Raw genomic sequence first — 72,089 nt, forward strand, 5'->3', positions numbered from 1 at the left:
AATATTACAAAATATGATGCTCCTCCTAATGAATTGATGTTAACAGACCCAAACACATTTGAGTGCATCAAGTCTAACAATTTTTTATTTTTTTCATTACCACCTCTAAGGAATGAAACCCTTCTTTATCTACCTTATATACAATGCTCACAACGATCAAGATTGTAGGATTTCAAACTTGGCAATAAATTTTTACCAGCAAGGATTTTTAAGACCTTCTCGCTCATGTGCCCCAATATCTTATGCCATAGATCTATTATATTTCCTTTTTTTTTGACAACAACCAAATCTGATTTTCCTATCATTTCCTTAAATGTGTATAATGTTCTTGTCTTGGGTCCTCTGGTCATGACCAATGCTCCTTTTCTAATTTTCCAGCCTCCTTTTCCAAATCTTATGGAATAGCCTTCATCATCCAACATTCCCATAGAGATCAAACTCATGCGCATTTATGGTAAATGCATGACATGTTTCAACAATATATCTTTTCCATCCTTGATCTTGATATGGACATCTCCCACTCCAAAAATACTGCAAAATGATATTCACCAAATACACTCTACCATAATCACCATGATTATATGCAACAAAACTATCTTTGCATGGTGTTACATGGTGAGATTTCATAGAGTCAAGGATCCAATTAAAGCTACTTCTAGATGTATATAAATATGCATCTTCTACTGAAACAGCAAATAACACATCACCATTTTTTACTACAATAGTAGTCTCACCTTCATTTGTGTTGGATGACTTGTGATTTGTACTGGTCAGTTTCTGATCATTTTGAGCTTTCTTCCAAACTCAAAATTCTTTCTTTATTCTCTCGGGTTTGCCCCAGTGAAAGTAGATGATCCTGCTCCTCCTTGATTTTGATCAGCCTATCAATCTTGATAACCCTTGTTGGCCTCGATCAATTCTTCTACCATGATCAACTACAACTAGAAATTCTCCTCCCTATTTTTTTGCAATTGACTTTCATCGCAACTCCTCACTTATTAAAATTCTACTGACATTATCAAACTTCATGGGCCTTGCAGGTGCTAAAGTGCTGATAGCTAAAATTAAATTTTCCTAGATTTATGACATAGAACACATTAACAAAATAGCTCTAATTTCATCATCTAGAATGATTTTCACAAAGGCAATCTAGATAGTAATAAAATTGAATTCATTCAAGTGCTCGAAATCTAAAGAAACCTCCTTTATCTTGATATTTTAAAGCTTCATCATCAAGAAAATTTTATTTGATGTCATGTTCTACTCATATAGATCATGGAGATTTTTCCAAAATCCTTCTACCATCTTTTCTCTGGACACATTGAAATACATATTCTTTGCTAGATATTGGTGGATTGTTGTAATCAGCTTTCCATCTAGCTTATTCCACTCTTCATTCATCATTTATGAGGGTTTCTTTGTTGTTCTACCAATCGACAAATATTGATCCTTTAAAATTAGTATATGCTTCATATGTGATTTCCATAGGGAAAAATTAGCCCTACTCAACTTCTTCGTGTCAATTAATGTTGCTGTCTCCATAAAAAAAATTCACTTATAAAATAAAGCTTTTATTATTACAACAATTAAAAAAAAAAATTAATCTAATTTATATTTTTACTTATTACTTCTTCCCAAATAAAAAAATATCACCCTTATTTCGACCATGTTTTATTATTTACTCACTTTAAAATGCAACCAAATTTAAACAACCCCTTCTTTTTTTATTTATTAGAATACCAAACATATATATTTCAACAGATATAACCTATCCACTTAAATTAAGTCACACATATCATGTTATATATGCATGTTATATATGCTTGACTATGTCTTCCATATATAAAAAAATAAATAAAAAATAAATAAATAAATAAAAAATCCACCTGCTTTTGTTTTGAGGAGCCACAACCCTTCCGTTGCAAACGATTTTGCACTCACTGAGCAACACACTAGCGAACATGACTCTTGGTTACAACCAATGTTTCAAAAAACTTTGATAAAACCTCATATTCCTTCTTCATGAAATAGATTTGACATTTGCGGGAAAAATCATCTATGAAGATCACATAAAACATGTGCTTTGTAGTTGAGACTGCAGAAAATAGTCCACACATGTTAGGGTCCAACCCTAACCGCCTTATTTATGTAATAGGGTCGAGTCATAGTTATAGTTAGTTAAAGAGTCAATAAAGCCCATATTAATAATTGTAAGTGGTTGACCCGCATTTAAAGAAGGGACCACAGTTAGTTGCAAATGGGCCATGGTATTAGATAGATGGTATTAATAAGAACCATGGTATTGCATGTATGAATCTTATATAAAGGATAGAGACTCCCCATTGAGGAGCATCGTGTCTTATTTTGTAATTGAGCCCTGCTCTATTGGAGGTTGCCCCCTCGAAGAGGCAAGTGAACATTGCTTTCCTTTATGAATAATTAAATACATGATGTTATTTCTCATTTTTTTTGTGTTTTGGGTTGTATTTCTTCACATATTTGGTATTATGGCATCTTCCCACAGGTCAAGAGCATAACACTGGTATCAGAGCACTTTCCAAGGCCGGTGGGATCTCCATTTTTAGCAGAATTTTTTTTTGGCTAGAGCCATGTTCTGGCGTCTTTAAACTGAGAGATCTATCATTTAGTGCATAAACCTGCGGATTTGGGGAGGCATGCACACAGGAAATACAAGAGGTGGTCATGCTTGTTGGACTCCCTTGTAACCCTTGTGGGTACCCCTTCTAGTAGTAGCATATTAGACAAAACCGCACACGGATTGTCTTCCATGTACCCTCTGGGTATATCAGAAGACCCCTAGGTTCACATGAAACCTTATCGTAGATAAATTATCGGTCGTCTTGCTGCTACAGTACGTCGAGAACAACACTCAGGGAGATTACTCGCATGTACGATAGGGTAGTCGAGTAGTACGGCTAAGGGTACAGTTGATCCTCCTTTGCTAGTGCCCTCAAAGATTGGGACGAGTACTACTATTGGACCCTTATGTATATTGGGATCTGTAGCACCTGACACTCTTTGAGACCATAGTTCCCTTGTCTCTCTACAGATCGCCCATCATCTTCTTTTCCAGATCAGATCTAGCAAGTTAGGTTCTATCGCATTCGCAATAATCAGATCCATCATTCAAATCTAGTAGCAGGGGTTCGGTCACTACCACATTCCTACTCAGACTCTGCAGTTGAGGGTTTCACAGAAAGATCTGACTATTTATACATGGAGGCTTGTGGCTCCTATACCTTCAGGTGATTCTCGTAGGAGATTGGGCAGGATTAACTTTTTTGGGAATTGGCTACTGTAGTATTCCTAAGCAAGGAGTAAAAATCCTTTTAAAGTGAAAAAAAAAAAAAAAACGAGTCTGAGGCCCTCTCAGGATGGTCATAGGAGACTTAGCCCATAAGAATCAGGATGATGGGCTGAGCAACATGGTACCATTCACTTGCCAACTTCAAATTTTTAGGTGGTCCTAATTTTTTTCACAGTGATGAAAAGTGAACCAGATCTGTGCATGGTAGAAACCAGAGCTCAAGTTATGGCCAATGAGAAGATGGACTCCCTTGAAGAAAAGTTGGAGCAGTTAACGAGGCAGGTCCAGTCATTAAATGACACAGCCACAAAGGGCAAGTCGGTGATACAAGTAGAGGCATATGCTTTTAATGAAGACCATGAGGGCGAATCTAGCCATTCTCTTCACTTCCATGGAAACCACCAACATCCCCACCCTCGACCACCCAAGTTGGAAATGTACAAATTTGATGGCTCTCATCCAGCCATATGGTTATCACAAATGGAACAATATTTAACATTGAATGACATCAGAGATGATGAGACTAAGATAAGTGTGGGAAGCCTTCACTTGGACCAAGAAATATGACAATGGTGGCAGTGGCATAAAAAATTCTATGCAAGGCCAACTACTTGGCATATATTCTCAAAATCCCTTTCTGATCGCTTTGAACATGAATCTAATTTTTTGGGTCGTCTTACTAAGCTTAGACAGACATGCATAGTACAAGACTTTATTACAGCCTTTGAAGCATTAGCCTTCCGCATAGGAGGTCTAGCAGATGAATTCTACTTGGAATGTTTTAACAGTGGTCTCAAAGATGCCATACAAGCCCTCATCCAGATGCACAACCCAGCCACATGTTTGGCAGCTTGCACGATGCCCCATGAAGTGGAACGCGTGTTAGCAGCCCAGTCACCTCATCCAAATTTCATAGCTAAGGGACGCCCCACCCGGGCTTTGAGCACTACCCAAACACTTATGTTTCAAAAGGTGTCACGAGCAGAAATGGCAGAAAGAAGAAAGCAAGGATTGTGTTACTACTGTGATGACAAATACTCCATGAGACATAATGCAAGAAACCAAAATTCTTTCAAATTGATGCTACTGATCACAATTCATCTGAGGAAGCCCCACCCTTTGAGGGACCAGAGGAGGAAGATGAGGACAACCAGCAGGACAATGAGCTCTGAGTTACACCAGAAGAACCAACTATCTCATTGCATGCTTTGGCAGGCATTTCTTCTCCCCAAACTCTCAAAATCAGAGGTTTTGTTAAACATCGCCCTGTAGTAGGCTTGATTGATAGTGTCAGCATGCATAACTTTATCCATCAAAGATTCGTAGAACCAGTGCATTGTGTTGTCACAGCAGTCTCTAATTTCCACGTCTATATTGTTGATGGGGGGACAATGAATTGTGACGGCCGCTGTGAAAATGTCAAACATCAGATGGGAGATTACCACCTAAAGGCCCACATGTTTTCCATCAACATGGGTGGGTTTGACATTGTCTTGGATGTTGAATGGATCCGCACACTTGGTCCAATCACAATGGATTTCCACGAGTTATAAATGAGATTTAAGAAGAATGACCACATGCATACCCTCTGTGAACTCTAGGCAGGTGCTCCTTCTATCATTAGCTCACATCTGATGGAAAAGTTGTTAAAAAAGAGCCACCATGGAGTTATCGCCCAATTTAATGCCATCCAGGCCTTTGAGATGACTTCTCTTCCTATTCATCTCGAGATGCAACAGGTCTTAAACAACCATCTGCCGCAATTTGACAAATTTCATGAGCTTCCACCCTCGAGAGGGGAACATGATCATAGCATTACTTTCGTCCGAGGGGCACAACCACCAAATGTGTGCCCATATAGACACCCTTTCACCCAGAAGAATTATATTGAAAAAATCATTAAGGAACTCTTGGAAATTGATGTCATTCGTCCTAGCATTTGTCCTTATTCATCGCTTGTGGTCATGGTTCTCAAGAAAGATGGGGAATGGCGTATGTGTCTAGACTTCAAGGCCCTCAACGTGCTGATGGTCAAAGATAAATTTCCCATCCCGATTATTGATGATTTGCTGGATGAACTAAATGGGGCTCAATTCTTTACTAAGCTAGACATTCGCTCAGGCTATCACCAAATTCGCATGAAAGAAGTAGACATTTCAAAGTGTTGAAAATGCAACAAGATGATGGATCTTAGTGAAAAGAAGTCTCCTTCACTATGTGGGCCAGCAGTCTATTTTTGGCACAAAGTCTATTTTTAGACTATGTCTATTTTTAGACATATGGATCATGGTCTATGAGTTGCAGGATGCCATTTATGGATGATTGGTCATGTTGGTAAAAATATATGGACTTCTATTTTTAGACATATGGGCAGAGTCTATTTTTAGATTGCCAGTCTAAAAATAGAACAGTCGAATATTATTAGCTCTTAATAATATTTGGACTATAAACATTATCTTATCCTCTTGCAGCACTTTAGTTCAAGCTATGCATGTGGCACATGCAACTTCCAGAAGGAAATAAGCTTTTCCCATGGGTTAGTTGAGCTATTGCATGATGGACTTCAGTTAGAACTCAAGTGATTGAGTTTGGTGGAGTTGATTGAGGAGTTGATGGAGTTGTGTTTAGTTTGAATTAGTTGAACTAGTTGTATTTAGTCTAACTTCCAAATACACTAGTGATGAGTGATGTGAATTAATTATTAATTAATTCACTAATTATTAACTCATAAATAAACTAAAGAATACATCAGTTAACTCAGTGCATGGACAGTTCAGTGGAGACAAGTGTTAGAGGTGGGTGAAAGGGTGAGACTACTATCAGTTGTGAATATATCAGTTCATGAGATTTGCACAATCATTGATTGAGATTGGCAATGAGGATTGCGTAGTACAAGCCAAGGGAATTCGAACTTGGATCTGATCTATTCTCATGTTGGATTGTGCAGTAGAGGCAGGCAAACAATGGAGGAGATTTGAACCCGTGACTTGTTCAGATCTGAGCTAGTTTTCGTGTAGCAGGTGGAGATAGTACTGAGTACTTGTGAGGATTATTGTACTATGTGTTGTTACATGTTCTCTATCATTAGAATATACAAATAGTTGGGGGTTTTCAGTTGTATGCTTTCCCCATTACATACTGTGTTGATATGTGTGATTGATGTTTCAATGTGCGCATGCGATTGTTTTTGATTCCGCAAATTGATGATCAACATAGAGGAGGTTATGTATTATGCCTGCATTCCACAAATAGTGTATAATCAGGATAATCTCTGTGAATAAGTGTTATATTATTCAAAATTTCTACATGGTATCGGAGTAGAGTTGATCATCAGATCTATTATTCAGAAAGTGATTACATTTTATTTCTTCAGGCAGAGTTTGTAATCGGGCCGGGTAGCCTCTGGATTCATCCTTCCTTTGGAAGGCGAGATATCTGGTAAATGCCCATATAGTCAATCTCTGTACGAGAAATACTTTGTTCTCAAGAATTTTAGATCAGAAGCGGTTGAGTTTTGAGCTGGTGGAATTCGAATTTGCAGCAATGTTTTCTTGGTGTCGAAGTTGAAATGTCTTTCAACAGATTGCGATTGGAGTATGCCCTTGAAGGCAGCTCGAATTATATTGCATGGAAAGACAGGATGGAGGCAGTGTTAGATGACAATGGGTTGAAGGAGTTCATAGATGCTGAGGTCCCAAAGCCTACTGATGCTACTCACGTTGAGGCTTGGCAAAAGAAGACAATAAAGTGTCGAAGGATTCTGTTGGAGGGCGTGAAGGATCACATTGTATCCAGCCTGCATGGAAATGATTCTCCATACTTGATGTGGAAAGTGTTGACAGATTTATTCCAAAGCAAGAGTGACCAGAGGAAGCTGGCGCTCAAGGATAAACTTAGAAACATTAAGTGTGAGAATGGAGAGAGTATCCCAAGTATCTCACGAAGTTCACCCAATGTCGGGATGAGCTGGGAAGTGTGGGGGTGAATGTCGATGATGAGGACTTGGTGAACTTGGCTCTCCTTGGTCTTCCAAAGATTTGGCATTCCTATCAGGACTCTGTCAATGGTCAGGAGAAATTGCCAGGATGGGAGACTTTGGTCGGATCTTGTGCAAGAGGAGATTAGGCAGAATACCAGGGACGAATCTTCATCAAAGGCATCTGATGAAGAAAATTGTGCTTTGGCTGCCAAAGCGAAGAAGGGGAAGAACAAGAAAGCTTCTCATTCTGGTGTGAAAGGCAAGAAGCAGGACATGTCCAAGGTGAAGTGCTTTCACTGTCACCAGCGCGAACATTATGTCACAAATTGTCCGCAGAAGAAGAAAAATAAGCAAGCTGCTGGATCTGCAGTGGGAGAGGCCTTAGCCTCGTAGTTTGAGCTGGATTTTTCACTAATCGCATGCTTGGTATCAAGTGTGATGGGATCGGTATGGTTCTTGGACAGTGGTGCACCTTTTCACATGACAGGAGATCGAGATTTGTTTTCTAATATGGATGAGAAAGATCTTGGAGTGCACATCGAGATGGGCGATGATGGTAGATACAGTGTGACCGGTACCGGTACCATTTCCTTTGAGAGGGGGTCTATTAAACCCTTCATATTGAAGGAAGTGATGCATGTTCCAGGATTGAAGAAGAATTTTATCTCTGTGGCGATGTTAGAAGAAAAGGGATATGATGTTGTCTTCAGCAAGGGAAAGGCTTTCCTCCGTAGTAAGACAACTGGAGAAACCCGGAAGATAGGGGTTCGAGTCAAGAACCTTTATCAATTGCATGTAGATGGCTTTGCAGCAATGGCATGCAGGGCAGTAGGAGTGGTGAGCCGGGATGATGGCGAGCTGTGGCACTGGAGATTGGGCCACCTTCACCATGGAGCACTGAAGATACTACAACAAATTTCTACTGGGCTTCCTAAAGGCACCCTTGCACAATCAGATCAGTGCAAGGGGTGTACTTTGGGAAAATCTGTGAAAGCCACCTTTCATGAGAAGCATAGTCGCGCCACGACAATCCTTGAGAAAATTCACACAGATGTGTGTGGACCTTTCTCGGTAGCTTCGACAGCAAAGCACAAGTACTATGTGAGACATACTTAAAGTTCTGTGAGTTCAAAGCATTGGTCGAGAAGGAATCGGGGAAGAAGGTGAAGGCTCTTAGGAGCGACAATGGTGGTGAATTCATCTCTGGTGAGTTCAAGGACTTCTATAGTGCAGAAGGGATTCGAAGAGAGCTCATAGCTCCCCATAGCCCACAGCAAAACGGGGTTGCTGAGCGGAAGAATAGAATGATCATGGGTGTTGCACGGGCGATGTTGCATGATCAGGGCCTACCCATTCACTTGTGGGCGGAGGCATCCAATACTGCAGTATATGTGCAGAACCGTTTTCCTCACAAAATACTTGGCATGAGTACACCCGAGGAGGCTTATTCTGGTAGGAGGCGTGATATTTCCCATTTGAGGATTTTTGGTACTCCTGTTTACATGCATGTGACGAAGGAAGCTAGGAAGAAGCTGGAACTGACCGAAAAGGTTGGGATATTTGTGGGGTACACTGATACACCCCAAAACTATCATGTGTATTTGCCAGACAGTCGCAAGACTGTTGTGCGACGGGATATCAAATTTCAGGAGGAGAAAGCCATGAAGTGTTCACTTGAGAGGGAGCCACACTTGCATGCAGATGAGGAGCTATTAGTTCCTAAGCATGAGCTTCAGGATGTGGATCAGCCACAAGATGAAATTCATGGAGTGGAAGAGACCACTCATGCAGCACCAACCATCAGAGGGCGAAAGCACACTACAGAAGCTGAGCGACTGGCTCAAGATGAAGAGAAGGTTGTAGGACCACCTACAGCATAGCGCAGACAGAGAAAGTCACCTGATCGGCACACTGGATACATGGCTCTTGTGAGCAAATGTGTCATGACTGAGCCATCCTCTTTCGAGGAAGCTGTGGAGGATCCCGCATGGGTAGATGGCATGGTCGAAGAGTATGATTCGATTGTCAGAAACAATGCATGGGAGATTGTCCCAAGACCGGAGGGGAAATCAGTGGTGGGTTCGATATGGATCTACAAGCTGAAGCAGGCAACTGACGGCAGTGTGGCGAAGTACAAGGCAAGATTTGTTTCCCGAGACTTCTCACAGATAGAAGGGATCAATTATGAGGAGACCTTTGCACCTGTCGCAAGGTATTCTTCCATACGGACGATTCTTGCTCTCTCAGCGCAGATGGGGTGGCACATCCATCAGATGGATGTGAAGACTGCATTCCTCAACAGAGTCATTGAGGAGGAGGTGTACATAGAGCAGCCCGAAGGTTTCCAAATCTTCAGCAACGAGTCGCATGTGTGCAGGCTCGAGAGAGCGCTATATGGGTTGAAACAAGCACCTCGTGCTTGGTACACACAGATAGACAGTTATTTCACCAGACTTGGATTCTCCAAGAGTGAGGCGGATCCTAACCTATACCAGATTTTGGTGGAGGGTAAGTTGCTAATCATTGTACTTTATATAGATGATTTGATTTTGACGGGAGATGAGCTGTTGATACTTTCATGCAAGGAGGATCTTTCTAGAGAGTTTGAGATGAAGGACTTGGGCCTCCTTCATTATTTCCTAGGATTGGAAATTTGGCAAGGCACTGATGGACTATTTGTTTCTGAGGGTAAGTATGCCCGAGAGATACTGGAGAGGTTCAACATGCATGGCTGCAAGCCTGTTGATACTCCTCTTCGTGGAGGTTGGAGGAAGGAGGATGCTACTTCAGCGGAGGTAGTGGATGCCACTGTTTATCGACAGTTGGTGGGGTCGCTTATGTATCTGGTCAGTGCACGACCCGATATATGCTATGCTGTTAACCAGCTTTCACAAGCTATGGTTAAGCCAACCAAGCTCTTCTGGAAGGCAGGCAAGCATGTATTGCATTATCTCAGAGGCACATCGGGATATGGATTGTGGTACAGACAGGAGGATGAGGTGAAGGTATGTGGCTTCACGGATGCAGATTGGGTAGGGAGCCCAACGGACAGAAAGAGCACATCTGGAGGGATCTTCAGTATTGGGTCGACAACGGTTTCTTGGTACAGCAGGAAGTAGAGATCCGTGGCACTCAGTTCAACTGAGGCTGAGTATATGGAAACAAGTTTGGCTGCATGCGAGGCTATATGGATCAGGAAGATCCTGGTCAGGTTGTTCGGGTCACACTTGGAGCCTACTGTGATTTATTGTGATAACCAGAGTTGCATTAAACTCTCGGCTATTCTAGTATTTCATGATAGATCCAAGCACATCAACATTAGGTACCATCATATTAGAGATTGTGTGCAGCGGAGAATCATGTTACTTTCATACATTCCCAAGGAGGATCAGGATGCCGATATCTTGACGAAGGCGCTCACCAGGAGCAAATTCGAATACCATAGAGGCAGGATAGGGTTACAGATAATCCATATCTTGTTGAGAGGGAGTGTTGAAAATGCAACAAGATGATGGAGCTTAGTGAAAAGAAGTCGCCTTCACTAAGTGGGCCTGCAGGCTATTTTTGGTGCAAAGTCTATTTGTAGATTATGTCTATTTTTAGACATATGGATCATGGTCTATGAGTTGCAGGATGCCATTTATGGATGATTGGTCATGTTGGTAAAAATAGATGGACTTCAATTTTTAGACATATGGGCGGAGTCTATTTTTAGACTGCCAGTCTAAAAATAAAACAGTCGAATATTATTAGCTCTTAATAATATTTGGACTATAAACATTATCTTATCCTCTTGCAGCACTTTAGTTCGAGCTACGGATGTGGCACATGCAACTGTCAAAAGGAAATATGCTTTTCCTATGGGTTAGTTGAGCTATTGCATGATGGACTTCAGTTAGAACTCAAGTGATTGAGTTTGGTGGAGTTGATTGAGGAGTTGGAGTTGTGTTCAATTTGACTTAGTTGAACTAGTTGTATTTAGTCTAACTACCAAATACACTAGTGATGAGTGATGTGAATTAATTATTAATTAATTCACTAATTATTAACTCATAAATCAACTAAAGAATACATCAGTTAACTCAGTGCATGGACAGTTCAGTGGAGACAAGTGTAAGAGGTGGGTGAAAGGGTGAGACTACTATCAGTTGTGACTAAAGAAGTGCATGAGATTTGCACAATCATTGATTGAGATTGCCAATGAGGATTGCGCAGTACAAGCCAAGGGAATTCGAACTTGGATCTGATCTATTCTCATCTTGGATTGCGCAGTAGAGGCAGACAAGCAGTGGAGGAGATTTGAACCCGTGACTTGTTCAGATCTGAGCTAGTTTGTGTGTAGCAAGTGGAGATAGTACTGGGTACTTGTGAGGAGTATTGTACTATGTATTGTTACATTTTCTCTATCATTATAATATACAGATAGTTGGGGGTTTTCACCTGTATGCTTTCCCCATTACATACTATGTTGATATGTGTGATTGATGTTTCAATGTGCGCATGCGATTGTTTTTTATTCCGCAAATTGATGATCAACGTAGAGGAGGTTATGTATTATGCATGCATTCCGTAAATAGTGTATAATTAGGATAATATCTGTGAATAAGTGTTATATTATTCACAATTTCTACGAATAAAGGAAGTCCTCGTCAAGTGAAAAGACACCTCTCCAGAAGATGTGACCTAGGAACCAGCCACTATTCTTCAGAAGTTTCCCTGCCTTCAGCCTTGAGGACAAGGCTGGCAGCTTGCACGATGGCTCGTGAAGTGGAACCCACGTTAGCGGCCCAGTTGCCTCATCCAAACTTCATAGCCAAGGGACACGCCACCCAGGCTCCGAGCACCACCGAAACACTTAAGGTTCAAAAGGTGTCACCAGCAGAAATGGCAGAAAGAAGAAAGCAAGGATTGTGTTACTACTGTGATGACAAATACTCCCCGGGGCATAAATGCAAGAAATGCAAATTCTTTCAAATACTGATCACAATTCATTTGAGGAAGCCCCACCGTTTGAGGGACTAAAGGAGGAAGATGAGGAAAAACAGTAGGGCAATGAGCTTCGAGCTACACCAGAAGAACCAGTTATCTCTCTCCATGCTTTGGTAGGAATTTCTTCTCCCCAAACTCTCAAAATGAGAGGTTTTGTTAAACATCGCCCTATAGTAGTCTTGATTGATAGTGGCAACACGCATAACTTTATCCATCCAAGAGTCGTAGAAGTAGTGCATTGTTTTGTCACAGCAATCTCTAATTTCCAGGTCCAAATTGCTGATGGGGGAACAATGAAATGTGATGGCCGCTGTGAAAATGCCAAACTTCTGATGGGAGATTACCACCTAAAGACCCACATGTTTGTCATCAACATGGGTGGGTGTGACATTGGCTCGGGTTTTGAATGGCTCTGCACACTCTGCCTGATCACAATGGATTTCCAGGAGTTATATATGAGCTTTAAGCAGAATGACCACACGCATACCCTACACGGACTCCAGGCAGGTGATCCTTCTATCATCAACTCGCATCGGATGGAGAAGTTGTTAAAAAAGGGCCACCATGGAGTTATCACCTAATTTAATGCCATCCAGGCCTTTGATCCCATCAGGTCAAGAGCATAACAACACACATATGAGTATACTCACTCCAGGATTTTGTCAACTTTGTTATGTTGACCATGTAAGGAGGATTTAACATTTTTTCCAAGGCTGCATCCCTTGCAAACATCATGTTCAACAAGTGCATTTTGGAAGTCTAATGCTGATCTATTGCATTATTTTTAAACCTCCGTGGTGTAGGTGTCCCATGTGCCTATTCCAGAGCTCTCCAACACCTTCGTCCTGAACATGGTCTGCCTTGCTACTCAACGTAACACATGCATCAACTTCTAGCTTATACATATTTATAACTTGGACACCAATTATTTTTACTTGTCCGGTAGCAACATCCTTCAAATAAGTCTTCCCTTTACTGAAAACCAGATCATATGCTCTATCTTCAAGTATAGCTACAGTGTAACAAACCTAGTGACAATTCCATGTAATAAAAGTTAATAAAACAAAAATAATAACCATGGTCGATGGGACACTTATTCCCAGATGAATGTTGTGCAATACATCCTAGTATGGGTGTTTATTGGTTTATTATGGCTAAGGAAATTGGCAAAGGAAATGGCTAAGGCTTTGGAAAGGAAAAATGGCATTTATTGACATTTTATTTATGAGAATAATTAAAATTAGGAGAAAAAGAAGGTGAAAGGTCATAGGGTGCATGTGAGGAGGAAAATAAAGGAAATTAATGGAAAATGAGGAAAATAAAGGAATAATTTTATAAAAGGGCTTTTGAGGATCAGTTGGTACCTTTTATCAGTTCAATTTTATAGGTCTCTCATTATTCTCTCTCTCTCTCACTCACTCTTGGAAACTTAAATTTTTCTTGAAGCACTTTGGCATATGATCAAGAAATGAAAAGAAGGTAAGAGGAAGGAAGGAGCAAGCAAGGAAGAGCAAGATCAAGCAAATATAGTAAGATTCTTTGCAGGTATCAATTTGAATGTGTGTTTTCGTTCATAGGTTTGGCATGCATGGTACTACATGTGGATCTTTGTTGATATGGCATGGGTTTTTCCAGGTTTGACATTGTTTGCAGCCTAGCCTTTCCATTTTCGGATAGCCATGGTGTGATGGGATTCTCATGTTTTGTTTCAGCTAGATTGCAGGAAGGATTCAAATTTGAGTGACGTGGATCTATGAATAATAAAACATATGGCCTAGTAACCCCTGAACCAGACTATGGGTTGCAGTAAAGCCAGATTTTGTGTTGTCTCAGTGGGCCTAGGAATCCTCTACCTGTTAATGATGTGATATATGATAAAGCCTAGAGGTGGATTCTCTCCATGAGGCCTATTAATCTTGGGGTGGGATATGCTATAAATACTAGTGAGTGGGTCTTGATTTAGGGCCTAGAGATCTAGTGTGGATTGCGGTAAAGCCTGAGAGACTGAGAGAGAGGAAAATTCCTCACAGTGTACGTCGAGAAATCCGGTGGCATCCATGTTGGTTTTGGCCTAATGATCTGTTGGAGATCATGATAAAGCATGTTATTAGATGTCTATTGTGTTGGCATAGTGATCCAGTGTCAGTTGTGGTAAATCCTAGTTTATATTTATGAGGGTGAGATGGTTTAGCCCAAAGATTCCTTGGTTGATTATTTTGGTTGACTCGCACATTCATGCTTGGAATATGGCACGAGGTTGAATGGATGAAGAGAGAATTGGCTTAGCCATTCTATGGTTAGGTGGATCATGGTAGTCCCATCCTGGTTTGGATTTTGTATTCATTAGTAAGAGGTTCTTTCCTTGGTATCTTATGTGTAAATTTACCAGTTTATATGGATTATATGGCTGATGTATTCTTGATAATTTTTTTTGTTATTATGCTAGTTATAAGCATGTATTATGACAATGGTTATGTGTGGATCTCCTCATGTTTTGATTTGTAAATTAATGGATAACGTATTTATGACCTAATAGATCATAATGAAGCTAATGATATAAGGGAACACTACTTCTTAGCAATTCTCAGATATGTATGATACCCCTACGCTCAGATCTTCTTTTTTAAACCTGTAGATTACATATTTGTGACATGATTGAAGAAATCTCTATCATGGCTAGTAAGGGTCCATTCATGTCCTTGTTCAAGTAATTTCATTTATATCATTATTATGTTGTTATATTTTAGTTCTGAAACTATCATTGAGTTTTGGGTAGTGAATTTGGATCTGGGCTTGAAAAGGTGGCACAAATCCTAGAGTCGCAGGCACAAGTCTGAGGATAAAATTCCCTAGATGCATGCATACCCTGTTGTGGGAGTGTGTGGAGCCTCCTCGACACATGATTGTCCATATCAAGGGAGCATCCAGGGGTTTATTGTTCTAAAAGTTTAGTTGGTCTCAGGGGTGGGTTACCTAAGTGGATAGGTTGGATCTGTGGAGTTCTATCGCTGATGTGGAAGGTCTGCATGATGTGTCTCCATCAACTCCACTTCCTTAAGGTCATCTAGAAGGTTGAATCCCATTATAGTGGCCTTGTTGGTAGGCTAAACTTCTCCATTTTTAATCCCCTTTTCCTTCAAAACCATAACCTTAGACCTTTTTTTTTAACCTTGTAAACCTCCTTATGCATGCACTAGTCTAGGAATCGTGCCTTTTCTTGCACTAGCTTTGTATTTGATGTTTAAGGGTTACGAATGTGCTTAATTAATCATTTTCACATATTTTGTACCTTTAAATATTTGCAACTAATATTTCACTTCCTAAAATATTTGATAATCAATGTATTGATCATCTTGTTAGCATGGTCGAGTGCAGGTAGGATCCCTGCACCACTGGCGAATCCTTAACCGTCGTGACAGCTTACCACCTCATGTAGACACTGTGTTCCAAAATGATCAACACAAGTTGGGATTCGAGCGGAGAGAAAAGTCATGGATATGGTGGAGATTGGGTCGCCGACCGAATACTTAGATTATCATTTTCTTATAGCCAAAAGGCTTAGCATGAAATGTTATTGTTATCATTTTATAGTTGAAAGGCTCAGATTGGAACGCTTGATGTAATTTTGCTATGACCATAGGCTTGAACAAATGTATAAAATATATGTTTCATATAGAAAATGGTAGTGAGCGATAGCTATAGCAAGGATATTGTAATTTTGTCCTTCTGTAATTTTTCTGGTATCACCGTCATTCCAGGCTGGATTAGAACTCATGATGTTCATTGTTGATTATTAATAGAAATGGACTATGCCATGATCTCTCAATCTTTCATTGTAATTCTATGTTGATGCATTGATTAAAGAGCTGAATCTTTACATTTCCTAAACAGGGAAACAAGTTGGTTGGCTACAGTCCATTCAACCCAACTCATTTTCACTCGTGTTCTTCTTTTCCGATTAAGGTGTGTTAATTTTGTTTAATGCAATGTGTGAAGTAAATAGATTCTCGTATTCTTCTGCAAAGTTTAGATCTGATTTCATCGTTGTGTGACGGATCTGTGGTGTGCATGCTCGATTGAGTTTAATTTTAAGATTCATTTTCCTCGATGTTTAATCTCATTTCTACCTGGATCGTTCAAGCATGCATTCCTGCACTAGTGCATTTACAATTTCACATATTCCTTTGGTTCATTACAGTAATAGCCTTTTATTTTTTATATGATTGACAGACCTTAATGTGTTTTTGCGGTGCATTATTTTTATTCTGAAGTGTTCTTGATATCTCGAACTAAACATGCTTTTTTATAATTTGAAACTGAATGTCGTTGTGACCCACTAATATGTACTTGTACTTCATATTGTTGAGGAAAGATCAAAATTTATGTGTAATTATTCTCAAAGAGAATATTTCTAAGTTAAGAAGGTTATGAATGCAGGCAGTTCCTGTGAATAACTATTATAGGATTGAAGCCTACTATCAAAATTAGATGATCTCTTTGGATTGCATGAAGAAGTTCCTTGATTATAGAAGAGTCCACTTTGAAATTGAAAAGGAATTCTTATTTTACATATCGAGATTAGTTGAAGCATATTTTGGTTTAAGGAATTTATTTTGAAAGTTTTTTTCACCTTTGCAAGTTCTTTTCCTCAGCCAACACATTCTTTAGTTTCCTATAAGAAGGATTGGAAAACTTGGTGTAGGAATCTTTGTTCCGGTACAAGTATGAATATCCTGACATAGGAACGGAGTGCTCTAGTCCTGAGACTTAGAGCTCCTGTATGAAGACATAAATCTTCATTAGAGGTGTAAAACATACTTCTAGCACCTGAGCTTTGTTCTGGTACTAGTGCAAACACATTGCAGAAGTATAGGAATAATAGCTTAGCGCAGGGAGAAAGATCTATAAGAAGTTAGATATCTTCAAGGGTCCAATTATTAACCTAGAACATAACTATATTAAAGATAAACATATATTTACATTTTCGTTAGTCAATATGGTTTGCAAGAATTTTGAGAGTTCCTTTCATTTATTTTCCTGCAAGAGTACTTTCTTTCACATTCCAACACTAGAATATCTTTCGTGTAAATTGTCGGGTGATATTTTATTTTTGATTCTGTAAGATTACAATTAAATAAGTAGGAATAGAGTTTGGAAAAGTTCATATCATTTCTAGCATTTCCTGTGCTTCATCTATAGGTTTATGAAACCCCCTGGTTGACAATTAAGTGTTGAAAGGAGTCTACCTAGCCACAATTCCTACACCCATTATTTTGGCGCTGCTGTCGGGGAGGCAATTTGAAATTGGTAAGAACTTTCCTTTTTTTGCAATAGGGGTAAGTTTATTATTAGTTGTTCTGCAGTATGCTTCTATTGTTTTGAGGATTGTAGGAGTGTTGATTTTTTATTCATTGCAACAATTAAAATATTCTTTTTCTTTATAATAATTTGAATTTTGTTTTGTGGATTTGATTTTTTAAAATGAATGCCTAAGAAACGTAGGGGTCCGAAGCCCAATAAGGGCTGATAAAATACTAAAAAAATATGAAAACGTTTCTCATATTGGACCTTCTTTTATAGGTAGAAAGTCTGAGCAAACCCAAACTCATCGAGCCGGAACAGTCCACTTGGATTCTCGAAACAATGATTCAGGTGTGACACAAGTCGAAAAGGGGAAGAAGGAGGCTAACGGTGATCAAAAAGTTCAATTTAGCATTAGTCAACCTTCACCTTCTAGAAGTGGTCTGATTGGAGGCACAACAACAATTGATCATGAGGACCATTCAGAGGGGACTGGCGAGAACTAGGTAAATGAAGAGAAGTCCACTTTTGGATTTCCAATAGTGAACTGAGAGGAGAATGTACAAATGAATAATATTTCATCTTCAGCTCTTCCACACTTTCATGGTAAGGTGCACGAAGACCCACATTCATTTCTTTTTGAGTTTGATATATTGTATTGGATTTATGATTATTCTTCTGATTCCCAGAAATTAAAGTTGTTTCTTGCAACTCCCAAGGATTCAACCTTGCGTTGGATTATGGGACTAGGAGGAAATAATGTAAGTTGTTGGGACCAAATGAAGAGAGTACTTTTGAATAAATATCAGGAATATTGTAGAACTAGAGAAATGCGCGACGAGATCTTCACCATTGTACAAGGTGATGATGAGACTTTGCAGGATTACTTGGAGAAATTTTTGTATATACTCCAAAGTTCCGAACACAAATTTGACTTAAGTACCATTTTAACCTTGTTCCTACGAGGAATTACTAAGGATTCTAGACATAATATTAATTTGGTATGACAAGGAGACATTGCTCAAAAAACCTTTGAACAAATTTGTGACTTGTGCAGGAAGTTCTCCATAAATAAATCTAGATCGACTAGAGGAGGTCAAAGAAAAACTAACAAATTGGGATCTATAGATGCTATGATCATTGGCTTAGAGAATAAAATGGAAAACATGAAAATTGAAATAATGAATACTATTAGAAAACAAATAGACTCTTTAAAATTTCAGAAAAAATTACTAAAGGAACAAGAGTCACTGCCTATTTTTTGTCCAAAGTGTAGGAAAAAGCATCCTTTAAGATAGTGTCCCGTTGATATGAAAGGTGCTAATAAATGTGTGATTTTTGCAGAGAACCATGCCACCGAAGAGTTCCCCTCCATACTTGAATTAAAATTTGTACTTGAAGGAGAGAATTCTAAACTTGAGCCATCACATCCCACGCGAGCATGAAAAAACTAGTCATAGGTAAGTGTAGGTATGGCTCCTCAACCACATTTTATGGCTATAATGCACCTCCATATTCCTATTACAATAATAATGATAATAATCACTCTTAACATGAGCAACACAAGAATCATTTTCATCATTGATAGTCCTCTATACCTTGGCAACAAGGATTGAGAGGACCAAACCATTCATATCATTCCTATCCTGCTTAGATGCCATCATATCCTATGCACCACACCATATGTCATAACCACCTTTTCCGTCTCTACCTTAGCAAAGTCAATCATTGCCACCACCATTTAGACCACCTCAACTACCTGGCCAACTGGTATCAAATCCTAATAATAAGGCAGTACAACTAATTCATTCGGTTAGATCGTCCTCTCTTCCTACATATTGAACTGTGCTGGTTGGGATAAATAAGTTTCAATTGAGATCTCGAATGGTAGCTAAACCAGAAAAAGAAAAACAATCCACGATCATTATTGAGGAGAAAAATGAGGAGGTAACTCCTAATCATTCAAAAAAAAGGTCACCCTTCAGCACATTCCCATACCTTTAGATTCACCATCTTCTTCAAATCCACCCCCATTCTAGAGCGGTTGGTCATGGAGAAGAGTGACCCCGAGTCCACTCTAGCTTCTGAATTAAGGAATCTTTGTATAAAGGTTTCTTTACTTCAAGCTATCTGAAAAAATCCCATCTGTACAAAGATCATTCGGTAATTATGTCTTAAAAAGCCAGGGAGGAAGAGATTAGAACCTCAGACCATTCAGTTTGTTGGTAGAGCAGTTGAGTTGATGACAGGATGTGTATCGATGGAGAAATAAACAAATCCTAGAAACCTAGTTGTTTCTGTCCAGATAGGTGATATCCTTGTCTCTAATGTATTAATAGACCTGGGGCCGCCCATCAATGTGATGACCAGACAAATCATGGAACAACTTGGGTTGGGCCATACCTGTCCTCCACCCACCATGCTTGAACTTGTAGACAGATCTAAAATCAAGCCCGTTGGAGTATCAACGTTGTTGTCTCTATAGATTCATGGGAATACCTCGCGAATCTCATTGTGCTTCAACCAAAGAATCCAGTGGGAGGACATCCTTTGATTCTGGGATGGCCATGGCGATGCTTATATTGGATGTCGCTTCGGTGATATGTACATTTAACATGGACACTATAGGAAAAAAGTCACCTTATGCCCACCTTCTAGATCTATTCGGGAACTCAAGGATACCTTATGGCTAGATTATGACAATAGTGATGAGGAGAGTTGACCTATTTATTCGATTCAACATCGTGCAAAGTCTACGCAGGATGGTGAATTGCGAGATTTCTTAAACAATCTAGACACTATGCCTAGTTTTGATACACTTCATAAAATCTTTGGTCTGGATTTCCAAGAAATTTATGATTCCCAACATTCCTTATCCCACACTGTGGCATCATCTTCCTGTAATGTTGAGCTCAAGACCATTCTTGTTGAAATTAGTCCAGGCAAATCTTTACACATTAGTTCAGACCTGGATTCATCTCAGCAAGAGCAGGTTGTTACCTTCTTGTGAGATCACTTTGATGCATTCACTTGGAGTTATGAAGTCATGAAAGGCATTCCTCATATCTATATCCAGGAGGGAGCCTGACCTGTTCGATAACCCTGAGAGACAAATGAATCTGGCACTAAGAGATATTGTTAAGGAGGAATTACAAAAACTCTTAGATGTTAATTTCATCTACCGCATTTCTGAAAATCAGCGGGTCTCTCCATTAGTGATAGTCCATAAGAAATATGGGAGATGGTGTATTTTCATTGGCTATAGAGAATTAAATAAAGCCACTCCCAAGGATTTCTTTCCCCTTCCTTTCATCGATTAGGTGCTAGATACCCTTGTCGGTAAAAAGTACTTATCATTTTTATATGGCTTCCGTGGGTATAACCAAATCTAGATCGCACCCTCAGATCAAGACAAAACTACCTTTACACGACCTTCGAGTACATTTGCCTACTGAGTGCTTTTTTTCGGGTTGTGTAATGCACCCACAACCTCTCAAAGGGTTGTGCTGGCTATTTTTGCTAATCTTGAATGTGTTGAGATTTGTATGGGTGACTTTTCTGTGTTTGGTAACTCATCTGATGAAGCTCTTAAAAATCTAGAAAAAGTTATTTTATGTTTCCAAGAGGCCCATCTTGCTTTGAGTGATAAAAAATGTAGATTAATGTGCAAAGAAGGAGTGGTTCTCAGTCATTTGGTTTCTAAAAAATGTATTCAGGTAGACGCCACTAAAATTGATGTCATTATTCATCTGCCTACACCCAAAACCCAAAGTGAAACCTGGGACATGCTAGTTATTACTGGAGATTCATTGAAAATTTTTCCAAGATTGCTACCCCTCTTTTTCGATTACTAGCTAAGGATAGTGAATTAACCTACCCATTCGCAACTTGCCAACAATGGTTTGAAACGTTGAAAGAAAAACTTGTATAGGCACCAGTTTTGAGAGGGCCAAACTAGTCCTTGCCATTTTATATTTCCTCCGATGCTTCAGACACTGTTATTGGCACAACCTTAAGACGAGGAGAATAAAAAGTCCTATGCCGTTTACTACATCAGTAAAAAATTGTCACCTAGCAAATTTAACTATACAGTGACTGAGAATGAATTTTTAGCCATTATTTTTGCTATAAATAAATTCAGACATTACATTATAGGATATGAAGTTGATGTGCATACTGATCATTTTTCTATAAAATACTTAATGAATAAACCTTTAACTAGCGGTAGAGTGACTAGGTGGTTACTTCTATTACAAAAATTCAATGTTACAATTATTGATAGATCACGAAAGTCTAATGTTGTAGCTGATTACCTTTCCAGATTAAACAATCCTAGTGAAGTAATTTCTATTGATGATGATTTCATGACAAGCATCTTTTCTCTATGTTAGAAAAATCTCCATGGTTTGCCAACATAGGCAACTATTTAGTCACAGTAAAGACACCACGTCACGGATCCGCAAGTGAAAAGTGGAATATTATTTAGAACAGTGCTTCATATTCTTTGATACAGGGATAGCTCTTTTACACTGGACTAGATTTTGTTATCCATAGATGTGTAAGAGAGGAATAAATTTTTGATATCTTAAAATCTACCCATGATGAACCTTGTGGCAGCCACTTCACTAAGAAGCGAACTGCATATAAAATTTTACTCACTGGCTATTTTTGGCCTTCTTTGTTTAAGGATTCCAAGCAATATGTTAGGTGTTGTGATAGTTGTCAATGAATGCCTCAACCTATTCAAGCCAATGAAATGCCTTTATTTCCTCAAATCATGATTGAGCCTTTTGAAAAATGGGTTATTGATCTGTTAGGACCCATAAAACGCACAACTTTAAATAAAAAGCATATCTTGGTTTGTGATGATTTTGTTACTAAATGGGTAGAGGAAAAAGCTATTTCTTTTGCCACTGAAAAAGTTGTTGTTGATTTTTTGTTCAATGAAATTTTTACTAGATTTGGTGCTCCTAAAGAAATTGTTTCTCACAATGGACGACAGTTTGTTTCTAACTTGATATAGGATGTCATGAATCAGTATAAAGTTCGGCATAGGAAATCTACACCGTACCACCCGTAAGAAAATGGACAGGTGTAATCCACAAATAAGGTGATCGAATCCATACTCACCAAAATAGTAAATATTCACAGGAAGGATTGGGCTAGCCAATTGCCTGAAGCCTTACGGGCTTATCAAAGCACTTGGAGGAACAGCATAGGGCATACACCATATGAGTTGGTGTACGAAAAACAAGTCCTTTTGCCAATTGAATTTCAGATAAAGACTTTCAGAAATGCAGTTCAGTTGGGTCTAGATCTCTTGGAAGCGCAACAACAATGTCTATTGCAGCTAAATGAGTTGGAATAATTTCAAAGGGATGTTGTTCAACAGAATGTTTTGGTGTAGTAGCAACGTAAGAAGTGGCATGACAAGTTTAACGGGAAGAAATAGTTCCAACTAGGTCATTGGGTACTTCTCTATGGGTCTAGATTTAAATATTTTATAGGAAAGTTCCATACTCATTGGATGGGACCCTATCAGGTGATTCAATTTTTTGACAATGGGGCTATAGAAGTCAAAACTATTGATGGGTGACATTTAGTTTTCCTTGTGAATGGGCATAGGCTTAAAGCATATTTTCAGCCCATCACAAAGGAAGACTTCATGCAACAAATGCAACAGGAGTTTGAACTTCATTCCTATGTGGTTATGCCATCCTATTGTAATCTGATTTCTTCTCTCGTGAAATAAAGTTTAAAGAAAATACTATATATATATATATATATATATATATATATATATATATAATAATCAAAAGAAAAAAAATTGAAAAGAAAAAGAAAAATATTTTTTTTAATTGTGATTGTGAAAATCAGTTCTGCTGATATGATTGCAGAAGGATCAACCTAAAAACTAGCTTGTTGGCAAGAAGATTAGTTCTAATAAAATGAGAATGTTGCTTTATCTTTAAATGTGTTAACGGTTACCAAGAAGAAGCAATTTCAGGTACATGAATCATGCCCTTATCCAAGTTTGGGATAGCTAGAACATAAATTCTTATTCGTGCAACACTCAATTATCGCTGCATTTATTTTATGGATCAGCACTATACATGCAGATGTCAAATAAAATTCTGCCCTCCTTCTATTCCCATTTTCATAAAAAAAGAAAATCCCCTTATTTTCTTATTTTTATCCCATAAAGTTTACCACCCCTTTCTTCAAAGAAATTTTCCCTATCTGATTTCATATTTCCCTCTTTTCCTTTGAAATTGTTTCCACGAAATCCCTTTTTCAATTTATCCCTCTTGGTGGTTTTGATCTTGAATTCCCTGTTGTAATTTCCTTCCCATTATAAAAACTTACCCTTTTTCCCATTTCTTTTTTTTCCCTCATGGATCGATTGCAAGATCTGATGTGAACTCACAAATCAGATTGAAAGGCATATGTCAACACCAAAGAATGGCGAATAAACCCTTCTTTGTATATTCAACAATTTTTTTAATCTAGTCTATGAATTATATCCTATCACAATTTTCTTTTGGTTCCCATTATGCTACAAATATCCCTAGTGCAAGAATGTGTGTTCGAGTGCAAGAAATCTGGTGCAAGCATGGGTAGTGTAGCATGTATAAAGTGCAAGCATGCTCCGTTCAGGCATGGTTTGTGTAAGCACGTCCACTACAGGCATGTTCAGTACAAGAATCCTCACTGCTGAGCATGCCCAGTTCAAAAACACATGTTCTGATGTAAGAAAACCTGGTGCAAAAATGTGCATTGAAGCTTATATTTTGTTTCATGAACTTTTGTATAGGTAGAACAATTGTACCACCCACAAATCATGGCATTTAGTTTGTATTATGATTAACACTTTGTTTTATCATTTACCAAATTAGGGCGAAATCTTTTAAGTACAAATATATTTTAGGTTATGAAATCTTATCTTTTTAATGAGTACTAAGTACACCTTATGTGAGATCATGGAGTAGATGTGGGATGGTATGATTCTCTATAAATCCAATACTGACCTTCCTTTGAAAAATTCATCACCTAATAATAATGGCCTTACCCCATATCTGACCTTGCACAACTGTTATGTGGAATTATTTTCTAAACCGCCGCCTCTTCCAATCATCATCACCTGCCTGTACGTGAACCAATTCGCATCCACATACATGTAATTTTAATAATGAAGCACGACCTTTGGGAAATGTTTAATATAATGGTAGATGTATAGCTCGATCATCATTTGAGTTCTTTTTGTTGTAATATATTTTTAAAACTTGAGATACAGATTGGGTGAGTTCGAACAGACATGGTACCTGTGAGGATTAAGCCACATCCATCCAAGAGATGGAACAAACAACTAACTACAAGAATACTCTTGTAATATTGTAGGAGTTCGGGTTTCTCCTGTTTTTGCAGAAATTCGATGGATTGGACTCAGCTATGGAAATAGCATTCGCCCAGACCTTTGATGGAACCCGAGCCAAGGTAGGTTCACTAGAATTTGCAGTCACAAAAGAATTCATATCTCAGGCTACAGGCTTAGCAACAGTGGGGGAGAAATCGATCAAAAAGGAGTAGTTAGAAAAGAAACTATGGAACTAGTTCATGGTCAACCCGAAGTAGAAGGAGGACCGAAAGAACGGCCTCCAATGAAACTCTATGATTGGAAAGTTGAAGGATCTCCTGTATGTGTTGCAGAAGTTCCTTACTTGTGAGGGCCTCTACTCACTATCTTTCCTCTATCACATATTCCTACTCTTGCACTTTGAGTCTGGTAACCTCGTCAATTTCCTGTATTATTTGCTCAAAAGTTTAGAAAAGATGGCGAAAGGGGTTCATAAAGGAAAGTCCAATCAAGAAACATAAAAATTATATCACCACCAAATGATAAAAATCTTAATTAAGAATGATATGGAAGCTATAAATGTGGCTAGGGAGGAATTCTTGAAAGAGTTTTAGGAGAAGAGCGCAGAGAAGCCAACTCAAAAGAGGAGTGCAGAAAATCTGGCTTAGAAGAAGAGTGCAGGGTAGTCAGCTTAGAAGAGGAGTGCTAGAAAGAATGAGGAATCATAAACGATGACCCCACATCCTACCAAGACCAACAGGTCGACTAGGAGAAGGATTGTCTCTTCAAAGGCAGGTCATGTTCAGTTGACCTCTTCGATACTATTGGATTTCTCTCCACCTTCTTCACCAACTAAATATAATCCTTCGGTACTTGCTAAGGAAGCAACTCATACAGTGGTTGATGATGACTCTATGGACAAGGAAGATGACACACCCTTGTCGATGCTCTTTGGTAGGATGAAGAAAAGAAAAGTGATGTCGAGTGAAAGAAAGGACCTGGCAGAGGGTCAGGTGGATGATAGATCACAGGGTACTAAAATCCTCAATGATTTTGAAGACCAGGGTACTGAAACCCTTGGTGTGATGGAGAAGCAAGGTATTGAAACCCTTGGTGCTATGGACGAGTAGGGTACTGAAACCCTCAACGATTTTGAACAATAGGGTACTGAAGCCCCTGGTGAGATGTATGAGTAGGGTATTGAAGCCCTTAATGACTTTGAGGAGTAGGGTACTAAAACCCTTGGTAAATTGGATGAGCAAGGTACTGAAACCCGTAACAAAGTAAAAATGAAGGGCACTGAACCCCTAGGCTTAGTAACATTGAGAGTGCAGGTGTTGAAACCCTTGATGATATTGCAATGCAGGAACTAAAAGGCACCCAGAATAACCTCGACCTTGATGATGATAGCACGTCTCGAATCGACTACCGAGAAGTCTGTGCCAGAGGAATTGGGAGTAGAGAACTCCACCCCCTGTCTGAACAGTCGGATAGAAGAGCTCAAGCAACATGTTTACAGCTTGTAGGTATTAAACCAAGCCATGAAAGAGAAGATTGCAGTGAAAAAATGAGCAAATGCAGAGTTGGAAGGAGAGGTGAAGGAATAGAAAGGACAAGTTAAGATATGGAAATATCGTGCCTCGAAGTGTTATGGACATCTTAAAAAGGAGATCAAGAGACTAAAAAAGGCTCGAAGCAAGAAGGTAAAGTCATTGAAAGTAGGGATCAACATACATGTTCAGAATTGAAGGGAGGCTCTTCTGTTTTGAGTTTTTTGCAGCAGTTAAAGGTTGTGTGAGGACCCACAATAACTTACGAAGGGGAGGATGTTGGTACACTAAATTGCTTCATTTTTAATCCATTTTTCCTTCAAAACCATAACCTTAGACCTCTCTTTTAACCTTGTCAACCTCCCTATTCCTGCACTAGATTTGTATTTCATGTTTAAGGGTTATGAATGTGCTTAATTTATCATTTTCATAGATTTTGTACCCTTAAATCTTTGCATCTAGTATTTCTCTTCCTAGAGTATTTGATAGGCAATGTATTGATCATCTCATTAGCATGGTCAAGTGTAGGTAGGATTCCTGCACTGCTGGTGAATCCTTATCTACCGTGACAACTCACCACCACATGCAAACACCATGTTCCAGAACAATCAAATCAAGTTGGGCTCAAAGCAAAGAGAAACATGAGGCATATGTTGGAGATTGGGTCGTCGGATGAATACTTAGATTAGTGTTTTGTTATAGCCAAAAGGCTTAGTATGAACTGTTATTGTTATTTTGTTATAGTTGAAAGACTCAAATTGGAGCACTTGATGTAATTTGTTTACAGCCGCAGGCCTGAACGAATGTATAAAATATAGGGTTTAGATAGAAAATGGTAGTGAGTGATAGCTATAGCAAGGATATTGTAATTTTGTTCTTCTATAATTTTTCTAGTATGGCCCTCGTTTTGGGCTAGATTTGAACTCATGATGTACATTTGGTAATTATTAATATAATGGGATGGTGCCTTGATTTCAAAATCTTGCATTGTAATTCTATGTTGATGTGTTGATTAAAGAGATGAATCTTTACGTTTCCTAAATAGGGAAATGAGCTAGTTTCTAGGGCCTATACAACCCAACTCATTTTCCCTTGTGTTCTTGTTTTCTGATTAAGGTGTGTCAATTTTGTTTAATGCAAAGTGTGAAGTAAATGGATGATTTTATTCTTCTGCAAAGTTTAGATCTGATTACATCGTTGTGGGACTGATCCATAGTGGGCATGCTCGATTGAGTTTAATTTTATGATTTCTTTTCCCTGAAGTTTAATCTCATTTCTACCTAGATCATGCAAGCATGCATTCCTACACTAGTGCATTTACAATTTCTCAAATTGATACCTTTGGTTCATTAGAGTAATAGTCTTTTATTTTGTATATGACTGATGAACCTTAATGTGTTTCTGTAGTACGAGATTTTTATTCTGAGGTGTTCTTGATATCTTGAACTAAACATGTTTTTTTTTTTTAATTTGAAATTGAACATCGTTGTGACACACTAATATGTAGTTGTACTTCATATTGTTTAGGAAAGATCAAACTTTATGTGTAATTATTCTCAAATAGAATCTTTCTAAGTTAAGAAGGTTATGAAGGCATATCAGTTCGTGTCAATAACTGTTACAGGATTGAAGCCTGTTGTCACAATTAGATGATCTCTTTGGATTACTTGAAGAAGTTCCTTGATTATGGAAGAGTGCACTTTGACTCTAGAAATTAATTGTTATTTTAGATATTAAGATTCGTTGAAGCATCTTTTGGTTAGAGGAATTTATTTTGAAAGTTTTGTTCACCTTTGCAAGTTCTTTTCCTAAGTTAACACATTATTTATTTTCTTGTAAGAAGGATTGGAAAACTTGGTGTAGGAATCTCTATTCCAATACAGGAATTGATATCCTGATACAAGAACAGAGTTCTTTAGTCCTCAGACTTAGAGCCCCTGCATGAAGAAATAAATCTTCATTACAGGTGTAAAATATACTTCCTTCACCTAAACTTTTTTCTAGTACTGGTGCAAGAACCTTGGAGAAGTACAGGAATAATAGCTTAGTGCAAGGACAAAGATCTATAAGAAGTTAGATATCTTCAAGGATCCAATTATTAACCTGGCACACAACTACACTAAAGATAAACATAGATTTAAAATTTCATTAGTCAATATTGTTTGCAAGAAGTTTGAGAGTTCCTAATCTAGGTGGATGTTGGTGGCCACCCACCTATCCCACTTGTACCCCCACAACTGTCTCTTTCAGTTTTTCAGTTTCCGTAATTGTAGCAAAATTTACTATTTTTAGCAGTTTTTCGGGTCTTGAACTTCCGGAGCCATTTTGAGCCCCTAAATGCGTTTTTTTTGGAAAATATGGGAGCAACATGGCCCGGTGGACCGATGTTGCTCCTCCAAAAGTTGTATTGCTCGGATAGATCTTTCTAACAAGCCATTCTACACATCAAACGAAGATCGGGTGCCAAAGTTACAACCCCGGGAAGTTGATGTACCAACTTACCCAAAACGGGGCCCACAATTTGGCGTTTCATCTTCTAGGGTTAGGTTTTGGGATGTTAAGGGTTTTCCATTATTTATCAACAATAAATAGGCCTTCAAGCCTAATTGTAACATAGTTCAGAGGCATGTAGTCACCACATCTCTTCTTAGAGATAAGCTACCATCGCCCTAGCTGGTTTATTCCACTTCTGTTTGTAAGCATATTTCAATATTTTACATTAATGAAATGAAGTATTATTTCCGTTGCATCTCTGTGTTTATGGTTATCACTGTAATTTGTTCCATTCCTATTTAAATCTGGATCAGTGGTATCAGAGCGGTCTACTCTTTTCTATACTTTTCTTTGCATGTCCCCAACGAGGTCGGGATATAAGGAGTTATCGCTTGAACTGTTCAAACCTTTTCAAGACCAGCCTCATAAATCCTGACAACCTCCCATGGCAGATGAAAAGAAAGATGAGGGGGCAGGATATCCTATCAAAATATTGCTCCAAGAATTCCTTAGCCGACAAAGGAACATGATGATGGACTGCTTTGCCCGGACCCTTCAGCGGCTACCCAGAGGTGATGCATCGACTTCCAGCAGCTACTCTGGAAACACCGCACCCTTTAAGTTACAAGTTAATTTTGAAATCACCATATTCGAGGGTCAGATAGACATAGATGCCATAGATAAATGGTTAAATTTGCTAGAGGGTTATTTTTCTGTTCATGAATTTTCGAGTTGGGAAAAGATTGTTTTCGCTCTTCTCAAACTAGCCCCCCACATCAAGACTGGTGTGAAACCTACTACGAGCAGAAGGATGAAAGTACGGACTCACTGTTCTCAGCTGCACCCACTTGGAATTCCTTACGAGATGCAATCGAGGAGTAGTACTACCCTGTCAAAAGCTATGAGGACAAATACATAAAGTGGACCACGCTGCGGCAGGGATATGACAAAGATGTGCCGAAGTTCACAAACATTTTTCATACCCTTTGCACACAGTTGGGTATCAAAGATCTTGAGCTGCATCTAGTACTTAAATAGCACAGCTGCCTACACAGATACATCTAGGAAGAGATGGAATTAATGAACATCTCCTCGCTTGGCACAGCGTACCGATACGCTGTCAAAATTGAGCAAAAGTTCAAACAAAAGAAGAGAGACTTTAGATCTGTGAATCAGAAGAGAAAATGAGAAAGCCAAGGTGGGGTGACCCAAGACAACCCGTTGAAGCCACAAGAGAAGAAAAACACCATGAAGTTGAAGAAGGACACAGGAAAGTGGTGTGAGTTCCATAAGAGCCCCACTCACAACACAAGTGAGTGTCAGACCAAGCAGTCGTTGGTGGCAGAGTTGAAGGCTTCAGAATCAGATGCATGTTTTGACCTAGAGTCAAAACCTGACAAGGGGAATGGCAAAGGAAAGTAGATCATTGATACGGAGCCCAGCGCCACTATTGTCACCACCAAGATCCAAAAGAATGAGCCCGAAGATCCAAAGGAAGGGGAGCGTCTTTTCCACTCACAGATGTGGGTGAAGGGTTCACCGCTGCAATTCATTGTTGGTAGTGGGAGCCAGAAGAACCTCATTTCAGCAGAGGTCATGAAGCGGTTGGGCCTACCGACTACACCACACTCGCAGTCATACAGTATCGGGTGGCTTCAACAAGGATGAGATCTCCGAGTTCGCCAGCAGTGTCGTCTTCCTTACAGCATCAAACCCTTCACAGACGAGCTATTGTGTGATGTTACACCTCTGAATGTTTGTGATGTACTATTAGGCTAGCCATAATTGTGGAGGCGACATGATGTGTATGAGTCAAGGCCTTGTGCTATCATTATTTCTTTGTGTAATTCATTATACAGGATACCGGAGGTAACCCCACCTACCGCCACTTCTTTGATCACTGCTAAGAAAGGCAACAAGCTCATCTCCCAGACTAGGAAATTCATTTTCTGACTGGTTCACTCCCAAAGTAATGGGAAGATCGTCACCGCATCCATGACCCCCACGAAGGTTTCCTCCACGCAGTAGTAGCAACAGAGGGATACGGTCACGAAAGAACATAGGAAAAACTTCTCCTCACCCACAGGGGTACCACACAAGCTTCAGGTGGGCAATAATATTTGGTTGCATCTGCAGAAAGAATGCCTTACAAGAGTCCATCAGAAGCTCCAACCACGCCGACATGGTCCTTACACCATTACCAAGGCTGTGGGAAATAATGCTTTGGATCACAAAATTCCTCCATTCCTTCGCTTGCATCAAGTTTTTAATGTGTACCGCCCTTGACCATGCTTCCCACCATTACTGGACACATCCGAGATCGCAAAACATCTCACGAGGGACCAAGTTCAGCAAATGAAGGAGCTCTACGCAATGGGGACCACTGCTTCCTAAGGGGGGAGGTATGATCTAGGTGGATGTTGGTGGCCACCGACCTATCCCACTTGGGCCACCACAACTGTCTCTTTCAGTTTTTCAGTTTCTGTAATTGTAGCACAATTTACTATTTTTAGTAGTTTTTTGGGTCCTAAACTTTCGGAGTTGTTTTGAGGCCGTAAACGACATTTTTTGGGAATACTAGGAGCAGCATGGGTCCATGTCTTGATGTTTGTCTTCCCAAAGTTGTATTGTTAGGATATATCTTTATAACGAGCTATTGTACGCATCAAATGAAGATCGGGTGCCAAAGTTACGACCCCGAGAAGTTGATGTACCAACTTACCCAAAACAGGGCCCACAATTTGGCGTTTCATCTTCTAGGGTTAGGTTTTGGGATTAAAGGTTTTCCATTATTTCTGAAAAATAATTAGGCCTTCGAGCCTCATTATAACATAGTTCAGAGGCATGTAGCCGCCACATCTCTTCTTAGAGATAAGCTACCATCGCCCTAGCTGGTTTATTTCCATTTATGTTTGTAAGCATATCTCAGTATTTTACATTAATGAAATGAAGTATTATTTCCGGTGAATCTCTGTGTTTATGGTTATATTTGTAATTTTTTGCATTCCTGTTTAAATCTGGATCAGTTCCTTTCATTCATTTTCCTACAAGAGTACTTTATTTCACATTGCAGCACTAGAATATCTTTGGTGTAAATATCCTGGTGATCTTTTCTTTTTTATTCTGCAAAATTACAATTAAATAAGTAGGAATAGAGTTTGGAAAAGTTCATATCATTTATAGCATTTCATGTGCTTCATCTCTAAGTTTATGAAACCCCCAGGTTAACAATGAAGTGTTGAAAGAAGTCTCCCTAGCCGTGATTCCTACACCCAAAAGGTCTCTCGTCACATATTTACCTCATTTGTCGAGTTACTTGGGTAGATGTGGGATGAGGGTGTTACATAGTGGTATCAGAGCGGGTTGCACTCTATTGAGGTCATATGAGATACCAGAGAATCATACCAGAGCATGGTTCACCCCTTGGACTTGATGGGCAGTGTGTGTTGGTCATGCATTCATGTCGAATGCACATGTCTTAATCATCATGTGGTCTATATGCTTGTTACATATGTATGGTGTCAATCATGGTTTTAGTGGTGTCGCCATGTGAAAGAGGATGTTGTTATTATGAATTGTGTCGTCAGGAGTGTATGATTGGTTACATGTTGTTAATGCTTGGGTATTTTCAGTGTGCATTGGTAAGGTTTTTGTTAACATTCATGACGTCAGGGTATTTCTAGTTGATATGGTCATGCATTGATCACTAAACATTAGCTAGAATTATGGTTATATGGTTATGTGCTTATGTACTATATGTATATATTATTTCAAGATTATGCTTGTACATGTATTATGCTAATTTGGATGATCTTGTAGATGAGATATCCTCCCTGAATTTTTCAAAGGTACATTGGTTTACTGTGATTTGGTTTAGCTGACAAGTATGCCTTGCGGGAAAGATATCAAGATGACTAGTTAGATGGAAAACTACAAATATTCTCCCTGTGAATCAAATGGGCAGTGTGGTGTTGAGCACTATAATGATTTAGTAGACACATTGAGAAGCTTGAAGGAAGAAATAGGGAGTTGTAAGGTGGACAATGGAAAAATCATGCAGGAACAAGAGAAATAAGCAGAGTTCAATGCAATACTCCTTCAGAGTTTGTCAAAATTGCAGCGATAGGGGAAACTTCGGATAAACCATGGACAGGAGGTCAAAACTAATGGGGAATATGGTAGTAGGTCTCATGGTGGTGACAGGTCGGATAGATATGCCATGATTAGAAATCACAGGTTGTTGGATACTCCGAATAGGAAATGTGATGGACACATGTACTACTCTATTTTTGTTTGTGATTGGAATTATGATCATCATCATTATCATCCTTAGAGGAGGGAAATAGAGGATACTTACCAGATGAATCTAATAAAGCAAAGTCACCTACTTTTGATGGAGACTTGAAGAAGATGGATGATGGAGAGGCTTGGATACTTGGAATGAAGAAGTTCTTTGAGTTGCATAATTACATAGATAATATGAGGGCTAAAGTAGTTATCTTCCACATAAGAGGTAAAGCATATATCTAGTAGGAAGATGTGAAGCAGGTTAGAGACATTAGCACAGATTAATTATGTTGCCATAATTTCATGAGGATTTTCAAGAAAAAGTACTTGTCAGAAAGGTACTATGATGGTAAGGCCAAATAATTTTATGAGCTAAAGATGGGAGCGATGACAGATGAGGAGTATATGAATAAGTTCCTAGAGATATTAAGCTATGTACCATATATTAAATATGAGAAGGCTAAAGTTTAGTGATTTGTCAATGGTTTGTAATTAGAATTTAGTGATCAAATTGAGTATGATGAGCCTCGATCACTTGAGGAATTTATTGGGAAATTGAAGCATTTCTATGAAAACTCAAAGCATAAGAATGAATCTTAGTAATGATGGAAAGGGAAAGATAAAGGTAAAGGAAAATGGCACCGAAAAATAACAATGTCTCAAAATGTAAAAGAGAAAGAAAATGTGGCAACGCAAAAGAAGTCCAATGTAGTAAGACAAGGACATGGGCCACAACAGTAGGATAGAGGTGATGGTACTATATAGTTGGAGTGTTGGACATGCGGCAAGGAATACCTTAAGAGATATTGTCCACAGAATCATGGTGGCAGGCCTCAGATGTTAGGGTCCCACCCTAACCCCCTTATTTATGTAATGGGATTGAGTCATAGTCAAGAGTCAATAAAGCCCATATTAATAATTGTAAGTGGTTAACCCGCAATTAATGACGGGACCACAGTTAGTTGCAAATGGGTCGTAGTATTAGATAGATGGTATTAATAAAACCCATGGTATTTATCCTTGGTATTGCATGTATGAGTCATATATAAAGGATAGAGACTCCCTGCGAGGAGCATCGTGTCTTATTTTTGTATTGAGCTCTGCTCTATTGGAGGTTTCCCCCTCGAAGAGGCCATTGAACATTTCTTTCTGAATAATAAAATACTTGCTGTTGTCTCTCACTATTCTATGTTCTAGGTTAAGAGCATAACATCAGATCTATAGTACACGTGACGACCAGACCGTTGGGGAGGTGGGTCAAAGAATTCCTCGTATATATGCACCACTAGATAATAGACAAGAAAACCATCAGGAACCTATCATTTAGATGGATGGTAAGCTTTGTGATCAAGTTGTTTTTATTTTGATTGACCCTGGATCTAATTATAGTTATGCTAGTCCAGACTTGGTGGATAAGTGTGGTTTGAATAAAGAAGTGCATGCATAATCTTGGGTAGTGCAGTTGGCTATAGGTACAAAGAAGAAAGTGCATCAATGGGTAAGGTCTCATGCATTTTATTTGAATGGTATTCGTACCACAACATATTTGAATGTATTACCATTGGGATCATATAGTATGCTATTGGGTATGGACTGGCTATACCTTCATAAGGCCAAGGTGGATTTTTATGACAAATCCATTGAGTACTTGGATGAAAATGGGGAACCAAGAGAAAGACGAAATCCAAATCGGTTAGGATGGTGACAACTATGCATTAAAAGCACAGTCGCAAAAAAGGGTGTATGTTATAGTTCATTTTTCTAGCGACAAAGGTAAGGAAGTTGAGGATGTAGATGTTTTGAGAAGGTACCCATCTCTACAACAGTTTGAGGATGTGTTTTCGCCAACAATTTCAGAGTTTCCACTTCAAAAAGAAGTTGACTTTTCTATTGAGTTGGTGCCAAGGGTAGCTCCAATATCAAAATAACCTTACAGGATGAGCACACCTGAGTTGGTAGAGCTAAAGTTGCAATTAAAGGAGATGCTTGACAAGGGATACATTAGCCCAAGTGTATCACCTTGGGGCACACCGGTATTGTTTTTGAAGAAGAAGGATAGTACTCTCAAATTGTGCATTAACTATCGGCAGTTGAACAAAGTGACCATCAAGAATAGGTATTCATTGCCAAGGATTGATGACTTCTTTCACTAGATGAAGGGAGCAGTAGTGTCCTTGAAGATTGATCTGAGATTTGGATATCATCAGGCACACATAAAGAGGATGATATTTACAAGACAACTTTTTGGACTAGGTAATGAATTACGAGTTTGTCGTAGTTCCATTCAGTTTGATTAATGCGCTAGCTACATTTATTTGTTTTATGAATAGTGTGTTGCATTCCTATTTGGATAAGTTTTTAATTGTGTTCATTGATGACATATTGTTGTAATCTAAGAATGAAGAAGAGCATGCAAAGCATTTAGCAGCACTGTTGAGATTGCTAAGAGAGCATCAGTTGTATGCAAAGCTTAGCAAGTGTAGTTTCTTTCAAACTAAGGTACACTACCTAGGACATGTGGTCCCCAAGGATGTCATAGCATTGGAACCTGAAAAGATAAGGGCCATCATGGAGTGGGAAAATCCCAGAAATGTGGATGAGGAGAGATATTTCATGTGGTTCTTAGGTTATTACAGTAGGTTCATCAAGAACCTCTGACAGATTGATCACCCTATCGCATCATTGGAGCAGAAAGGTAAAAGTTTTGAATGAATAGAGGAGTGTGCAACTAGTTTTGAGTAGCTCAAGCAATTGTTGACACATGAACCCATGTCAAAGATTGTAGATCCGGACAAAGAGTTTGTAGTATGTACATATGCTTGCAAGAGAGGGCTTGGTAGAGTCCTTATACAGGATGAACATGTGGTATGATATGAGTCACAAAAACTAAATGATCATGAGTAGAACTACCCAATACATGATCTTGAGTTGGCAGCAATCATACAAGCATTGAAGATGTGGAGGCACTACCTTCTTGGAAGGAGGATTGTATTGATGAGTAATCATAGTGGTTTTTGATATCTATTTGATTAGCTGAATATGAATGTCAAACAAGTTAGATGGTTGGCCACGCCCAATGAATTTGATTTTGAGATCAGATACGTCAAAGGAAAGGAGAACATGCTCATAAATTCTCTGAGCAGGTGGATATAGGTAAATCATATAGAAGCTATGAGTTCCTATGGGATAGATCTATAGGATAGGATCTTGTAGGCAGGTCAACAGGATGTCAGGTATATGGAGATTGTGCATAGGTTGCAGAAGGGTGCAGGTACATGTACAAATAGTGGTACATGTACAGGTAGTGGTACATGTACATGTGCAGGTGCAGAAGATGTGGACTATTTTCTTATATCAGGTGGATTCGTTAGGTTCAGATACATGATTTGTCTGCCAAACAACAGTGACCTCAAGAAGGTGATCTTGAGGGAGTTTCATTTGAAACTATATTTAGGTCACCTAGGATATAAAAATACGTTGACCATAGCGAAGAAGTTTTATTATTGGCTAAATCTAATGAAGGATGTAGCAACATTTGTGGATATATGTTTGGATTTTCAACATGTAAAAGTAGATTGAAGACATCCCTATGGACTGGTATAGCTGATTGTGATTCTAGATTGGAAGTGGGAGGTCATTTCCATGGAATTTATCATAGGTTTTTCGAGGATAGTGAGACACCATGATTCCATCATGGTTTTTGTGGACAGATTGACAAAGGTTGCACACTTCATTCCAGTGAAATCTACATTCTCTACTAGCAATGTCAAACAACTGTTCATCAAAGATCTCGTCATATTAAATGATGTTCCAAAGAAAATTGTGTCAGATAGGGATGCAAAGTTCATTTCCATGTTTTGGAAGGAGTTTCTTGTAGGTTTGGGCACAGAGTTGGCCTTTAGCACAACTTATCATCTGCAGACAGAGAGACAAAATTAGAGGGTCAACAAGATATTGGAGGACATGTTGAGGATGTACGTGTTGCATCAGTAGTGAATGTGGGAAGAGTATCCTCCACTGGTAGAGTTCATTTACAACAATGGGTATAAGGAATATTTGAAGGTGAGTATCTTTGAGGCATTGTATGGTTGGAGTTGCAATACTCCCATTAGTTGGAGTGATCCGATTAACAGGGTATTGATTGGACCACACATGTTGGCAGACATGGAACAACAAGCGTAGGTAATGAAGAAGAATTTGAAAGAAGCACATGATAGGCAGAAGAGTTTTGCATATCATAATAGGTTGTTCAAGGAGTTCCATGTGGGGAATAGGTTTACTTGCACATAAAACTGAATAAGAGCTCCTTGTGGATTAGATCATGTGCCAATACGGCACCCATGTTTTGTGGAACTTTCGGGATTATTGAGAGGATCAGACCAGTAGTCTATCAACCTGCAATGCCTCCGATGGTGAAAGTCCATGATGTTTTCGATCTGTCATTGCTTAAGAATTATGCTAAATATGTTGATCATGTGATTGATTTTTCTTTATTGTAGGTAGAGCTAGATGGAGAATTCCAGCCAAAACCTCAATGTACATTGCAGAGAAAGGTAATCTTGATCTAGAATCGAGTACGTTAAAGTGCAATGGAGGCACTTTGGGCCTGAAGAAGCTACATGGGAAATGACAGATCAAATGTGGGCTACGTACCATTCCTTATTTTCTTGTTGGGTGGATGTTTTGGTACATGTCTTTGGCATATGTTTTTGCTACATGTTTTGGTGATGTTTTCTATATGTACATATGTATATGGATGTAAATACCACCAAGAGCTATGTTGTAGAGCTCCAATAAGCGATATGTGTCATGTCATTATAGTTGTCATGTTGGTTTTCTTTACAGAGGGTGATCATTATAAATACTGCATCGAGCTATGTTATCAAGCTCCATGGGAAATATTTTTTCTTCTCAGCGGTTTTGCTAAGGTATAGGTGTGGTTGAACACTGAGGACGGTGTCCCCCAAGGGGGAGGGTTCTATCACATCCCTAGTGAAAATTACATGTAATAAAAGTTAATAAGAGAGAAATAATAACCATCGTTGAAGGGACACTTATTTGAGGCTGAATATTGCATAGGACATCCTATTGTGGGTGTTCACCATTTATTATGGCTAAGGAAATTGGCAAAGGCAATGGCTAAGGATTTGGAAAGGTAAAATGTCATTTATTGGCATTTTATATATGAAAATAATGGAAATTAGGGGAAAAGGAAAGTGAAAAGTCACAGGTTGAATGTGAGGAGGAAAATGAAGGAAAATAATGGAAAATGAAGAAAATAGAGGCATAATTTGATAAAAAAGCTTTTGAGGGTTAGTCGGTACCTTTTTTTAGTTTATTTTTGGAGATATCTCATTATTCTTTCTCTCTCACTCACTCTTGGAAACATATTTTTCTTGGAGCACTTTGTAATTTGATCAAGAAAGGAAAAGAAGGCAAGAGGAAGGAAGGAGAAAGCAAGGAAGAGAACGTTCAAGAAACTACAAGAAGACTCTTTGCAGGTATCAATTTGCATGTGTATTTTCCTTGCTAGATGTGGAAATCATGATACTGCATGTGGTTCCTTGTTGTTATGGAATGGGTTTTGACAGGTGTTATAGTGTTTTGAGCCTAACCTTGCAATTTTGGATTAGTCATGGTGTGATCGGGTGCGCATGTTTTGGTTGAGATGGATTGCCAGATGGATTCGAAGCTGAGTGAGGTGGATATATGAGTAATAGAACACATGGCCTAGTAACCCTTGGACCAGATTGTGGGTTGCAGAAAGCCTCATTTGTTTTTGCCTCAGTGGGCCTAAGAATCCTCGACCAACCAATGGTGAGATATGTGGTAAAGCCTAGAGGTGGGTTCTCCCCATTAGTCATGGTAATCCAAGGATGGTATATGTGGTAAGGCTTGGAGAGTGGGACTCAGTTTAGGGCTTCTTGTTCCTATCTGGACAACAATAAAGCCTAAGAGACTAAGATATAGGAAAATTCCTCACGGTGTAAGTTGAGAAATCTGGTGGCATCCATGTTGGTTTTGGCCCAGTGATCTGGTGCAGATCATGGTAAAGCTTGTTATTACATGTTTATTGTGTTGGCCTAGTGATCTTGGCGTGGATTTCGGTAAAGCCTATTTTTTATTGATGAGGGCGAGGTAGTTTTAGCCTCAGGATGCCCTGGTTGGTTCTTTTTGTTGTGTCACACATTCATGCTTGGAATATGGCATGAGGGTGAATGGCTGAAGAGTGAATTGGCTCAACCATTCTATGGTCGGGTGGAACATGGTAGTCCCATTTTGGGTTGATTTTTTCATTCGTTAATGAAAGGTTATTTCCTTGGCATATTATGTGTAAATATATTGGTTTATATGTGGATTCTATGGCTGATGTATCCTTGATATTTATGTTGTTATTATGTTGGTCATAAGAATGTATTATTACAGTGGTGGTGTATTCCTCTCCTCATGTTTTCATTTTTAAATGAATAGATAATCTATATATGACCTAATAAATGATAATGCAGCTAATGGTGTAAGGGAATAATTATTCTTAGCGATTCTAAGATAAGTATGAGACCCATATGCTCAGATATGTTATTTAAACCTCTAGATTGAATATTTGTTACATGTTTGACGAGATTACTCTCATGGTTTGTAGGGGTCTAGTTAATTCCATGTTCAAGTAATTGTATTTGTATAATTATTCCATTTTTATCTTTCATTTATGAAAGTGTCCTTGAGTTATGGGTAGTGACCTTGGCTCTGAGTGTGAAAGAGTGTCACAAATCCTGGAGTCGAAAGCCCATGTCTGAGGAGAAAAGTCCCCATACGCATGCATACCCATGTTGTGGGGGTGTCTGGAGCCTCCTGTATGCATGCTTGTCCATATCAAGGGAGCGTCTGGGGTTTTAATGGTCTAAAACATTAGTTGGTCTTGGGGGTTGTTTACCGTTACGAGAATTTTGAGGTCTAAAATGGGCCTCCTAGGAAAAATGTACAACCAAAATAAAATCTATCAGGACCAATAGGATTCAAGATGATGATTCCAACCTTGGGGGAATATTCACCATTTTTGGAGTAGAAAAGTAAAAATATTAAAAAAATAAAATTATAAAAATAATTTTTCAACTCGTATTTTCAACTTATCTCCCTAAGGTTTAACTCACATTTTGAGAAGGATTACTCATTGGATCCGAAATTTAATTCCTCATCCAAGCAGTACCAATGTTGCATACTTTCGATGGACCTTGTTACATGAAACATGAGAAATACATGAAAAATCATTATTGCAATCACGTTTTTCATGTATTTCTCATTTTTCGTGTAGTAGGGTCCATCGAAAGTATGCAACATGCGTAATCCTTGGATGAGAAATCAAATTTTGCATCCAGTGAGTGTTGTCGCTCAAAATTTGAGTAAACCCATAGGGAGATAAGTTGAAAATATAGTTTCTTCATTTTCCCTCTAAAATTTGATGGTGTAATGTAACGTTATTTTATTATTTCCACTATTGTTTTATAATCTCCTTAGGAGGCCCATTTTAGACCTCAAAATTCACATAATGCCTAAGTGGTTAGGTTATCTCCTAGGAGTTATGTTGCTGATGTGGAAGGTCTATGTGATGTGCTTTCATCTAATCCACTTCTTTAAGGTGACCTAGGATGTTTTATCCAATTATAGTGGCCTCTTGTCGCATTTTTACCTCGGTTGGTCAGTTACTTGGGTAGATGTGGAATGAGGGTGTTACATACAAAAGCTAGAATTTTCTATAGACTAGGCACATACATTACATTCTTTAGGTGAAGATGGGAGCCTGACTCCCTTTTAAGGGTGATAGTACCAATCCCTTTGGTACTATACCTTCCATTATCTCGAAGCTCTATCTATAATTTTAGGTCCTTCTCTTCTAAAATGCTGAAGAACTCCTTACTTCCTCTCATATTAAATGAAGCACCATAGTCTAAGTGTCATAGAATTCCTCTAAAAGTACTTTTTATGCAAGCAATGAGGGTGAAATTCAACTTGAATTATGATGTGAAATCATCTCCTCCTCCTCCCACTGAAGGTTTCTTTCTAGATTCCTTGTGTGCACACTTCGTTGCATAGTGTCCATAATCATGGAAGTGAAAACATTTTATTTTATTGAGGTCTTTCTTCTTGTCATCGTTTTAAGTGGATTTTTCCTTGCCTCGGCCCTTTTTTCCTTTGGATTTCTTTCTGTTTCCAGCCAAGGGAATTTTTTCTTCCTCGTCAGTTTTGGATGAGAATCCATCTCTATTGTTTCTTCTTATCTCCTCCTACACCAAGTCAAACCAAATTCTCTCCCAATCTGATAGCATTTATCTTCCATTAACTGAATCTTGATAGTTGTGCGAGGACTTTGGAATAACACGGATTGCCAAGCTCACAAGTTCATATGGTGGCACTATCTCTCCAACTCCTCCAAGTTCATCTCTCACCTAATTTAATCTGGGTAGGTATTGAACAATGGTTTCATTTTTATTCATTCGAATGGCTGAGCTAATTTATTCACATAAATTAACACAAGTATTATTTATCAATCTAGGTTTGTAAAACTTGGAGGCAAGTCTACAATATATGGATATCAGGTATAGCCAAGCTTAAAAGATGAATTTTAAAAAACTAAAGAAGTACATATTACAAATATAAGCCTACATTAAAAATTTCTAACTCACTTTTGCAATGAAAGAAATATGAAACTGTGGCTCTTAACTTAAGATGTCCATTTGTGTTCTTCTCTCTCAATTATTACTTGATGGATAGAAATCAAAAATCATGAATTAACAATAGCTTGAGATGCATAAATCAACAATGAAGGAGACTCTTAACTTAAGAGATCTTTGGGCATTTTCCATCACAATTCATTCATCATTATGCTATCATTTGAAAACTGAAAATACATAAGAAAAACTACTTGCATGTAACAAAGGAGAAGCCGAGTTCTGATCTATCAATTTAATAGAAGGAGAATTCAACTTGAACACTTTGTTATCCCACCTTACTAAAATGATAAACAAACTAAGATCCAATAATATAAATCATCACACATCAATTCATAAGAAAATCTGAAGCAAAGCACATAAACAAATTCTAAGATAATCAGTTCATGGAAAATTAAGCTAGTCTAACAATGAAGTGTACTTAGCTTGGAGTGGGGGCACTCCACCCTTGCTGTGCACACTTAAGGCTGATATCAAATGCTAAAACTTCAGTCACTCATCCACATCAATGAAAATAAAAATGAAAGTAGAATAGGTTCTTCAAATTAATCTCCAAAATGCAAATGTCTCAGCATAAAATTATATAAAAATTACATATCGTAAGCCTTCAAAGTCTTGGCTTAAATAGAAGTTTATGAAACAAGCTAATCTAAAGTCTCTCTAACAATCATATCTACTCATATCCACCTATCTAAGTCGAACTCATCCAATCCATTCCAAGAAATATGGTCAATCCCATAAAATCACGAAACTGCCCTGTTTCCTAGGGATTTTCTGGGTGACTAGTCATGTTTGACCAGCCTTGACCGGGCCTAATAACGCTTGTTCTGACTGAACCAAGTGGAATTAGTTTAGTCCTAGTTCCCAAGCTTTCCATCTATGCATCTAACTTGAGCCCAAGTGTCCTGCAAACATGTCATCCACATAGCTATTACGGGAATTTATGATTCTATCAAAATTTGCACTTGAAATCAAATTTTCATAAAAACTTTAGAAATTGCAAAATTAAAATTAAATACCTGAATATACATGAAATAAATCAAAATGGGATAGATATGGTAGAAAATAGATGGAAAATATATGGATTAAATAAGTTTCCTCAAGAAAAAATAGACCAAAATTGAGGGCCAAGTCTCCCCCTTGCTAATCATCAAGTATATCCTCATGCTTGCTGCTTCCTTTTTCATCTCCTGACCCCTGCTATGGATGCAGTTCCAGACCCTGATGCTTCTTGTTGTGCTACTTTTATCAAATATTCCATACCTGTATCATGTTCCTCTCTATATAAAGTGGCCTTAACTCTGTGTTTTTCATATTTACCTTTCCACATGTTCTTCTCCTTGAGCCATTTGAATGCCTCCTTTCAGATTAGATCATTCTTCCTTTTTTATTTTCCTATTTCTTTAGTTAAATTTTCATTTTATTTAACCCACTTAGCATTATTCTTTTTACTTGCTTTGTTTTCTTCTTTCAAATGCTTTTCCAAAATCTTGTTTATTTCAAGTTGGCCTGTTAACTCTCTAATCTTGCTCGAGTGTAATTCCTTTTCAAGCTCTTGTGTGTTTTTCACAAATGATGTTGCTACTACATCATCAAAGTAGGAATCTTTCTCTAATGCCTCTTTCTCAATAATATCCTCTGCCTGCTTCTCTATTGAACATGTGTCTACAATCTGTAGTTCTTTATCCCTGCTCTCTATCTCAACTAGACTCTTCTTCCTAAACCTCCTAGGAATGGACATGATGTATATTTCGTTTTAATTCATGATTGTATTGGTTTGCTTTTTGGCTCTAGTTCTCGGATAGAAAGGTGAGGTCATCGTCCCCCTGGTTTCCTGCTCTAGCTCGTTTTGTTCCTCAATGACTTGTTCATTATACTAGCTTTGGCTCAAGAACTCCCTCCAAATCATCCCATGTGATTTTACCTAATATTCTACAAAAAAAATTATCAACCCCTAGTGATAAATTTGTGCTTCTTTTGGTTTATGTTCATGTTTGACTGGCTCTATCATCTTTAGGAGGCTTCTAACGAGGAAATATGGTAGGTTAATCTTAACCTCTCTTTTAATGTGTTGTAGGAGTCTGATATGATACAAATGTGCAACACTATATCACTTATCACATGTGAGGAATTTTTGTATTATCGCCATGTCAAAGGTTCTCTTTCTATTTTTCTCAAGGAAGAAAGTCCATGATTTCTCCTTGAAATGCAAACCCTTATGATAATTCTCTCCTATCATCGGGAGGTCCAGTGCTTGTGAAATGAATTCCTGAGTCACGAGAATTATTATGTTTCCTACTCTTGTTGTTCCTGAGTGTAATTGTTTAAAAATTATCTTGTTATTTCTTCATTGTGGCCACTAAATATTTGCAAGAAGCCTACAAGCCCTGCCTGATATAGCTTCTCTATTGTTTCTTTCCTCCATTTTTATATTTCGAATCTTGGCTCTATCCTTGTTGTCATAGTCTCTGTAAACCATTGAATATAGGCTTCTGTTGTCATTAATTTCATTCTCTATAATGACAAAAGAACAAGTACTGATTCATAAAATAAATCTTTTCTAGTTTAGTTCACAGAAGCTTACCTACCCTCTTCAAACAATTAAATCAATTTATTTTGGCCTCTGTCTCTTTCTTTGTAGAAACACTGTCTCTGTTTCAATACCCTGTTCTGTTCAAACAATCAAACGTTCTCCCTTATACACCTCTGTAAAAAAAAACTAAACTCTGTTTTGAAATAGAAATATATAAAGAAAACAAAAATTATGTTATAATTTTTGTTTTTCTTAATATAATCTCAGAATAGTGTTTTTCACTGAGTTTGAATTGAGGCTCTATGTACAAATCGACATGCAATACTTTTCTACCCAATAACCAAGATATAATACTGTTCAATAACCAATCTTCAACACTTCATTGTTTATACAATCGAGATACTTCATTGCTCAATGGCCAATATACAACACTGAATTGGTTATATAATCAACATATAAAACTTCTCTGCTCAATGACCAATATAATCCATTGCATCAACATATGACACTTCACTATTCAAATGACTCATATAAACCATCGCATTGTTTATAAAATCAACATATGACACTTCACTGTTTAAATGACTCATATAAACCATCGCACTATTTATACAATCAACATATGATAGTAAATGTAAGTTTGGCTTTGCACGCTCAAATATGAACCGAAATCTTCAAACTTAAACCCAATACCCTGTTTTTATTGACCCATTCCTTCATGCATGGAACTAAAACTTGGTTTCTAGATAGAGGAGGAATGACCTATTATAGAGTTTTTGTGAACCCAATGTTTCGGACTACCAAGTGAGTCCATCATCAGGGGATGCGTCAATAGATATTCTCCAGATCTTAATGATGTATCCAGGAGCTAGATTTAGGTTATCTGAGTTTAGCTCTGGATAATCTTAATTTCTCGAATTCTGATGTGTTGTCCATCATATCCCTTCCATGGTAGGATTTGATGTTGTTAAATAATGAATCCATACAGGTGAGGATAGTTTTTAGATAGAGGAGGAATATGATGGATTCGTTATTTAACAACATCAAATCCTACCATAGAAGGGATATGATGGATAGCGCATCAGAATTCGAGAAATTAAGATTATCCAAAGCTAAACTCAGATAACCTAAATCTAGCTCCTAGATAGATTATTAAGATCTGGAGAATATCTATTGATGCATCCCATGATGATGGACTCACTTGGTAGTCTGAAACGTTGGGTTCACAAGAACTCTATAACAGGTCATTCCTCCTCTATCTTAGAACTTGGTTATTTATCACACTGCTTGATCATAAAAAACATATGTACAGGTGTAGTTGTAAAATGAGATGGCTATTCATTTTAAAAATACTACACATTTCAATCCTACACAAAATCCTTATCTCATGCAATCAACATTTATGAATAGACTCTGTTTTTAATTATCGTGGAAGATTTATCATGCACAACTAGATTCATTTCGTTTTGCTACCTCCTACAGTTCAGAAAACGTTTATCTCCAGCTATGTCACATTTTTATTCACCCATTGTTTGTGCATTTAAACTTCATTTATAAACCTCTGTTTAACTGTCATCTTGGCAAGTTTTATGAATATACCTGGCTACTTGTGGAATGGTTGTGAATGCTTGACTCATGGCCCTCTTAGCTGTGCTTCGTATTATCCTTAACTCATTCAATATGTGTTTTAAACACCTCAGTTTAATGACTGGTGGCATAAACAGAGAAAAATTCATTAAATGACAAGAAATCTTAGCAAAAGACTCGGCGACAACAATCTTGACATTTCCTTTGCAATCCTCATCGAAATAGAAACAAAACAAATTTTGGCATACCTTAAGTTTTCCATGAGATATATGGAAGCTAACTTGCACTTCCCTCATCGATTTACCTTGCTTATCTCTCCACGGCCTCAACATTCTATTTCTACCATTACTTCATCTGTTAAAACGTTTTAATGCTCTCAACTTCTTGCTACTGGCATCTATTATTCTCCTGAGCCTTCAATGGTTGTATGCTAATAGCTCTTAGCTTCTATCATTCTCGCTGAGCCTCGAATGGCTATGATGGCATGAGGTTTTGAGGTCTGTGACTATGGCAGAGCTTGTTAATGATAAACACACAGGGTTTTCTCTGATGGTTTGAATGCATATTTGACCGTTTCATAGTTAAACTGTTGTCCTTTTGACTAGTATGCCGTGTATAGTCTTTATTGGACAATTCCCTTGTGGCCGCCCCTTTCACCAGATACTGTGCATAACCATCAAACTGCTAAATGGAACTGTTAATACCATGGTGTCGCCACCATCCGGTTTATTTTTTGCAATCATATTTGAAGTTTTCCTTCTATCTTATCGTGGTTGTCCTCCTGCATATCAACTCACTATGTCGTGACTATCATATGTACATCACCTTATTACCACGTCAATTGCATGACTCATGATTTTGTTTTGCACCTTCACCACTACCTACTTGTATTCATCATTCATCACTTCTCATTGTATTTCGACCATATGAACCATACACCCATAAATCATTTCAATTTGATTTTTTTAATGGCTTTTCCATAATGCACATGTTTTCTATTTATTGCAATGATAATAACCTTACCCCGTCATATTACCATATGCTTGCTATCATTTCATATTTGCCATTATAACTTACGCCATGCATATATTTCTCCATTCTCTATGATAAGGTTATTACTTAGATCATTTCGATTTTGTATTTTCTGGAAACATATTTCATGATTCACATATCCTTATGTTATACAATATATCTTATAATTTTAAAATTACCACCTAGGTCATGTTTAAAATTATCTCCATGGTACTAATGTTTGATTTGTTTGTGCAGGTTCCATCTCATTTCATTCTTTTTAATCGCTTTTGCTTTGAGGAAAAATACTTAGGGTTAAGGTTATGAAATGAAATGAATAAGAAATGAATATAGGATGTACATAGATAAATGTAGAATGATTTTAAGGTTTATGTAATGTTAGGGTTATAGGATGTACATAAATAAATGTAAGATGATACTTTGGATAATGGGTGGAGGTAATGAAATGAATGGAAAATATGCACTCAGGTACTAATATTAATTTTAACAAAGTCTAAAAATTTCTTAAAAAAATTGAATTTACAAGAGAAAAATTGTGTACTCACTATACTTGTACTTCCATGACAATATTGGATGATGTCTGTTGTTCTTTGACAATATTGGATGAGGTCTTCTGATCAAATGTCTTAGATAGATTGAAACAGAGAGTTTATTTTTGTTTCCTGTGCTAACGTTATTCATTGATTTTGGTTCTTATATTGTCGATTTCGTTCAGGCTCCTCTGCAATTGTTTCATAATAACTCAGGTCCCAACTTTCATCCACATTTTTATGCAATATGTACATGTTTTCACTAATATTTCAAGTCCCTCTGCAATTAATTCTTAATAGCTCAGGTCCCTACTGTCATGAGATGTATAGATGCTTTTTTAACATTTCAGGTTCATGCAATATATACATGTTGTTTTCTAACATTTCAGGTCCCTAACTGTCACTAATTTCAAAAATATTTCAGGTCCCAACTGACATTGGTTTCAAAAATATTTTAGGTCCCAACTCACATTGGTTTCAAAAATATTTCAGGGCCCAACTGTAAACAATACAAGTTCCGTTGTCAATTCAGCTGCACAACTAAGTTTCTTGTGCGACCCTCCCCATGCTTATTTGATGAATTGTCCTCAAGTCATGCTTCTGTGGAGGATTTTCTTCAAAAAAAAGTTGTTATAAAACTAGAATAAGAAATTGTGAATTCATACAGTCCAAAAGAAGTTGGTTTTCCTCTATGAATTCTTGTTTGCATGGTGCCAGTTTCCTAGCTTTCATTAGCAAACTTTTTTTTTTTAATTTATTTATTATTATTATTTTTTCTTCTTCTGTAGTACTAGAAGGTACATGGCTCTGTTGTGCCATTACTTCCAGTTATGTTTCTTGTATCAGTTGTTTCATAAATTCTTCTTTGTTGATAGGCCTGTTGTAAACTTTGAGCCTATGTCCATTTACCAAAAATGATGTAGATTCCTAGTCAATTGTTTTGATTTGAACAACTCCATTATCAAATATTTTCTCTATCTCATATGGCCCTAACCAGTGTGTTGTGAACTTGGCCTTGAAATCTTTGAATTTGGAGTCGAACAGTAATGCCCAGTCTCCTTCGCTGAATGTTTTGTTCTTGATGAATCTTTCGTGCCATTTCATTCGTTGCTGTTGTACCAATGTTGTGTGTTCTATTGCCTAATGTCAATGTTCATCTAGTTGGTTTAATTCCATTATCAGTTGTTGTTGTGCTTCAGACAATTCTAGTCCTATTTCTGCTGCCAATATCAATGTGTGTATCTTAAACTCTATGGGTAGTAAGACTTCTTTTCCATACACTAACTGGTATGGACTAATCCCAGTTGTGTTTTTCAATGTTATTCCATATTCCCATAGCACATCTCTTAACTTTTCTGACCAATCCTTCCTATTTAGTTGTACTGTTTCAGTCATTATGTTTTCTAGGACTTTATTTGTTGCTTCCACTTGTCTGTTTGCCTGAGGATGATACGGAGTGGATTTCCGATGCTTTATCTTATAATTTTCCATAAGATCCTGAACAAGTTTTGAAGTAAACTGTGCTTCCTGATCAGTTAAAATATGTCTAGGCATGCCATATCTCACAAATATTTCCTCAGAGAGGAAGGTGACCACTGTGTTTTCTGTTCCCTTTGTGGCTGCTTTTGCTTCCACCCATTTAGTTACATAATCTGTACATACCAAGATGTACCTCTTTCCATTTGATGGTGGATTTATTGGTCCCATAAAATCTAGAGCCCATTGCTCAAATGGTTCTATAAGAACTTATGGTTACGTGGCATCTCATTTGATACTATTGGTCTCCCTAATCTTTGGCAACTGTCACATCTCTTGACATAAGACTTGGAGTCTTTGAAGATTGTTGGCCAGTAGTAGCCCAATTGCAGCACCTTGTAGGTTGTTCGTTTGTCTGCAAAATGACCACCACACGGTTCATCATGACATGCTTTCAAGATTTCTAATATCTCATCTTCTCTCACACATTTTCTTATTATTAAATCTGAACCAGTATAAAATAGATCGCCATTTACCCAACTATATCTAGAGCTTTCTCTAATGATTTTTCGTTTTTGTTTCTTTGAAAACTGAGTTGGAAATTTTCCAGAAGATAGATAGTTTGCTATGTCTGCAAACCATGGTGTTTTTACTGTTATTGCAAACAAATGTTCATCTGGAAAGTTATTTGCAACAGGATTTGGATCATTGGGTGTATGTAATCTTGAAAGAAAATCGGCCACTTGATTTTCTTTCCCTCGTCGATATTGAATTGTAATGTTAAATTCTTGCATTAACAATGACCATCTTGTTATTCTCCCATTTGTGATTGATTTGTTCATTAAATATTTGATTGTTGAATGGTCTGTATGAATGAACACTTGGTATCCTGTTATGCAATGCCTGAATTTCTTTACTCCATGTATTATAGCTAACATTTTTTTTTCTGTGACTGTGTAGTTCAATTCTGCAGGTGTTAACTTTTTGTTTTCCTGAAGTAGGTGCTATTGTTGATGGTTTTTTTCTTTTTACCTCCGACGCTAACAAAGTTTTCCTTTCTATTAAAGTTAATCGTTGTCTTGTTCTTTGTTTTTCTTCCAATTCCTCAATTGTTGGTTTACTAGCAACTGGTGTTGTTAGCTTTTATGGTCCTACCTCTATTGATGGGGGGTTTTGTTTAATAAATCTACCTTTAGAATCTCTATTTCTAGGGGTAAAGAAACATAACCAAAAGAAATGTAGCTAATTTTTTTTATTTTTGTTTTATGAAATTTTTAGTGTTTATATTTCTATTTGACTGTGCCGATAATTGCCTCCCCGGAAACGGTGCTAAAATGTTGAGATAATTTATTCACACAAATTAACACAGGTATTCTTTATCAATCCAGGTTTGTAAAACTTGGAGGCAAGTCCACAATATATGGATATCAGCTATAGCGAAGCTTAAAATATGAATTTTCAAAAACTAAAGAAGTACATATTACAAATATAAGCCTGCATTAACAATTTCTAACTCACTTTTGCAATGAAAGAAAGATGAAGTGGCTCTTAACTTAGGAGGTCCATTTGTGTTCTTCTCTTTCAATTATTACTTGATGGATAGAAATCATAAATCATGAATTAACAATAGCTTAAGACGCATAAATCAACAATGAAGGAGACTCTTAACATAAGAGATATTTGGGAATTTTCCATCACAATTCATTCATCATTATGCTATCATTTGAAAATTGAAAATACATAAGAAAAACTACTTGCATGTAACAAAGGAGAAGCCTAGTTTTGATCTATCAATTTAATAGAAGGAGGATTCAACTTGAACACTTTGTTATGCCATCTTACTAAAGTGATAAACAAAGTAATATCCAATAATATAAATCATCACACATCAATTCATAAGCAAATATGAAACAAAGCATATAAACAAATTCTAAGATAACCAGTTCATGGAAAATTAAGCTAGTCTAACAATGAAGTGTACTTAGCTTGGAGTGGGGGCCCTCCACCCTTGCTTTGCATACTTGAGGTTGATATAAAATGCTGAAAATTCAGTCACTCATCCGCATCGATGAATAAGAAAATGAAAGTAGAACATGTTCTTCAAATTAATCTCCAAAATCCAAATGTCTCAGCATAAAATTATATAAAAATTACATATCATAAGCCTTCAAACTCTTGGCTTAAATAGAAGTTTATGAAACAAACTGATCTAAATTCTCTCTAACAATCATATCTACTCATATCCACCTATCTAAGACAAACTCATCCAATCCGTCCCAGGAAATATGATCAATTCCATAAAATCACAAAGCTGCCCTATTTCCTAGGGATTTTCTGGGTGACTAGTCATGTTTGACCAGCCTTGACCGGGCCTAATAAAGTTTGTTCTGATCGAACCAAGTGTAATTAGTTTAGTACTAGTTCCCAAGCTTTCTATCCATGCATCTAACTTAAGCCCAAGTGTCCTGCAAACATGTCATCCACATAGTTATTACGAGAATTTCTTATTCTATCAAAATTTGCATTTGAAATCAATTTTCATAAAAAATTTAGAAATTGCAAAATTAAAATTAAATCCCTGAATTTACATGAAATATATCAAAATGGGATAGATATAGTGGAAAATAGATGGAAAATATATGGATTAAGTAAGTTTCGTCAAGCAAAAATAGACCAAATTGAGGGCCAACACGAATGTTCCTGAGATTATCTTTTGATGCCAATTTCTTGACATCACTATTTCTTTGGAATATGTATGTGAGGGTTTTCCACATTACAAAAGAATTCTTCTTTCTATGGAAATTCGAAACCACATTGTCTCTCAGTCCTTCCATGATTATCCTCATGGATTCTGTTGTATCTTACTTCCACTGAGCCATCTGATGGGAATTTGATATTGTTGGTTTTGGAATATCCATTTGTGTGTACTCCAATACTCCATTTTCATATAACACAATTTCCATTATATCTTTCCAATAAAAAAATTTAAAGTTCCCTCTAATGCCTACTCAAGCCTCAATCTATTGAAAGAACTTGTTCCAACATTGAAGAGATACCTGCACCATAAAATCTTCTATTTGAAATTTCTTTGAGAGATGTCCAGGAACCTGGTTTCTATGTAGTTTTCAGTAGCTATGATATAATGTAGAAATAACTCAAAATTTACAGATGCTAATGAAATCAGATTGAAATCAATAGGCACAAATTTATTCTACTATATGCAATGAGAGGAAAACTGACAATAGAAACCCATGCAATCATTGAATCACAATGAGCACCGTTTTTACTTGGGAACCAACTCGGAAAAACCCCTCCTATTTTTTATTATATCAGATGAGAAAAATAATCTATTACAATGACAACTTCAATCCTTGAATCTCAACCTACACTACAATACTAATTTCCTTCCTTTGAGTTTCTATGCCTAATACTTAGGCAAAATAGTCCTCGTGCTTGTTCATATTTCCTTGTGTAATTCCTACTCCTAAAGAATAGGGAACCTCCAATTTTCTTGTGAAATTACCAAGAGAATTGTCTCACATGCTACATGCAAAAATTGTGTACTCACTAGTATACAATAATAATTACAATTATCCCTTTTTTCCTCCAATTCACTAGGAAATTCAAATTGCATGCTTGACTAGGGATATTTTTAGTAAATTAACAAGTTAACTGAGAGTTAGTTGAGTTTACAACAAATACATTTACTCAACTAAACTCGTACTGACTCTATTCTAGACTAGAGCTCAAACTAACTTTCACTAAAGATAACACCTCTAGGTAGCTAGACCTTAGCAACCAACTTGCACACAACTATACTTCTAGCCCACAAACATGAATTGGATAAATTAACGTAGTGATTTTGCCATGTCACTCCTAACAATTGCAACTCAAGTCATTCTCGTGAAGTGGAAATTCAAATTTATCCATTTGATTAAGTTGTAATTCAAATGAAGCCTTTTCTTGCTACTATTTAACAACTTTATTTATGAAGTTGAATTAATAGTAGTTCCACTTGATGTATGTCTAGTTGTGTTTGGCTTCCCCTAAATGTATATCTGGTAAGATATATTTATGTGGAGAGCCAACTAGTATTTCCTCATCAAGGATTGGAAATCACTCATGTCAATGCACAGAAGGGAGAGATATATATTTTTATAAAAGTTCCAATGAAAGTAAGAAATTGATCTAGTTTGTCAAGAAATATGTTTTATTATTTTTAAGAGAAAATAAATGTAGAGAGGATTCAATAAAAGAAAATGCATTGGAGCATGTGAACTTACATTGGAACATTTTTTTGTTTCCTAGCTTGAGGAATTGTGGAATTATATCAACTTTGAATTTGTTATATGCATGATTACATATTATCTAGACCTAGCATGTGTACAATTATTTATTTGTTGATGAGTGAACCATTTCTCCATCAATTTCCCATTCTACCCTTTTTTTGCTCACTTTTCTCATACTTATGGCCTTGAGGATTATTTTATTCAACCTTCAATATATGTATATATAACATTGTCAAAATTTAATTTGAAAGCAAGGAAGAGAAAGTTCATGAAACTACAAAAATACTCTTTGTAGGTATAAATTTGCATGTGTATTTTCCTTGCTAGATGTGGAAATCATGATATTGCATGTGGTTCCTTGTTGTTATGGTATGGGTTTTGACAGGTGTGATAGTGTTTTGAGCCTAACCTTGCAATTTTGGGTTAGTCATGGTGTGATGGGGTTCTCATGTTTTGGTTGAGATGGATTTCTGGATGGATTCAAAGCTGAGTGAGATTGATCTATGAATAATAGAACACATGGCCTAGTAACCCTTGGACTAGACCATGGGTTGTGGAAAAGCCTCATTTTTTTTGCCTTGGTGGGCCTAGGAATCCTCGACCAGTCAATGGTGAGATATGTGGTAAAGCCTAGAGGTGGGTTCTCCCCATTAGGCCTAGTAATCCCAGGATGGGATATCCAATAAGGCCTAGAGACTGGGTCTCAGTTTAGGGCCTTGTGATCCTATGTGGACAACAATAAAGCCTAAGAGACTAAGAGATAGGAAACTTCCTCACAGTGTAAGTTCAAAAATCTGGTGGCATCCATGTTGGTTTTGGCCTAGTGATCTGGTGGAGATCATGGTAAAGCTTGTTATTACATGTTTATTGTGTTGGCCTAGTGATCAGGTGTGGATTTTGGTAAAGCCTGATTTCTATTGATGATGGTGAGGTAGTTTAGCCTCAAGATGCCCTAGTTGATTCTTTTTATTGGAATATGGCACGAGGGTGAATGGCTGAAGAGTGAATTGGATCAACCATTCTATGGTCGGGTGGAACATGGTAGTCCCATTTTGTGTTGATTTTTTCGTTCGTTAATGAGAGGTTATTTCCTTAGCATATTATGTGTAAATATATTGGTTTATATGTGGATTTTATGGCTGATCTATCCTTGATATTTATGTGGTTATTATGTTGGTTATAAGAATGTATTATGATAGTGGTGTTGTATACATCGCCTCGTGTTTTTATTTTTAAATGAATAGATAATCTATATATGACATAATAGATGATAATGGAGTTAATGGTGTAAGGGAACAATACTTCTTAGCAATTCTCAGACATGTATGAGACCCATATGCTCATATATATTATTTAAACTTATAGATTCAATATTTGTTTCATGTTTGACGAAATTCCTATCATGGTTAGTAGGGGTCTAGTCAAGTCCATGTTCAAGTAATTGTATTTGTATAATTATTCCATTTTTATATTTCATTTATGAAAGTGTCCTTGAGTTATGGGCAGTCACTTAGTCTCTGAACCTGAAAAAGTGTCATAAATCCTGGAGTCGCAAGCCCAGGTCTGAGGAGAAATGTCCCCATACGCATGCATACCCATGTCATGGGGGTGTCTGGAGCCTCCTGTATGCATGCTTGTCCATATCAAGGGAGCATCTAAGGATTTAATGGTCTAAAACATTAGTTGGTCTTAGGTGTTGCTTACCATTACGGGAATTTTGAGGTCCAAAATGGGCCTCCTAGGAAAAATGTACAACCAAGATAAAATCTATCAGGACCAATAGGATTCAAGATGATGATTCCAACCTTGGGGGAAGATTCACCATTTTTGGAGTAGAAAAGTAAAAATATTAAAAAAAAAAAATTATAAAAATAATTTTTCAACTTATCTCCCTAAGGTTTTACTCACATTTCAAGAGGGATCACTCGTTGGATCCAAAATTTAATTTCTCATCCAAGGAGTACCAATGTTGCATACTTTTGATGGACCCTGCTACACGAAATATGAGAAATACATGAAAAGACGTTATTGCAATCATGTTATTCATGTATTTCTCCTTTTTCATGTAGTAGGGTCCATCGAAAGTATGCAACATGGGTACTCGTTGGATGAGGAATCAAATTTTGCATCCAATGAGTGTTGTCGCTCGAAATTTGAGTAAACCCATAGGGAGATAAGTTGAAAATATGAGTTGAAAATATAGTTTTTTCTTTTTTCCCTCTAAAATTTGATGATGTAATGTAATATTATTTTATTATTTCCACTATTACTTTATAGTCCCCTTAGGAGGCCCATTTTAGACCACAAAATTCCCATAATGCCTAAGTGGTTGGGTTATGTCCTGGGAGTTATGTTGTTGATGTGGAAGGTCTATGTGATGTGTTTTCGTCTAATCCACTTCTTTAAGGTGGCCTAGGACATTCAAACCCATTATAGTGGCCTCTTGTCGCATTTTTACCCCGTTTGGCCGGTTACTTGGGTAGATGTGGAATGAGGGTGTTAGATACAAAAGCAAGAATTTTCTATAGACTAGGCACATATATTACATTCTTTAGGTGAAGATGGGAGCCTGACTCCCTTTTAAGAGTGACAGTGCCAATCCCTTTGGTACTATACCTTCCATCATCTCGAAGCTCTATCTATAATTGTAGGTCCTTCTCGTCTAAATTGCTGAAGCACTCCTTACTTCCTCTCATATTAATTGAAGCACCATAGTCTAAGTACCATACAATTCCTCAAAAAGTACTTTTGATGCAAGCAATGAGGGTGAAATCCAACTTGAATTATGATGTGATATCATCTCCTCCTCCTCCCGTTGAAGGTTTCTTTCTATATTTCTTGTGTGGACACTTCGTTCCATAGTGTCCATAATCATGGCAGTGAAAGAATTTTATTTTATTGAGGTCTTTCTTCTTGCCATCATTTTAAGTGGAATTTCCCTTGGCTTGGCCCTTCTTTCATTTGGATTTCTTTATGTTTCCAGCCAAGGAAATTTTTTCTTCCTCATTAGTTTTGGATGAGGCTCCATCTCTAGTGTTTCTTCTTATCTCCTCCTACACCAAGTCAAACCAAATTCTCTCCCAATCTGAGAGCTATTATCTTCCATTATCTGAATCTTGATAGTTGTGCAAGGACTTTCAAATAACACGGAGTGCCAAGCTCACAAGTTCATATGGTGGCACTGTCTCTCCAACTCCTCCAAGTTCATCTCTCACCTAATTTAATCTGGGTAGGTATTGAACAATGGTTTCATTTTTATTCATTCGAATGTTCCTGAGATTATGTTTTGATGGCAATTCCTTGACATCACTATTTCTTTGGAATAGGTGTGTGAGGGTTTTCCACATTACAAAATAATTCTCGTTGCCATTGAAATTTGAAACCACATGGTCTCTCAGTCCTTCCACGATAATCCTCAAGGATTTTGTTGTATCTTACTTCCATTGAGCCATCTGATGGGAATTTGATATTGTTGGTTTTGGAATATCCATTTGTGTGTACTCCAATACTCCATTTTCATATAACATAACTTCCATTATATCTTTCCAATAAAAAATTCAAAGTTCCATCTAATGCCTACTCAAGCCTCAATCTATTGAAAGAAATTGTTCCTGCATTGAAGAAATACCTGCACCATAAAATCTTCTATTTGAAATTTCTTTGAGAGATGTCCAGGAACCTAGTTTCTATGTAGTTTTCAGTAGCTATGATATAATGTAGAAATAACTCAAAATTTACAGATGCCAATGAAATCAGATTGAAATTAATAGGCATAAATTTCTTCTACTATATTCAATGAAAGGAAAACTGACAATAGAAACCCATATACTCATTGAATCACAATGAACACAGTTTTTACTTGGGAAGCCAACTCGGAAAAACCCCTCCTCTTTTTTATTATATCAGATGAGAAAAATAATCTATTACAATGACAACTTCAATCCTTGAGTCTCAACCTGCACTACAATACTAATCTCCTTCTCTTGAGTTGCTATGCCTAATACTTAGGCAAAATCATCCTCTTGCTTCCTCATATTTCCTTGCATAATTCCTACTCCTAATGAATAGGGAACCTCCTATTTTCTTGTGCAATTCCCAAGAGAAATGTCTCACATGCTACATGTAAAAATTGTACATTCACTAGTATACAATAATAATTACAATTATCCCTTTTTCCTCCAATTCACTTGGAAATTCAAATTGCATGCAAGACTAGGGATATTTTTAGTAAATTAACAAGTTAACTAAGAGTTAGTTAAGTTTATGTTAGAAAATTATATATTACGAAGCAATGGAACACATAAAATATTGCAGAAATATAAACACAGAAAACGCATAAAACAAGAGAGACACAGATATATGTAGTTCACCCAGTTTGGGCTACGTCCACAGAGAAACAGCCAGTCCTTCTTTTATTATATTATCCAGCAAATTGAAGAGATACAACCTACAACAGACCCACTGTAACACCCTCTTCGCTCTCAATATTCTCTCTCTTCCTCACTCAGAATACATATATATATAGACACAATACAATTCCCTGATATATAGTGAGAGGTTGCCTTCTAGGGAAAAAAACCCTAAATTAAACATAACTTCTACCGTTAGATCATTCACCTAGTGAACAGCCTAGATTGACTAGAAATTACTAGACTTTTACAAGGCAATTTTACATCTATTTTTAGCTTCGGGGGCGCTAACCCCGAACCCCCGCCGGGGAACCGCTGGCCCCTAGACCCCCCAGCCGGGGGGGATTAGCCCCCCCACGAGGGGGAAAACCCCCCCCCTTGTGGAGGGGTGTACAGTCTTCCTAGGGTATACATCCGGCTGAAACCTTTGAATACAAAAGATAGTCAGGCTCCACACCCAACAGTTTACAACAATTACATCTACTCAACTAAAATCGTACTAACTCTATTCTAGACTAGAGCTCAAATAACAAACTTTCACTAAAGATAACACCTCTACGTAGCTGGATCTTAGCAACCAACTTGTACACAACTATACTTCTAGCCCAAAAACATGAATTGGATAAATGAACATAGTGATTTTTCCATGTCACTCATAATAATTGCAACTCAAGTCATCCTAGTGAAGTGGAAATTCAAATTTATCCATTTGATTAAGGCATAATTCAAATGAAGCCTTTTCTTTCTACTATTTAACAACTTTATTGATGAAGTTGAATTAATTGTAGTTCCACTTGATGTATGCCTAGTTGTGTTTGGCTGCCCTTAAATGTATATCTGGTAAGATGTATTTATGTAGAGAGCCAACAAGTATTTCCTCATCAAGGAATGGGAATCACTCATGTTAATACATAGAAGGGAGAGATAGATATTTTTATAAAAGTTCCAATGAAACTAAGAAATTGATCTAGTCTATCAAGAAATATGTTTTATTATTTTTAAGAGAAAATAAATGTAGAGAGGATTCAATAATGGAAAATGCATTGGAGCATGTGAAATTACATTGGAACATTTTTTTGTTTCCTAGCTTGAGGAATTGTGGAATTATATCAATTTTGAATTTGTTATATGCATGATTACATTTAATCTAGACCTAGCATGTGTACAATTATTTATTTGTTCATGAGTGAACCATTTCTTCATCATTTTCCCAATTGTTCCCTTTTCTTGCTCACTTTAATTGTTCCCTTTTCTTGCTCACTTTTCTCATACTTCTAGCATTGAGGATTATTTTCTTCAACCCTCAAAATATGCATATATATAACATTGTCAAAAATTAATTTGAAACAAAAATGATTTTCTTCACAACAATAAGAAAAAAATCACAGAATAATAAACTCCTTTCCAATATTTTTCATTTTACAATTCAAAATTAAACTTCGTTGAATATCGTAGAAACCATATGTAGACTTGATAATATATGGAAGAAATAAAAGATTTCGTTGATATATGGTTTATTTTTTTAAGGATTTTATAGTCATGATCATTCTTATTACATTATTTGGGTGAAGTTAAAACACTAAGATCATAATTTTTTATCAATGGAATGTCTAGTGCGACTTATGCTACAAAATGTGGCTACTAGGACACTTAGTCAAATCCTAGCACAATCTCAATCTCAATGAAATTATAGGCACATAAGATGACATATTAATTTTAACCAACAAAACACAACAATATAGTAAGACATTATTGGTGGGGAATACAACACATTGCAAGTGTCAAACATGGTGATTGCCTCATTTGAGTAGCAATGCAAGAATGTCACTAAGAGTGTGCCTGAGAGTGAGGCTAAGAGAGCTAGTAGAAGAGAAGGGGGAGTGTTTCTATTGAAGAGATTGTATGAGGGCCAAGTTTTTTGTGTGTTTCTAAAGAAGGAGAATAATTCATTAATGCATAGTTTAGATCAGGATACGTGGGGGCCAATCAAGAGTGTAGTAAGTTCCTAATGGATAGTAGGTTGGTTTTGACACAACAAGAAGTCAATTATTATATCTGCGTGGGTGTCTAAAGAACAACATGAGGATTGGTTCCCCCTACAAGTGGGTGCTAGTAAAAAACATAAAGGAGTTAATGCTTCATGTGAGTGGGTGGTCACAAAACAATATGTAATCTGAATGGTGGCTTTAAATTCACATCAAAGAAAAAAAGATATTTGGTTTTCTCCCTCTGTCTTTTCACATTAAATATTCATTTTCATGTGTGTATGTTAGTGATAGTGTTGTTGTGATGTTCATGTGACGTTTTTTTGTTGTTTCCTAATATGTCGTCAATTGCTCACATGAATGGTTTCCAAGTAAACGAAATTATAAATTAGCAATAATTGTAGAATTAACCTTAATATTGATTCACCCCTACCCCCATGTATTAATCTTGTTTCCAACAATTGGCATCAAAGCGATCTCCCTTAGGAATAACTTAACCAATTCAAGGTATATCAAATGAAAACATGGCTAATCAACTTTGGATAACACCATAAGGAGTACCATTTTTGAATAGGTGAAAATATGCTCTAGTTAGTAAGAACGAGAGTGTATTTAATGGATCAATATTTTGATATATGGTGCTTTATAGTGAGTGGAGAAAAGAGTGTGTGTGACTGTGAAGGAAGAAATATTATCTTAAAAGGAACATTATATTTAGACTCAAATAAAGTTAGTTATTGTAAGTATTCCAAAGGCATGTTAGAAATGTTGCATTATATGTACAAAGGAAAATATCAAGAGGTGTCAAAGAAGATAGAAGAGCCTTACTACTCTTGCAGTGAATCAAATCTTAAAGAAGATCCACTTGCAAGAAATTGTGTTACTAGAGAGAAATGCAAGAAGAAAAGGAAGAAGAAGAAGAATGCATCTTACATGAAAGATGTTCAAAGGATCAAAGATTTTGTTCCCAATGCACAAGATGTTGCTCATCGCTTCCAAGATAAGGAAGAAGATATTAAGGAAATGTAAACTACAAGTAAGCTATTGTTTTATTGTAATTGTAAATAAATAGTTCATTTATTCTCTAGATATCCATGTGCATCCTTTGAAGATAAAGATAGACATGTATATTAGATATGAGGAAAGACCTACATTCCTATCAATAATAGATGGGGATACCTCTAAAGAATGGGAAAAAAAACTACATGTAAAAAATGAGAAAGATCTTAGAAGTGTTCATATGTGGAAGAAAATGAATGCATCCCTTATAGTAATGAGGAAAGGGATACAAATGAAATATATATTAATTGTGGACATCTCATTTAACAAGTCTTTCAAACGCATTTAGTCGAGGTAATATTATAGATTTCCACTTTATTCTACTTGATGATGTGTTCATTTACTTAAGGGTTTTTCCCTAATCTATGTTTCCTCTTATATAGATAGTGGCATGCCCTTCATGAAAGTACCTATGAAAATATTTTGTTTGTTCCTCTTAAATATTGATGTTAAGATCCAAGACGTTCCATCATTATTCAATTTGGATATCGAGTACAAGGTATGTTTGACTCGGGTTTTTTGCTCTAGATACATTAGAATCTTGTTTCAAAGATTTATATTTCCCTCGTTAGGGCCGTTGTCAAATTTCTCATTTATGTCTATCAATTGCTCATAAATGTATCTTCAAGATTTATTTCCACACCTAGCGTCTATATTCATCAAACCGATCAGCTACTACAATTTTTTATTATCCTTACCACTATAACATCTTGCCATTTAATTTTCGATTCTCTTCCCATGTAAATTATTTACCTATGGCTACAACCTAGTATATTTCTTTTGGTTTCATTTTGGTTTTTGTAGGATGAAGTCGTTGGAGTTACGTTGGATTTCTACAGGTATATTTGTCAACTGCAATTTTTTATTTTTATTTGCAACACAAGATATCATCTCTATATCAAAGTAAGTTCAACAAATCTTACCTTTATTTCTTTTCGGCTGCTACATCAAAGTGAGTTCATCAAGATAATCTACACAATCTGCTGATGCTTCGTGTTTCAACGCTGCCCCTGCAATCAGAGTAGTAAGTTTGAGTAGTAGAGTAGTAGCACAAAAGGATGATAAAACATTGATTTGATGTTGATTTTGTTTGTTCTGTGATCTCCTGATTTCATGACTCTCTGTGGCAAGCGAAAGTACTAAACTGATAGCCAACTCCACTAATGACTATATTTTTTCCCTCTAAGCCTAATTCCACTATCCTTAGACAGCTTTGCTTCTGAAGAAGCCAATTGGGATTGCAGCTCTGCTATTTTTACCGTAAGTCAATGATTACTCCTAAAGAACAATGGACAGGATCTTGGACCATCATGCAACAAGGGAAACATGACTTGAAAACAGGAAAGCTACACAGAATTCAAGTTAAGTGAGGAAGATCGGCATACAAGAAGGGAAACGAGACCTGAAAACTAGAAAGCCACACAAAATGTAGGAAATAAGGAAGCGAGATTTAATAAGTTTAGAATTAACTTCACAAAATTGATTGAGAAACTCGAGGCCAATCGTTGCACGTCTCCTTTGGTGGCTCTCAAAGCCAAGTTCGAGCAACAATGTCTATTTCTCCTTTGCTGGTTCTCAAAGGCAAAGTTCGAGCAACAATGTCTTCAGAGGCGAAGATCAGCTCACTGCTCTCAAAGCCAAAATTTGAACAACAATGTCTTCATTAGCTCATTGCTCTCAAAGCCAAAGTTTGAGTAATAATTCCGTCTTTAGAGGCGAAGATCAGCTCACTGCTCTCTCGGGTATGCACCGCCTAAGAAAGGCGTCATTTACAATACTGGAGTTTACATGAAGATCAGCTCACTACTCTCTGGGGTATGCACCGGCTAAGGAAGGCGTCTTTTACAATATTGAAGCTTACAATACTAATTTTGCATGCATGCAAAAGAACATGTGGAAAGGTCCTTGGAAGGAAACATGGAATGTGAAAGCAAAGTTGTGCCAGTTTCTCACAGGATGGAATTCATTGTGCATAGTCACAGTTTTCTTAAACAGGATGGAATCTAGCGAAATTAGAAGAACGAGACCTTGTCATAGAACGAGCCGTAGCCCATATTTTGTTTAGGTTTACAGCAAGCTAACATACAAAGCAACAACATAACATAAAACTTGTAGAAAATATTAACAGGGAACAATTCCAAAAAACATTGCTTTGATTTTACACAGCTTTTTTTTTACCGTGTTCTTGTGCTTATTTAATTTGAAACTTTGAAACAATCTAAAAACCATAAATATGCTCATCTCATCGGCTGGCAAAGAGCAGATCATGATTTTTGGCCAGGATGGAAACAATCCTCATTTCAATTTCACGGCTTCAGGAATAACCGGTAGCGAATACCCATCTTGTATGCAAGTTCTCTTCTAGATCCATTTTCCCTATTTTCCCTTGTGCATGAATGCTGCTATTAACTATCCTCCTGCAACCAAGTATGAATGCCGCTATTTACTACCCTCCTGCAAGCAAGTATGTTGTACTGATTCTTAAGCAACTATGAATGCCGCTATTCACTACCCTCCTGCAAACAAGAATGTTGCACTAATTCTTAAGATTACTACGGAATATTTGTAGATACGATATTCAATTGCAGATTTCAATTGCAAGGCATAAAGGAAATTTCAATGGCAGGGCTCGATCAAAATCGAGGTAATCAAGCTCAACAGAGAGACTCCAAGTAATCATGTGGCATCCTCCATGTCTTGCATGGTTGTTTTGGGGAACTGAGTAGTAAGGTGCATGGCCTTCATGTGGGGTCCACATGGCGCATGAAGTTAGTAGTTTATAATTTTGGTTACACAAAGCACTTTTGTCACTTACAATCTTTGCATGGCTTACAGGTGCCTCACTGTGAATCCAAGGGCGGTTACCCCAGGTTTATTGAATGAAATTCGAGCCAAGAAGGCAACATTAACATAAGACAGTACATTGCCAAGGGGATGACAGGCTGCTCTAGGAGGGTTTCTCTGATATTTTCACTGCTACCGAGTTTGGAAAAATTCGTTTCTATATGATTCTCTCCTGCATGAACCCATGACTCTTTCCTGCAGACTCATCCATATGGGGACATGCTGACAGGCACATTGTTGGCAAGAAGTTGTTTAGTTAATGTGTTTCCGCTTATACTCTTCTGCTAATAAAGCTAACCCTTTGAATTTCTTCGCATTTGTTTATTGAAATTTTGGGCAACTTTCTTATAGTTTCCGATGTGCCATTCCACGTTCTGGCAGAAACAATTCTCGGTGTGCAGCGAGATATTTTCCAAATAGTTGGTTAGTCCCTAACCCTAGCTATATTTCTTTGAATTTCTGTCTAAAATATTTACTATGATTACCCTAATTCATTTCTCCTTTTCTTTGGGCAAGATTTAACCTAGGTAATATCTTGTCATATTTTGAAGATGATGGAATTTTCCGGAACGACAGTCACATGTGGATCTTGGCTCTGATAGAGGGTTTACTGTTGCTTTCAAGGGCACTCTTTAATGCCTTCCGCAAGAGTAACTTCGCAATCCAAAGTCATAGACTCTCTCTTCTGAAGGGGTTGCTTCCCGGAAGGATTCGAATCCCGAGTCTATTAGTCGTGAAGAGAAACTTTGCACAATGCCTTTAGTAATTTTTACGCTTTTTTCGTTTGAGTGTTTAATTCTGTAGAAAATGTAATGGCTTTTGTTCTTCTAGGAGGGGAGTTTTACAATACTCTTTTGATGTTTTCCTATTTAGATATGAAAAATGATAAAGTTTCATAAATATAAAATTAAAATAACTTTAATTCCTTCTATAAGAGTAACTTCACAAGTCGAAGTCATAAACCCTCTCTTTTAAAGTGATCGCTTCCCATAATGTCTTTCCTGTGAGAAAAAATCAAAATTGTTTTGTAATTTTTTTTAAATGTTCGGTCCCAGAATTGGGAAGGGTTTTAATCCTAATTTTGTTATCCATGAAGAGAAACTATGCATAGTTCCTGTAGTAAATTTAGACTTGTTTTGTTTAAGTGTTTAATTCTATGGAAAATTTAATTGCTTTTGGTCTCCTACGAGGAGGGTTTTACAATACTGTTTGCACATTTTCCTATTCAGACACTGCATATTATTGTTTGTAAATTTACATGAACCCACAATAAAATGAATTTTCTCTTAAATAAAATGAATTTCAAGATTTAGAAATGTGATTTCTTGTATTAATGACAACAAGGATATATGTTCCAATAACATTGAAATACCCTGTTGGGAATGGAAAGAACATCGGGGTTATGAGCCAAACCTCAGGTCACAACAATTGAGTGCAAATTGTTTTGAGCTTTCACAATTTCCGCTTTTCTAATTAATTTGGAATCTGGATAATGCTCACCTTTTGTTGATCTGCCTAATTCATATGTTATTTATAAACTACACTAAAATTTTCTATGTAAGTAGTTATTTGCATCCATGAACACACCATTTTAAGAACTGCACTAGAACTTTCTAAGTAGTTATTTGCATCCATAAGCCTACTTAGCTACAAGCAAAACAACCCTTGTCAGCTTGTCTATTTAAAGAGAAAAAGGGTAGCTACATATGGGGGAATAGTACTTACAAGGTGGGCTTCGAGCATATTATAGAATAAGAAAGAATTTACATGAGGGCAAGTTGCTGAATATATTGCAAGGTGATAGAAATATATTTTGTTGTTATGCAGGACTACATTGTAACTATGTACTGCCTTTGGGTCTTCATGTTGCCATTGTTTAGCAAAACCCTCAAACTTGGATGAAGGGGAGAAGAAACAACTAAGGAGATCATTTAGTTGGTTCTTGGATTCTTTTTCTATGATGAGGACAAGGCAAAGGCCTATTTCAGTTCCATCTGTGTGTATTGACTCGTCCGTGAAAGGAGGGGTTTCTTCGTTGGGGTATGAAAGGTGAAAACAAGGTGAAGTAATGGTAGGGGAGCCTATGATGAATTTTATTTGTATTTGGGCTTAAGCAAATTGTTCAGCCTAGTGTATAAGCATTCAAGAGGAATTTAACATTTTCATTGCAGAAGAATGCAATTCTTGTTAATTAATTGGTCAAGGGAATTGAATTTCCTAATTCATGACAACTTGCGGGGTCTTCGATGGTCATAGCGGTCGGAAAGCTTCAGATTTCGCTGCCGAAAATATTGGGCACAATATTGTGGATGCTATGCTCGGCATGAAAGATGAAACAAAGAACCTTCTGGAAGACAAGTTGTCCATCTTGCAGTTTGAGCTATCACATGCGAGACAAATTGTAGGGTAGTCCACCCAAAGAGTTAGACAAATTGTAAATTTGTGGGCCCACAGCGTAAAACGTGGTGATTTATTACTACTTTGTATGTGACATCTTTGCATGCACTCCAAGTGTCCTTTGCAAAGGTACATCTCTACATCCATTACAAGTTTTTCATAGGTTCCAGAAGATGTTTTTAGTTTTATAGAAGGCATTCAAAATGCTCCCTTCAAAGATATTTTCTTATCAAACATTCAGTTCTGTTTTAACTCAGAGCCTTTCTACAATTGTTCATTCATGAGAGAATTGTCAATGGTGGATGCATCTATCTGGCATGACCCTGTTAATTCAAACATAGCATTAAATAGCCCAGATGGGATTTTGCCTGATATGTTGAGTTCCTGATTGAATTGCTCTGACATCTGCAAACATTATTTCCACAACAGGCTATGGCCACCTAGCTTCTTCATTCTATTTTGAGCTTTCATGATTTCCGCTTTTCTAATTAATTTGGAATCTGGATAATGCTCACTTTTTGTTGATCTGCCTAATTCATATGTTATTTATAAACTGCACTAGAATTTTCTATGTAAGTAGTTATTTGCATCCATGAGCACACCATTTTAAGAACTGCACTAGAATTTTCTAAGTAGTTATTTGCATCCATAAGCCTACTTAGCTACAAGCAAAACAACCCCTGTCAGCTTGTCTATTGAAAGAGAAAAAGGGTAGCTACATATGGGGGAATAGTACTTACAAGGTGGGCTTCGAGCATATTATAGAATAAAAAAGCATTTACATGAGGGCAAGTTGCTGAATATATTGCAGGCTGATAGAAATATATTTTGTTGTTATGCAGGACTACATTGTAACTGTGTACTGCCTTTGGGTCTTCATGTTGCCACTGTTCAGCACACCCCTCAAACTCAGTTGGATGAAGGGGAAAAGAAACAACTAAGGAGCTCATTTAGTCGGTTCTCGGATTCTTTTTCTATGATGAGGACAAGACAAAGGCCTATTTCAGTTCCATCTGTGTGTATTGACTCGTCCATGAAAGGAGGGGTGCTTCCTTGGGGTATGAAAGGTGAAAACATGGTGAAGTAAAGGTAGGGGAGCCTGTGATGAATTTTCTTTGTATTTGGGCTTGAGCAGATTGGTCAGCCTAGTGTATAAGCGTTCAAGAGGAAGTTAACATTTTCATTGCAGAAGAATGCAATTCTTGTTAATTAATTGGTCAAGGGAATTGAAGTTCCTGATTCATGACAACTTGCGGCAAGAGGTATCAGGACACCTGAAATGTCCTAGTTAATTGTGGGCTTGAATAACTGTTTCATCTTTTCCCTCAAGTTTTTCAATGCCAGGGAAATCTGTGAAGTAACTAGTTACTTTTGATTTTCATAATATAGTTGCCTGATTTCAGTAAGAAATTGATCTCACTTTGGGATTCAGATTCTCTGTCCCTGTTGATCTCAGAATCTTCAAGACACTTAGAGCTGATGGGATATATAGGGTGCCTAATATTGTATATGCTTGTAAACGTTGCTATTTTACAAAATACTTCTCAAAATTTTCTTTTTAACCATTTTCCTCCTGATTCCAGTTGTAAATTCTCATTTAGGTAATTTTCAATTTAAAATTGAAATGTTTTTAGATAGCTGCGTATCTAAATTTACAAGGGCTTCTGTGCATAAATTAATCTCTTTTCTTGTTTAGAGAAAACCAATTTTCTGATACATCAGATTGTAAGATAAGATTTTCAACTTCTTCAAGAATCTCACTGGCTAATTTAAACTTTCCAAAACAAAAAAATTGTTGGTTTGTCAAATGTATTGATACAATTGTCCTTGACAGGGTTTTATACAGTACTGAAAACTTGAAGTTCTTAAAAATATATGCTGGTTCAAAGTAGCCTTTAATTGGTTGTAATGTGTTTTTTGCATCTTTTAGAATTACTCTTGACCTGAAGTATGGTCTTGGCGGTAAAGCTTTCTACAAGAAAACCAATGCGGGAGCGTATTCTCTTATCTAAAGATGCCTGACCATGCGAGAGATTAGGGGTCCATTGATATGGTGTTTGCCATTGTATTGCACCCATTCCCGGCATCCACTTAGATGCTTTCAACAGTTCTTCCATACCAACTTGGCTGCCCAGCACTGCTCACCTTTTGCCTTACCTTTTTGCCAGGAGCCTATAGGCCTTACCTTTATATATGGCTCAGAAGTTTAAAGCCTGTTATTTCTCTGGCAGGTTTGGCCTTATATGACGGCTATCCACTTTCTCCCTCAATTGTTTTGTCTCATCTTCATCGCTCACAAGGTCCCTCTACTCCACTATGAACCCTGCCCCCTGCTTTTCCACAAAACTTGCACAACACCCTCTGTACCCCTCTTCATCACTGGACACCTCTACCAGGTCACCCTTGTTCAACTTCATTTTTTCCTCCTCACTAAACACTGCAAAATCTAGCTGTGCTCCCACTCGTACAAATTCCTCCCTTAATTCTTCACCTGACCAGCTTCCAAACTCAGGCCTCATGAAACACTAGCCATCTACTCCTCCATGCATATGTTATTCAGCCCATCGATCCTTCAGTTGAAAGAGTCAATATATCAACCTGGGAATTACGCCATGATTGCTATAATTCATGGAGGAGGAAGGAAAAGTCTTGTCGATCCCAAGACTGCAATGTGTAACATTTATTGTAGCGTTAGGGTGTGTGGTGCATCTTGAATTCACAGAAAACAAATGGGTTGAAGCGTCAAAGGTATGCACGGTACTTAGCTACTTTCACTTCCCCGTAATAGTTATTGTTTTTCTTAATGAATGGTATGATTTTTGTCCTCGTCGTGGTCCTCCAATGGATAAAGTGCTTTTAAGTTTGTTGTTTTCTCATTGTTTTGTAACTATTCTGGAGTGCTTACATCTCATTTCTTTCATGGCTCAAGGTTACCCTGTTCATATGTCTAACAATAATTGTTAAATTTGCTACGAACAGAGCGTAAACTACAAGCATACTCATCCATTTACTGGAAAACATTGATATCAAATCATCATATGTTAGTTTCTACCACAACAAAGATATCAAATATCTATAAGAATTTTGAACTCGTGGCTCAAAAATTTGTAGCTTAATAATTCGGAATACACAACTGCAGAAGCCTCAGACCCGTTAGTAGTCTCTTATAGGCAGGGACTGCCGCTACATAGTTGCCCTTGTTTAATAACATATATATAACTTTACTTCCCGTTCCTCTTTACCTATCATTCATGATTATGGTATCAAAATTTTCAATATGTAATTCTTTTTTTCTTTCGTATTTCAGTAGCTAAAACATAGCGTTTTTATATGAGATATATTTAATATAATTAATCCTTTGTCACCATTATTGGTTCGAATTCCAATTGAATAATTAACAATATTCATCCAAGTTTCACTTTGTTTTAATAATATTTTTACATAGGCTTCGGTAGAGTGTCTATATAGCTAACATTATGCCATTAACCTCTTATCTAATCTTAGTTCATCTTCTTGAAACCTATTTGGTAGCTTCCACACCATTATTATCTTATTATTTTCAATTTCCAGTTTAATCCTTATCAAGTCACACTCAAATAGAACAATCTATTAGTTTCCTTTAAGGGAACACTATATAGACATTCTACGTTCTCTTACTTGAACTAATAACCCTATTTTTCATTATAAAAACATGTTAATAATTGATCAATTAGATCTATTCAATCTTTAGACATAGATTTTTATTCTGATTTCAATTAGATTAGTTGAAAGTTCATTCATCTTACTTTTCTTCATATAGCTATTCAGTACCTCTTTAATATGATTTCCTGATAAGGATATTATTATATAGCTATTATAGTTAATTAGAGATGATCTCGAAATAGGATATTGTTATATAGATTTTATATGCAAGTAAATCAATAAAATTTACTAGTCCGTAGATTTTTATTTGTATTATGTACGTTTTAGTTCAATTTGTAGACAAATCTAATTCGCACACAAGCGTATATATATGAATTTTAGATGGAGGAACATTTGTTAATTTTTTTTTGATCGAGGGCTCAAATTAACTCTCAAGGGAATATGCTCAGCATATTCTTTTTATTAATGTTTATTAACAGTTGAAGTGTGTTATTCAATTCTTAGGTTGTATTGACTTCTAATAAATTTAAAAAATTAGATTCGTGCCATGTGGCTCGCACCCACTAATTTCCTAGGGATTTGAGATTTTTCTGATTCTAAGAAGTTCCTCCATGTCGAGATTATTCCAATTCTAATAAGTTCCTCATTCTTATTTATAAATTTTTTTTATATATAAGCAAATTTTTTTTAGAAAAATTGTCCCCCACTTTTAATAAATTTAGAAAATTAGATTGGCACGTGGCTCCGCACCAACCAGTTTCCTAGGGATTTGATATTATTCCAAGTTTAATAAGATCCTCCATGTTTAGCTTATTGCAATTCTAATAAGTTCCTAATTATTATTTATAACACTGATTTATATATAAATAAATTTTATTTAACAAAATGGTCCACTACTTTTAATAAATTTAAAAAATTAGATTCGTTCCACATGACTCCCCACCCACTAATTTCCTAGGGATTTGAGATTATTCCAATTCTAATAAATTCCTTATTATTATTTATAACATTAATTTATATATAAGAAAAAATTATTTAGAAAAATGGTTCATTACTTTTAATAAATTTCAAAAATTAGACTTGTGCCAACTTGCTTCCCACCAACCAAATTCCTAGGGATTGAGATTATTCCAATTATAATAATTTCCACCAATTTCACACACACACACACACACACACACACACACACATATATATATACATATATATATATATATATATATATATATATATATATATATATATATATATACATATATATATATATATACATATATATATATATATATACATATATATATATATATATATACATACATATATATATATATATATATATATATATATGCAAAATAGTCCATTACTTTTAATAAATTAAAAAAAAATAGATTTGTGCCATGTGGCTCCCCACCAATTTCCTAGGGTTTTGAGATTATTCCAATTCTAATAAGTTCCTCCATGATAAGTTCCTCATTATTATTCATAACCTTAATTTATATATAAGAAAATATAAAATAAGGTATTTTCCTATATCTTCACTATGGTGCAAATAAATTCCATCCATTATGGCATTAATATGTCGCTCAACTTGTTCGAAAATCATATTGTCTACTCTAATATTTTTCTCTTGCTAGAAGAATGTGGGCTGGTAACTAAGTGTGGTTTAGATGTTAATGATTTAAAGCAGTGTTCTATGTAAGATTTCTTTACATGTCAAATCCAAATGTTTAAAAGTAGGTCAACTATAAATTTGGTATGTCCTGGGTTTTCAATGTAGAATTAAGTAAAGTAGCATGAATGAATTTGTGCTCTAAAATTAATTAATCATAAAATAATAGTTTATAGGTTTTATTGATCTAAGGCTTCATATTACTAGGTTATAATATTATTAATAGGGTTTACAATATTAATCTTTAGGTTTAATATAAATCAATTGGGTTTATAACCATGGTCACATTGCGACAAAGATCATCTCTTGGTCCAATGTCAGATTGTCACAATGATGGTCATTTATAGTAAAACATGGTCTAACATCGCATTATGACACATAATGTCTCAATAATGATACCAACCATGGTCAATGATGGTCAGCCATTGTCGAATGTTGCATTGTGACAATCGCTCTCTCAATATGAAAATCAATCATAGTCAACCATATTCCAATGTTGCATTGTGACAAATATTTATCTTAGGGTTTATAATATTGACCTTGGTGTTTATATTCCTTGGGTTTATAATATTTATGTTAGAGTTTATATGCCTTTGGTTTATAATATTAATCCCTTGGGTTTCTATTATCAAT

This window comes from Pinus tabuliformis, chromosome 9 (assembly GCF_031772625.1).
Source record: "Pinus tabuliformis cultivar Carrire ecotype Pingquan chromosome 9, CPIR1, whole genome shotgun sequence".
Taxonomy (NCBI): Eukaryota; Viridiplantae; Streptophyta; class Pinopsida; order Pinales; family Pinaceae; genus Pinus; species Pinus tabuliformis.